At 35.8% G+C, this 67,538-nt stretch overlaps 3 protein-coding genes across 15 annotated transcripts in view; 1 reads left to right on the top strand and 2 right to left on the bottom strand.

Annotated features, from left to right (window-relative positions):
• LOC121911301 (gamma-synuclein-like) overlaps nucleotides 1-114 on the bottom strand; it is a 22,394-nt gene extending 22,280 nt beyond the window's left edge. For 3 of the 7 annotated variants that reach the window (XM_042432639.1, XM_042432640.1, XM_042432641.1), the window contains exon 1: nucleotides 15-101. In XM_042432639.1, coding sequence (XP_042288573.1) covers nucleotides 15-41 — 27 coding nt within the window. In that variant the 5' untranslated portion in view covers nucleotides 42-101. Of the gene's footprint in view, nucleotides 1-14 lie in introns of all 7 variants that reach the window. The other 4 variants (XM_042432642.1, XM_042432646.1, XM_042432644.1 and 1 more) reach the window with 4 other exon arrangements.
• An 18,105-nt stretch (nucleotides 115-18,219) lies between these two features.
• Nucleotides 18,220-33,414, top strand: si:ch211-233m11.1 (NACHT, LRR and PYD domains-containing protein 12; the record flags this gene model as incomplete). Its single annotated transcript, XM_042434180.1, has 7 exons — nucleotides 18,220-18,457; nucleotides 18,590-20,459; nucleotides 23,923-24,096; nucleotides 25,406-25,579; nucleotides 29,851-30,024; nucleotides 31,564-31,737; nucleotides 33,189-33,414. Coding segments are annotated over 7 exons (3,030 nt in total), but the record flags the coding sequence as incomplete, so codon positions are not given.
• A 13,425-nt stretch (nucleotides 33,415-46,839) lies between these two features.
• shld2 (shieldin complex subunit 2) lies at nucleotides 46,840-67,329 on the bottom strand. Of its 7 annotated transcripts, none has more exons than XM_042433458.1 (11): nucleotides 67,242-67,329; nucleotides 65,270-65,458; nucleotides 64,368-65,125; nucleotides 63,746-63,896; nucleotides 63,383-63,490; nucleotides 63,118-63,312; nucleotides 60,159-60,305; nucleotides 57,965-58,174; nucleotides 57,589-57,832; nucleotides 57,314-57,429; nucleotides 46,840-47,427 (listed from the first exon to the last, which is right to left on the bottom strand). In XM_042433458.1, exons 1-11 carry the CDS (start codon nucleotides 67,300-67,302, stop codon nucleotides 47,246-47,248), a joined length of 2,361 nt encoding a protein of 786 aa, XP_042289392.1. In that variant the 5' UTR covers nucleotides 67,303-67,329; the 3' UTR covers nucleotides 46,840-47,245. The 7 variants fall into 7 exon arrangements, with proteins under 7 accessions (XP_042289392.1, XP_042289394.1, XP_042289391.1 ...); XM_042433460.1 differs by having other exon boundaries at nucleotides 65,270-65,438; nucleotides 67,242-67,303; XM_042433457.1 differs by lacking the exon at nucleotides 67,242-67,329 and adding an exon at nucleotides 66,372-67,232.
• Nucleotides 67,330-67,538: the final 209 nt, after the last annotated feature.

Here is a 67,538-nt window from a genome sequence, read left to right as displayed (position 1 = left end):
AAAACAAGACTCACTGTCAGAAATAAAACCCACACAAGCATCTGCTGTCTTCAGAGGGTTGAGCTTGTTGGACTGATGAGTGGAGGTGCAGCTGATGGACGGGAGTCAGAGATCTGCTTCCCCAGCTTCACCTGCTGCTTCCTGTCAGACAGGAAGTCTGTGATCCACCTGAAGTCCAGCTGGATCCTGGTGTAGGTTCCTGCAGAGTCCAGGTGCTGGAGGATGAGGTGGGGGATCATGTTTACAGCAGAATCCACAGACCTGTTGGCTCTGCAGTAGGAGGGCCCAGTATTTGCATTTGTATTCGAATGAAAGTGGACAGAGGCTTGAAAATCCTGTTTTGTTTTTATTATGCTTATAATTTTAGAAAATTAAAGAAGAAAATTTAAAAATGTTTAAAATCACGTTTTGTTTTTTTCTTCCCAAAAACAAATAATTTTAAAAATACTTGTATGAAACAAATATTGATAAAAAACCCTCTATCTGTGTTTTGCTGAATAACGTATTTGTTACTACTCTGTAGGCGGACTGCAGGGGTCTGTGATGGATTTAAGGTGCTCCAGAGACTTCAGATATCTGGTCTTTATATGAACTGTAACTCCCAGTTTGTTTGTTTTTTACTCTTCTTCTGCAAACCGTAAAATTAATCTACTGAGGCCACATTTTACGACATCGAGCAACTTGAAATGCTGTTGTGTGTGCAGGAGACACAGCTGGAACACAGCAGACAGTCAGCAGCTTTAAAGATAAAGTGAAGATACTGGTATCATATGAAACTGGGCACACTGGGTAAACTTGGATTGAGACGTTCTGTGGTTCATAGTCGACCTTTGTGTTCAGAGACTGATGTTACATTAAGGTTGATCTTATTGTTCATCCTTCACTGTCAGTTTACAGTCGGTGCACTTTTATCTCATGTGTATATTTTTAGGCCTGTGATTTTAAAGAATGTACCGTGATGTAACACCATGAAGCCAATCAGCCGTTAATAAGACTATAAACTATAGTGAACACATGGTTCTCCGTAGATAATTAAAACAAGGAGAAAAAGGCAACACCTGGAAACTTTCTGAGGTAAAAACCTGCCATTGATCCGAAGGTTCGTGCTGACGTGTTTCTACATGAAAGTTTCCTTTATATGAAAACGAATAAGTGAGTGTTGTGATGAGTCATGAAGCCTTTTTAAATTCTTCTGGAGGGAGGAGACCGAATGACACGCACCAACACATTCCTGCAATTATGTTTCCTGGCTCACATCACCTGCCTTCCTTCAGGTATCTGCAGCGCCTGCAGTCGACGCTCAGGGCTTCACCGCCCGCTATAATCAGTGTGTTTACTTGCTGCAGGTTTCTCAGACCTGTGCAACAGGTCGACCCTGCAGACACACCCAAGTCCTCAGAGAGGCGTCACCTGGACGACTATAAGACCAACCCTCCTCCACCTTCGCCTCACTCTGAGCACGCTCACCTGCAGACATGGCCAACTTCCTCTCCAACGCGCTGGGAAACGACGGCATTGCAAAGATCGCCGGGGAGAAAGTGGGTGAGTCTTCAGATCAGATCAGTTGAACTTTTAAAGAAATCAGTCAGAGAGCACAAAATGCAGCTGCAGGACTTTGTGTTTTAAGATTTTAACATTTTATTGATGTTTTTAAAGGCTCTTTATGATATTTAAGAGTTTCTCTCTCTCTATAAATCTAAAAATAATAATTATAATAATAAATAAATAAATATGAGATGATTTAAGACCAGACGGCTGCCGACTCTTCTTTAAATCACTTCTTAAAACTTTTTCATCTCCAGCCTGCAGGTTACTACAAATCTGTTCATTGTTGTCATCAAGCTGTAAAATTTGGTTTCAGAAGTATAAATAAAAATAAACAGATTGGGAAAATAACAAATTATAATAAAGGTCATATAAAATTAACTATAAACTTACTGTAATAAGAAGATATTAAACCGCTGGTGACACCTGAACAGTGTCAGCAGTAACTGTAACATCAGAACCAGAACCAGAATCTTATTAAATGTTCTCATTAATGATTTTCTGACCTTTGTTTTAGACTTCAGGCTGTTTGCAGAGCGAATCGTCTGCTTCTGTTTTTAGTTCAGGTAACATCAGGTGAAGCTTGTTAACACCGCCCATCTGGTGCTCCAGGTAGCTTAAATCAAACTTTCACCCGAAGACAGAAAGCAGAAAGTTTATTAAAGTCGCTGTTTGTATGAGAGATAATAAATAATAAGTTTTATTTAGAGCGCTTTTCAGAGCATTCAAAGACGTTTCACTACAATATAAACTATAAATCTGCAGATTCAGTTTTTAAAAGAGGATAAAATCACTGAATTAAACGTCACATATGGTTCATATTCTGACATATAAAGATTTCATTCATAAATGCATCAGTTAACAGTGAAGTGTTCTTTCTATTTTACACTGTTATGGAGCAAAAACACTATATTATTATGATCCCATGTTAACAGGAGAACATAACTGTCATGATGAATGTGAAGAATATAACAACATTATAAAAAGTCAAACTGGACCCTGAACTCTTTACAAGAAAAAGTCCTTTAGGATGTTTTTACTGCTCTGAAATGTAAAAATGGGTCAGATTTGACCCGACTGGTATGTAAATGTTAATCTTAAAGCTTCTGAGTGTCTCATCACACAGACAGACATCCTCACAGCGAGGTCCATACATCTGTTCAGAAATCATATTAAAGACGCTCCTTAAACATCAGATTCAGACTTTGTGTCAGAAAAAGAGTAATTCAGGTGATTGTTGTCTGTTTCTGGCAGCTTCAGCAGCCAGAACGGAAACAAATTAACCTTTATGAACTCCAACTGAAATCTGTACTTCACTTCCTGTTCTCTCCTCTGAGGAAAAATCTGAAACCAAAAGAAGAAACTTATATTTTTCATTCTTTGGTTTGACATGAAGTCGATTAAATATAGTTCCATCATCTGCTTACATAGCTGGAGTCCTATACAGCCAATCAAATGTTGTATAAAGTGATAACGTGTTGTTTTATCATCAGCAGAGCAGACGGTCACACTGAGCCTGATTACAACCTGCTACTCAGACTGAACAACAAACAACATTAGTTTTCCTGCTAAAGTTTCCTTCTTATCTAACGTACAGACATGAACACAGTCTGATCCTGAACTTTTGCTTGTTACATAACATTCATGTTGATTATTCCAACTGTGCTTTACCTGTTTGACAAGTCAAAATGTCTGCTGTGAGAAGGGTCAGCAGAGTTCATCCTCACTAACTTCTCACCAGATTAGTTTTTCAGTGCAGAATGAAGCTGCAGGCGGGAAACTGAGGACATGATGTTATTTTAATATGAGCCTCCTCCCACTGCATACACATGTTTTAAAGAAAATGGCCTGATGCAACTCTGACTTGGATTATCCACATACATCCTGTTTTATTTGAACAGTTACGCAATTATTTAGACTCAGATGCTGAAACTGAATCTAAATTAAGTGCTTCACAGAGCGAAAGCTAAAATCACAGAAACAGCAGCCATAAAAACTGTGTAGATAATGTGTAAAATAACACATCAAGAGTAAACACATAAATAACAGACATGTGACCAGGTTTCTGCAGAGGGTTTTTTGTGATTATTGAGGCCAAAAATGTTGATTTTGCAGCCGCTTTGTTGGAATCAAATAAGGACGGTTGCTACGGACAGCTGAGTGTTCAGACCAGCTGTCGGCTTCCCGCCGCTCGGTGAGAAACTAACCAGCTGTTTGTTGTGCAGGTGATCTGGTGGAGAACACGGTGAAGAACGCTCTGGGTGGAGGAAAGGAAAAGGATGAGGGAGGAAACAAGGACGACAACAAGGGAGGCTTCAATGTGGGAGATGCTCTGTCTCTGGTGGGAGGAGGAAAGAAGGACGACAACAAGGGAGGCTTCGATGTGGGAGATGCTCTGTCTCTGGTCGGAGGAGGGAAGAAGGAAGGAGAAGGAGAAGGTGAGTCTGTCAGACCGAGTTATCTTCACCTGCTGCACATCCAAGCATCAACTACAGTTTCTTTTAACGTCACCGAAACTACACAGGATCTGCACCTTTACCATGCCGGCGTGCTGTGGTGCACGCCATTGGACAGTTATTGTAGCTGGCAGATACGCCAGATCAGCTGCTAAATTTCAGTAGCGAGAACAGCGTTTAAGTCACCACGACCACATGGCCCATACAAACACAAACACGTCAACGGAGACTGATCAGACAGAGAAGTGATGAATGTCTTTCAGGCTCACAGAAAATCATATTGTGAACGTTTCTGTCCATGCTGGCAGTTAGCAGTTAGCAGTTAGCAGTTAGCAGTTAGCAGTTAGCAGAGGTGATGTGCAGCACAGTCGTTTCCTCAGGAAACATTAATAAAGATGACAGTAAATAAAAATAACTCAATAAGATAAAATTCACATGCACATCCATACAAATGGAAATAAGAATGAATACAGTGCATTTTTAACTGAGCTGTTCAGGTGTAGAAACCAAACGTCTCCAGCTGCGTTGCTGCAGTTAGAAAATAATGACTCAGCTCTCAGAAACATGGAGGACGTCTGTCTCCATTTCTGACATTTAATAAACTACACGATGTAGCAAAAAACTGATTGAAACATACAGAGCCCCAAAAGTCCCAGAAGACCAAAACATAAGACTTTTTCAGCTTTTGTGAACAAGAAAATTGAATTTTAGATAGAAAATAAATAAATATCATCTTGAAGGACTTCAGCTCCGTAAAAACATGAAGCAACAGTTAAATGTTTTGTCTTTGGCCCCAAAGATCATTTATATTTCATATTTAATATTTATCTGCACAGGATACAAATATATATTAAATAAAACATCAATCATGGTAAAATGATTATTATAAAACATCAGATCTGTGTGGAGCGATGATGAGGAGACTGTAACCTTCCTCACATGAATACATGAAACTAACAGAAACGTCATATTTCCATCATGTTTTCCATCGTTTGAGCTTTGACTGTCGCTCTTTTAATGGCGTCATCTCGTCATTTCTTCTTCTTCTGCGACGGTTTAATGGCACCGACTGGAGAATTAGCGCCACCTGCTGTTTATCTGCTGCTATTCACACAACAGCAGTGGACGGAAACAAACATTCACTACATTTTACTTTAAATCTGGTTAATTTCGTGACGACCTTCTCCGGACAGACTCTTTGAACTCTACCTGCAGGAGCCTGGTGGGCGGAGTCAGGTCGTCAGGAGGATTCAGCTCACCTGGACTGACCAGCTTCTATATAAGCTGGAGGCAGTCAGTCATTTGCCCTCTCCCCTCTGGCTTCCACCATGTTGTTTTTGGTTATGTTTAGTTTAATTTATCTTCTAGTTATAACTCATGTGTGGTCTCCCCTCCTTTGTCCAGCCTTGAGCCGGTTGTGACAAACTGGGGGCTCGTCCAGATGAAACTTAGCGAATATCTTGAATTGAATCATGTTAGCATGCTGATGTTAGCATTTAGCTCAAAATATCTCAGTGTCTTTGTGCTTCTGTGTTTTCTCAGGTTTGGATGTGAAGAACGTTATCGGAGGATTCTTTAAGTAGAAGAACTCGTCCTGATTCTCCTGAAACCCTCTTCAGCTTCAGTCCATCGCGCCTCAGAGGAGCAGCTCCACATATAATTATTGTGTTTCATTTTTACAAATCATTGTTTTGTTGAGTTTCAAATTGTTGTATTCACAGAAAATGTGAGCAGTGACCTTCAGTGACCTTCAGTGACCTAACCCTGGAAACTGATTTTAATATGACATCACTGAAATAAATACTCACATCATTAAACCTCCAGTGTGGAACTTTTGTCTCCCCCTTCTGGCAGTGACAGGAATTACAAAAACACTGATATTTATGACGCTGTTGGTACTGGAGGGAGTGTGCTTGATTATTTGTAATTATCATAGATAATTATGAATTATGATATTATTAATATTAATCAATAATTCAGGCACCAACTGTTAAAGAACCTCACATGGAGGAGACACAACTGTCAGAACTGTGAGGAGCACGGTTGGTTATTAGCAATAATGAATAATTATCAGAGAATTAATTAATTATAAAAATTAATAGAATTATTAATATGAATCAACAATTACGAGGCACCACTCGGAAACCAGGACCAATAACCAAACAAGATGGTCTCCTAAAGAGTTTACCCAGAGTATTAATATCTGAAGGATATTAATATTCACAGAAGGGTTTGAGGTTTGAAATCTGACTCCTTCAATCAGCCACTTTACACAATATGTTAAACACAATAATGACAAAAGAGGGACAGAACTTCCCCCCCAGCTCAGTTCAGCTTGGAAGGCGTGTTCTGTGTGATGTCACGGCTGTGTCATCATGACGCTCTTCTGTGCAGGAGCGTCTCTGTCAATAAGAGACTGTTTGTTGAGACCATTTCCTGTTTAGCACTTAGGTGAGCAGCATTTTGGCGCCGTTCCTTTGTTTCAGGGGAACAAAGGAAGGAGGCAGCGTCGTGGCCTCAGGGTTTCTTTGTGTGACTCCATGTTTGAGGCCCAATAACGCCATACTAAATTAAAAAAAGTGACTAATTAACTCCTGCAAACGTTTTGGCCAAATAATTAATGGTTATTAGTGGAAAGTGGTGCAGATTCATGTTGACTGAGTTAAACTTCTATAATGTTTAGATTAGTGATCATTTGGACAAACAGCAATGATTAACAATGATCACATGTGTATGTTTTCAATAAAGGAAAGCAGAAACAATTTTAAAAATTGTTGAAATAATAAAAATTAAAGCTGAGAGCAGCGATGAACGGATCCTTGCACAACTCTGGACTGTCAGGATCATCAGACACTGTGTGAATGAATAAAATATTATTTCCTGTGTGCAGTTTGTGGTGCTGGAGGTGACATATTGGAAATTGTGTACATTTGATGAACTATGTGTCATTTATACTTCATTCCCTGTTGGCCGTAGACAATACTGCAGTGAAACATTAATGCAGCAACACATTTACCAGAGGGTAACTGACATGAATATACATTTTCATGAATGTCAGCTTGTCTGGTGCCACTTTGCAGTTTTTGAGTATCAACACACATCACTTCCATACAAACTTAAATGTCTCTTAAAACCCAAAGAAACTTCATGGGATTAGCATAAACCTGGCATGTCTGTGAAGGAGAGACTTTTGGGTAACCATAGAACCATTTTCATTCAGATATCTTGAGGTCAGAGGTCAGGAGACCCCTTTGAAAATGGCAATGCAAGTTTTTCCCTCGCCAAAATTTAGCCTAACTTTGGAGCTTTATTTAGCTTCCTGACAAGCTAGCATGACATGGTTGATACCAACGGATGCCTTCGGTCTTCATATGAGAACAATATCTTCACTGTAGCTTTAAAAGTCCGATATGGCCTCTGAAAGATGTCGGCAGACGGCCCTGCAGGTCTCTGAGGGTTCATTAGAATGATCTTGCACTAAATATATAAGAAATGTAAATCTATGTGCATGAATCTCAACTAAATCAACTGTGGTTACTAGATTAAACTATAACACTAATTACCTTTCAACATGTGTGAGAAGGAAGACAGAAGTTTGCAGACAAAGGAAGAAAGCTTGATGTCAGAGTCACATGACTGGATAACTTGTCAATCAACAGCCATCTAGTGGTCAGTTATGGGGACTGCCAAAGAAAATACACTAACATTTGTTTCAGTGTGAGACTCTTTGTGGGGCTTGTCACGACTGTATTCAGAGGGGATGTGAATAGAGCAAGGAGCTTTAATAGTGTGGTTAAAACAGTTTGCTTGAAAAAGTGATTTAAGTACATTTAATTTAAGATTAAATTAAACATTTTTCATGAAAAGAAATGGTCTTTATATTCGAGGACAAAACATCTTCACAGTTTAGATTTCATATTATATGACATCAGATTAATCTTCTGTGTTTGCAAAAGTGCTTGAACTCCATTTGGTTCTCAGATGGTTAAAGAGCAGAAAGCAGATAAAGAGTAAAAACCACGTTGTAGTTTGTGTTTTAGTTTCTTTCTTTGTAGAAATGACAGAAAGCAGATATCTCCTGTTAATCAATGAGCTTTAGAGGAGCTGCTAGGTGGATTTAGTTATCTCTGGATAGAAGCAGGTTCGCTGTTTCCAGTCTCTCAGACACCAGAGAGTCTGTTTCAGTGTCTGTAGTGTCAGTGATTCTCTGTGTGAGGCTCATTGTTCAGTAATAATTACAGACTGTTTCTCAGTCAACTGGCTGCTCCTCCTGCCGTTTAAATCCCGTCCGGAGCCGCGTCCTCGTATTTTAAAGTGGATCTCTGAGTTTTTCTCCTTCAGCTCAGAGTGAAATTAGTTTTTGCTGATCTGACAGATGGAAACATGCTAACAGCAACATATCGGCCTGTTTGAACCAACATGACGACAGAAACAGATAAAAGCATCAGGAGAGCAAAAGCCCATCATTTATCTGAGCATCAGTCAGGCTTTAAAAACAACACAGAACCACAACTGCTGCAATTAAAGTACTGAACCACATTATTGAGACACTGAGATACTGTGCAGCTCTTTTTATTAACTCTCAACCGTCCACATACAAGTATTTAGGTTTTATTATAGTAAGTAGGAAGTATTATGAGCTTGATGTAGTTAAAGTATTGCAGTAAAAGTACATAAGTATTATGAGCTTGATGTAGTTAAAGTATTGCAGTAAAAGTACATAAGTATTATGAGCTTGATGTAGTTAAAGTATTGCAGTAAAAGTACATAAGTATTATGAGCTTGATGTAGTTAAAGTATTGCAGTAAAAGTACATAAGTATTATGAGCTTGATGTAGTTAAAGTACTGCAGTAAAAGTACATAAGTATTATGAGCTTGATGTAGTTAAAGTATTGCAGTAAAAGTACATAAGTATTATGAGCTTGATGTAGTTAAAGTACTGCAGTAAAAGTACATAAGTATTATGAGCTTGATGTAGTTGTAGTATTGCAGTAAAAGTACATAAGTATTATGAGCTTGATGTAGTTAAAGTACTGCAGTAAAAGTACATAAGTATTATGAGCTTGATGTAGTTAAAGTATTGCAGTAAAAGTACATAAGTATTATGAGCTTGATGTAGTTAAAGTATTGCAGTAAAAGTACATAAGTATTATGAGCTTGATGTAGTTAAAGTATTGCAGTAAAAGTACATAAGTATTATGAGGTTGATGTAGTTAAAGTATTGCAGTAAAAGTACATAAGTATTATGAGCTTGATGTAGTTAAAGTACTGCAGTAAAAGTACATAAGTATTATAAGCTTGATGTAGTTACAGTATTGCAGTAAAAGTACATAAGTATTATGAGCTTGATGTAGTTAAAGTATTGCAGTAAAAGTACATAAGTATTATGAGCTTGATGTACTTAAAGTACTGCAGTAAAAGTACATAAGTATTATGAGCTTGATGTAGTTAAAGTATTGCAGTAAAAGTACATAAGTATTATGAGCTTGATGTAGTTAAAGTATTGCAGTAAAAGTACATAAGTATTATGAGCTTGATGTAGTTAAAGTATTGCAGTAAAAGTACATAAGTATTATGAGCTTGATGTAGTTAAAGTACTGCAGTAAAAGTACATAAGTATTATAAGCTTGATGTAGTTACAGTATTGCAGTAAAAGTACATAAGTATTATGAGCTTGATGTAGTTAAAGTACTGCAGTAAAAGTACATAAGTATTATGAGCTTGATGTAGTTAAAGTATTGCAGTAAAAGTAGTGGTTTGGTCCCTCTGACTGATATATTATTATATATGACATCATTAGATTATTAATAGTGAAGCATCAGTGTTAGAGCAGCATGTTACTGTTGTAGCTGCTGGAGGTGGAGCTAGTTTACACTACTTTATATACAGTTAGCTAGTTTAGTCCAGTGGTTCCCAACCTAGGGGTCGGGGCCCCTCCAAAGGGTCAGCAGATAAATCTGAGGGGTGGTGAGATGATTAATGGGAGAGGAAAGAAGAAAAAACAAAGTTCTGATACACAAATCTGTTTTCAGTTTTTGGACTTTTTCTCTAATCTTTGATTTTTGCTGAAATATTGGATCATTTGAACATTTATTGAAATGAAAGCATGTGAGAAGTTTAGAGGGAAAAATCACTATTTGGTGGAGCTGTTAACAACTCATAGACATGTGAAATGTGACCCCGACTACACACTGCTTTTTGTAAGACGTCAAAGGACAAAAAGGTTGGAAACCACTGGTTTCATCTTTAACAATGTGTTGTATTTTAAAAGCTTGAATAATTGTGAACTCGTCCTTTAAGTCTGACCGTTGTTGCTGGAGGAGGAACATTGGTGACACAACATGAGTGTTATTATTATTATTATTTTTATTATTTTTATTATCATTATGGTTATGATGATGATGATGATGATGATTATTTCAGTGTCAGGTGGTTTAGTCTCTTTGTGGAGTTTTTTAATTCATCTGTGGATACAAACAGATTTATTAAAAAGTTCATTTGTTTTGGTAAAATGAGGAAATGTGTGTGTTGGTGACTGTGGTTAACAGTCAACTAACAGTCACACATCTGATCAGAAACATCTTCAGTTAAATTCTCTGCTCACACTTTGAGCTGTGAGTTAATTTGAAACACACGTGACTTCCAAAAAAGAGGAAGGAAGAGCAAGGAACCTAAAAGTGAAAGTATTCAATCAGACTCCGTTTTAAAGTCAACAGAGCAGAAGGATGAAACAGTCTGAGGCAGGGTGAGTGTTAATATTAGAGCTGCAAATAATGATTACTGTCATTATTGATCAATATGATGATTATTTTACTGATTAATTGTTTAGTTGATTAAACTGTGAAATCACAGTGTTGCCGTCTTCAAACGTTGTTTCCTTTGTTCTCTTCCTGGTTTCTGCGTCCTCACAGTGATGTAACGTGACTCACTGCTGCAGTTAAAATAGAGAGAAGTCACAGTTAAGAACCACACAGATGTTTATCTGAAGTCTGTTTGTTGGATTTCTGTTTGACACACTGAGGAGTTACTATCTGATCTTCCTCAGCTCTCAACCGTCCACATACAAGTATTTAGGTTTTATTATAGTAAGTAGGAAGTATTATAAGCTTGATGTAGTTAAAGTACTGCAGTAAAAGTACATAAGTATTATGAGCTTGATGTAGTTAAAGTATTGCAGTAAAAGTACATAAGTATTATGAGCTTGATGTAGTTAAAGTACTGCAGTAAAAGTACATAAGTATTATGAGCTTGATGTAGTTAAAGTATTGCAGTAAAAGTACATAAGTATTATGAGCTTGATGTAGTTAAAGTATTGCAGTAAAAGTACATAAGTATTATGAGCTTGATGTAGTTAAAGTATTGCAGTAAAAGTACATAAGTATTATGAGCTTGATGTAGTTAAAGTACTGCAGTAAAAGTACATAAGTATTATGAGCTTGATGTAGTTAAAGTATTGCAGTAAAAGTACATAAGTATTATGAGCTTGATGTAGTTAAAGTACTGCAGTAAAAGTACATAAGTATTATGAGCTTGATGTAGTTAAAGTATTGCAGTAAAAGTACATAAGTATTATGAGCTTGATGTAGTTAAAGTATTGCAGTAAAAGTACATAAGTATTATGAGCTTGATGTAGTTAAAGTATTGCAGTAAAAGTACATAAGTATTATGAGCTTGATGTAGTTAAAGTATTGCAGTAAAAGTACATAAGTATTATGAGCTTGATGTAGTTAAAGTACTGCAGTAAAAGTACATAAGTATTATGAGCTTGATGTAGTTAAAGTACTGCAGTAAAAGTACATAAGTATTATGAGCTTGATGTAGTTAAAGTATTGCAGTAAAAGTACATAAGTATTATGAGCTTGATGTAGTTAAAGTATTGCAGTAAAAGTACATAAGTATTATGAGCTTGATGTAGTTAAAGTATTGCAGTAAAAGTACATAAGTATTATGAGCTTGATGTAGTTAAAGTATTGCAGTAAAAGTAGTGGTTTGGTCCCTCTGACTGATATAGTGATATAGTTTATGCGTTTTTTTTGTAAGATTCCATGTTGGTTTTCCTCCTGTCCTCCCCAATTTTTTGAGTCACCAGTCGTCACTGGTGTGGGGGTTGAATGCAGCTCATTTTTGTAGGATACAGCAGAAAGGCCTATATACATACAGTACATTATATACAAACTTTGTATGAAGTTTGGTGTTATTATCATTTTACAATGATTGTAGGTCTTATATTTATAATTCAGTAGTGGGGATGACCTATGAGGGGAAGGGAAAAAATGGAGCGAGGGTGACAGTTTAGTGATAAAGTGCTGCAAAACTAAAATTTGTAGCTCTGTACTGCAGTTTTTCCTTTATTAGGGCCCGAGCACCTAGCGGTTCACTCACACTCTACATTCAAATATATGAGTATCAGTTACTTATTGTCTCTACACACCTGACAGTACACATGTCAATCAAACTTTCACCAGGTCATGTGGGTTAAAAGTTTTTACTTTTCTAAAAATAGACTTGATGAAAATTAGGAAATTAATTTGTTTTACAAGTGACCGGGCCCAAAACTTGCATGATTTTGATGCCACAGGTGTGAGCAAGACAGCCTCATACGACAAACATCATCTGATTCACATGAAATTTTCAAGGTGTGGTCTACAGCTGATATACAGCGACATGATGTTTACTTAATAGGTGTTCTCTAGAACCATTTAGTGGACACAGGAAATGATATTTAACTCCTTCATGCAATGTTCGATAAGAGTCCGGTCCAGAACACATCTGCATGCCTACAAAAAAGGCCCTTCGACTGCGCCGTGCCCCGATATGCGCAAGGGTGCGAGGGCCTGTTCATTGCTGCTTGCAGCTTTAATTATTATTATCATTATTATTGTTATTATTATTATTATTATTATTATTATTTTTCTTTTCTTTTTTTTTTTTTTTATTTATTTATTATTTCAGTGTCAGGTGGTTTAGTCTCTTTGTGGAGTTTTTTAATTCATCTGTGGATACAAACAGATTTATGAAAAAGTTCATTTGTTTTGGTAAAATGAGGAAATGTGTGTGTTGGTGACTGTGGTTAACAGTCAACTAACAGTCAGACATCTGATCAGAAACATCTTCAGTTAAATTCTCTGTTCACACTTTGAGCTGTGAGTTAATTTGTTAAGTTCAGAACAATTTTAGATCTTTGTTAATGACTGATGACCTGCAATACATTACCTCTCTTACACACACACACACACACACACACACACACACACACACACACACATGACTTCCAGTAAAGAAGAAGGAGGAGGATCAAACAGGTAGGCAGTAAAGGTGAAAGTCTGTACAGAATCCATTTTAAAGTCAACAGAGCAGAAGGATGAAACAGTCTGAGGCAGGGTGAGTGTTAATATTAGAGCTGCAAATAATGATTACTGTCATTATTGATCAATATGATGATTATTTTACTGATTAATCGTTTAGTTGATTAAACTGTGAAATCACAGCGTTGACGTCTTCAAACGTTGTTTCCTTTGTTCTTTTCCTGGTTTCTGCGTCCTCACAGTGATGTAACTTGACTCACTGCTGCAGTTAAAATAGAGAGAAGTCACAGTTAAGAACCACACAGATGTTTATCTGAAGTCTGTTTGTTGGATTTAAACCAGAGTCAAAGTTTATCTTTGTGACATGTTCTTAATGCTACACTACACCTTTACGGTTAAAAAACTGTGTGCCTCTGCCAGGAACCAACACACCTGCTCTGTGATTACTGCCCCACCTATTTGCACCTTCTCAGTACTCCACATACCACCTACTGGGCAAAGAAGGGAATTACTACAGGTGAACACATTCACAATACAACAATGGCTCTGGGGCCTCGAGCCACTGGCTAGAAAACACACTGGTTGTAGTTAAAGTCATGTAAACTAATAAGAAGCTACTAAGTTGAGAGGAAGGACTGGGTTTATTCTACTGTGTATGTGTGTGTGTCTCCAGTGTTACTGGTTTACATCTCAGACTGCAGAAGATGAATGATGTGGAGGAAGAGGAGGACGGAGCAGAGTCCCTGATATCCAGCTGTCCGTCTATGAGGAGTGACCGGTCTAAAGATCCTCCTCCACACTTCAGTAATGAACCTGGACCCTCAGACACAAAGTAAGAGACTGTTTCTACTGTAAACTGACCTGAAGATGATTCAGTGTTGAAACGTCATTTAAAAACAAACCCACACTCTACTACAACCATCTCCATCAGTTACACTACGCAACATCATTTTTGTTCCTGGGTAGTAAGTGTTATTTCCTAATTGCTTTTGCCTAAAAAGTATAGAAAATTACTGCTATTCCCTTCAGACTTTACTCTTGTGACCTGGACAGTGATATTTTGAAATGTATTATTTAATAATTTATTATTATTTATAAATTATGTATTAATTAATTTATTGCGTATTATTATCATTAACATTCAGTCAGAAAAAACAACATATGAATCAAAATTAACATGTAATTATACTAAAGTTATACAAAAGATTTAGAAGTGAGTAGTTTTTCAAGATTTATGATTATACCATAAATCACTTTCACCATCATCGTATCCAGTGATTCATATGCTGTTTGTTCTGAATGAAAATGTGTAAATTTACCTGTTTTTCCATTGGAAATGAGTACATTTCAAAATATCAATGTCCAGGTCACAAATGGAAAGTTTGAAGGGAATAATGGCTGTTTTTTAAATACTTTTTAGGCATAAGCAATCAGGAAATAATACTTACTACACAGGAACTAAAATCAAGTAAAATTGGTAACACAGTGTTATTAGTGAGTAATGCCATTCTTAGTAGTCACACTGTATTTTGGATGTTTAAAATGACATTATGGATATCTGGAATGTTTTTTTTATTTTGGATATCTGGAATTAGAATTATGACTAGTAAGAATTGGATTGCAGATATGCAGAATGTTGATTGTATATATCAAAAATGTAATTGTGGATATCTGAAATGTTCATTTTAACTAGGAATAATTGAATTATAGATATCTGAAATAAATATCCAGTCTAGCTATTAAATGTTAAAAACTTATACTTCTTAAAGATTTTTAGATATCTTTCATGTATTTTTGACTAGTACAATCAAAGTTGTAGATATCTTGAAATACAATTTCTACTAGTAAGAATGTTATTGTGGATATCTTTAATTACCATTCTGACTGGGAGATTATTATTATTATTTATCCAAAATGTGATTACAGATAGGAGTGTGTTCCATTAATCGCTGTAAACACTGGTCTCCTGCAGCAAACTCTTATCAAGTCTTCTTATATTGACATCGTCTGAACTGCGTCACTTCCTCGAGTTATAATTACTGTGGCCAATAGATAGTGTAACCGTAACTATAGGCCTGAATTTTAGACGTATACTGTGTTTTTCTTGTGAGGACGGTTGCAATCAGCTGTGGTGATGAACTAAATAGTGATAATATGACATGTTACATGTGTTTATATCTGCTCTTTACCAGAAGTAATGATGTCTGTAAAATACAGTTGCAACAGACCACAAAACTTATGGTTCAGATCGTATCACGGATTTGAGTCATGGATCAGATCATTTTATGGATCAGCAAAAAAAAACAAACAAAAAACAAAAAAACAAACAAAAAAAACATAGGAGGGGACATAAAATTTGCTTTCCATATATTCTGTAAAACACTTACGGCAAGGAACTTTTGCACGTGGCCTTAAATGAAAACAACATTCAAGATATCCAATGTTTAAATAAAATCTTAAAATATATAAAATGTTCAGAGCTCAATGGTTAAATGAAATTGAAATATGAGGCCTGATACTTTCCCCCTTTAAATATAGTAGTGAATGAAACAACAGCCTCAAAACTTGATAACTTACAAACATAAACACACGTTTTGTCCTGCAGCTTGTTGAACGTGCCACCAAACAAACATTCACTGGGGAAAAGTGCTCTGCTTAAGTCAGTTTGCAGCTACATAGCTAAATGGCTGCTCAGCTGCACACATTAAACATCATGTAAATGTTGCAGCCAAGGACACAGGCAGATGCAGGACTGTCGTGCCGCTAGCAATGTCTTTATTTTTGCCTTTAACAACGAAAACAAAGCAGTGTATGCTCACTCTCACAGTCTAGCAGCACACTTTCTCTGCTGCTAAAAATGATTGTCTTCTTCTCTTGGCTACAATTCTTCTTCTTCTTCTTTTTGTTTAATGGCGGGTGGCTGGTTACTATTGCTATTATTATTATTTATCATATCTCTATTATTATTATCACTGTTATTGTTATTATTGTTGTTATTATGCTTCTCTGTGTCTCTCTCCCCACTCCCCCCTCTCTCAAACGGTTGGGTTGAGAGAAAAAGCTCAACCCAACCGGTCGTTGCTCTGATTCTGACAATGAGCCATCATCAGCATCTTTCTCTTGAAAAAACAACTTTATGGCTTGGCTTACGTTAAGCGTTCGCTTCATTTTTCCGACTCAAAAACTCCAAATCTTCCGAAAATTATCTCAATATCTCCTCACGTGTCTCTGTTGTTCTCTCTCTCTCTCTCCCGCTTCTCTCTCTCGCCTGCATTTCTCCTCTGTAGGTGCTCTTTGCAGTTGCAGTTTTTTCCATTTCGTCATATGACAAAAAATGACGAAGATATAAAATAAATACGACGTCTGCCCCGTCCCATCTCGCACACTTTTACGCATGAGTTAACATGATTTTTATATCAACGTATCTCCGTTTTTACCTGGTTTATCAACACCAAACAAAAACTGGCATAGAGTTTCAAGCCAGCACTTTCAACAGAAGTTGAAAGCAACACTTAATGTGACTTTGTTTTTATGGTATAATGTCCTGAAACAGACTACAGCCTAGTTCTGTTCTGTTCTGTTCAAAGACACAAAATATGGGAGGAAGTAATGGAAATGTATACAAGCAGCCTGCTGCAGTTGATTTATCACTGAAGACTGACCACTGCAGCAGAGGAAACTGAGTCTGACATTTAACGTTTGGGAAAAGTCAAATCTGTAAAACTGTTGTATCACACTGACACAGAGGGAGAGAGATTATAGCAGAAACAGTGAGTGAGAGAAACACAAATGAAAAGATGCGTTATGAAGATATTTAGCAGAGCTCTCTGTTCAGCACCACAACACAAGACTAAAGAGCAGCAGTCTGTTATTTTTCACAAGTGGACTTTCCTGTTTTGCTCAGTTGCCTCCTGCTTATTTTTCCTGACTTTTAATGTCTCATGGTAGCTTAAAGGAGCCCTGTGGAGTTTTCTTATTAACACACAAAAGTCATGTTTACAATGACTTTGTTGATATTGTGTGAATCCTTGTGGTCTAACAAATGTGTTGAATCCAATTCCCTCCTCATGAAACATTTGCAAAGACAATTTTTGAAGCTAGTATTTTAATCCTGCATTGTTTACATCCATTTTTGCTAGTTTACACTCTTCTTCTTCTTCTCTGACTTTGCTGGTGCTTTGTTGTGTCTGTCTAATTACTTTTGAACCCTTGTAATTATAGTATTTATTATTTTATTTCAAACTGAATGTGCTGAGGCCCAGAAACTGAAGAACAAAAAACTGTGTAACTGTCCAAATACAGTCTGGACTGTTTATGTAGGGAAAGAGCTGCATCAACTTGTCAAGTCAAGTCAAATTTATTTATATAGCACATTTCATACGTAAAGCGTAAACTCAATGTGCTTAAAACAAGTAAAGGTCACATATAACGGATATATAACATTAACATTACATATATAAAACAAATAAGATAAAACATAAAATAAGAAGATGTTAATATATAAAAACATATATGACAGCTTAAAAAATTAGAAGGTAAGAAGGTATTATTATTATCATTGCTAAAAGAAATAACAATAATAATACTGTTTCTAATTATAATTTTTTACCCATTAACCTAACTAAAAGCTTGTGAGAAAAGATATGTTTTTAGTCTGCTTTTAAAGGAATACACTGTTGTAACAGACCTGAGTTCATGTGGTAGAGAATTCCAAAGAGTAGGACCATAATGACTGAAGGCACCGTGAGCTGATTTAGTATTTTATTTTTTCCTTTATTTGATGATCTCAAGGATCTGTCTGGCATGTATTAAGAGTTGTGTTATGAGCTGTCAGTTGGCTGTCACTAATGTCATGTGTCATGAAGAATGTGTTCATGTCCACAGAGAGAGGAAGAGGAAGAGGAAGAGGAAGAGGAAGAGGAAGAGGAGGGGTGTTTCTGTGGATGGGCAGCTGTCCTGCTGTTCTTTGTGTCAGGACGTCCTGAAGGATCCAGTGTCTACCAGCTGTGGACACTGGTTCTGCAGACAGTGCATCACTTCATACTGGGACCAGTCTGCTTCATCAGGAGACTCCTCTTGTCCCCAGTGTGCAGAAAGATCCAGAACAAGACCTGGACTGCAGACAGACAGTCAGACCAGCACTGTACAAAGTAAGACTGAAGATCTGTCTGCTAATGTCATCATCTCTGAAAACAGGACAAGAATCTACCTCCTCTATCCTACTGAAAATTAACAGTCAGACATATTTCTTTTTAATTATACATTTTATTCTTCTCTTTCAGCAGAAAGTGGTCTGCAGGAGGTTTTAGATGAACATAAGATCAGTCTGAGGAGGAAATGTCAACATGTGACTGAAGGAACTGATGAAGCAGGAAGTGAAACCCTCCTCAACAGGATCTACACTGAGCTCTACATCACAGAGGGACAGAGTGAAGACGTTAATACCCAACATGAGGTGAGGCAGCTTGAAGCAGCTCCCAAGATGGAGACCCTCCATGACACTCCAATCAGGTGTCACGACATCTTTAAAGTCTTACCTGACCAACAGAAACTCATCAGAGTCGTTCTGACGAACGGCGTCGCTGGCGTTGGAAAAACCTTCTCAGTGCAGAAGTTCACTCTGGACTGGGCAGAGGGCTTGGAAAACCAAGATGTCAGTCTGGTGATTCCACTTTCATTCAGGGAGCTGAACTTGATCAAAGATGAGCAGTACAGTCTCCTCATGCTGATCCATGATTTCCATCCAACATTAAAGAAGGTCACAGCAGAGAAGCTCAATGACTGGAAAGTTTTGTTCATCTTTGACGGCCTGGATGAAAGCAGACTTTCACTGGATTTCAACAACAGGAAGGTCGTGTCTGATGTCACACAAAAGTCATCAGTCAACGTATTGTTGACAAACCTCATCAAGGGTAATTTGCTTCCCTTGGCTCTCATCTGGATAACCTCCCGACCTGCAGCAGCCAATCAGATCCCTCCTACATGTGTTGACAGGGTAACAGAAGTACGAGGCTTCACTGACGCCCAGAAGGAGGAGTACTTCAGGAGGAGATTCAGTGATGAAGAGCTGTCCAGCAGAACCATCTCACACATCAAGACATCCAGGAGCCTCCACATCATGTGTCTCATCCCAGTCTTCTGCTGGATCACTGCTACAGTTCTGGAGCACATGTTGACTACAGACCAGAGAGGAGAGCTGCCCAAGACCCTGACTGACCTGTACTCACACTTCCTGCTAGTTCAGACAAAGAGGAAGAAGCACAAGTATGATGAGGTACATGAGACGAGTCCACAGGAGCTGACGAAGGCTGACAGGGAAGTTCTTCTGAAGCTGGGGAGGCTTGCGTTTGAACAACTGGAGAAAGGAAACATCATGTTCTACCAAGAAGATCTGGAGCAGTGTGGTCTTGATGTCACAGAGGCCTCGGTGTTATCAGGATTTTGTACACAGATCTTCAAAAGAGAGAGTGTGATCTTCCAGAAAACAGTCTACAGCTTTGTTCATCTGAGTGTTCAGGAGTTTCTGGCTGCAGTCTACATGTACCACTGTTACACCAACAGGAACACAAAGGTACTGGAGGACTTCCTGAAACACAGGGAATCAATACTAAAGTCTTTACTCAAGAAATTTTCAGCTTTATTCGGAAACAATGATAGGCGTTACCCATCTGAAAATAATCACGATTACTCATCTCTGGATGTCTTCCTGATGGGAGCCATGGAGAAATCTCTCAAAAGTGAAAATGGCCACCTGGACCTGTTTGTTCGCTTCCTTCATGGCCTCTCTCTGGAGTCCAACCAGAGTCTCTTAGGAGGCCTGCTGGGTCGGACAGAGAACAGTCCAGAAATCATCCAGAGAGCCATCAACAACCTGAAGGAGATGAACATTAATGTCTCTCCTGACAGAAGCATCAACATCTTCCACTGTCTGATGGAGATGAACGACCACTCAGTGCATCAGGAGATCCAAGAGTTCCTGAAGTCAGAGAACAGATCAGAGAAGGAACTCTCTGAGTTCCACTGCTCAGCTCTGGCCTACATGCTGCAGATGTCAGAGGAGGTTCTGGATGAGTTGGACCTGGAGAAGTACAACACATCACTGGAGGGACGACTGAGACTGATCCCAGCTGTGAGGAACTGCAGAAAGGCTCAGTAAGTCCAGATGTGATTAAAATTATATATCAGTGTAGATTAGTAGTTTAGTTCTTCAAATATAAATAATATAAAATTCTTATTATTGTTAAAATAGTTCTCTACTTGTTTATAACTGAAATAATATGTTATATTTGTTATATTTAGTCTCAGATGTTCTTGAGCTTTTTCAAATGTTGTGAGTGCAAATATTGTTTCAGTTGGTTGTGTTTATAGTTGTTAAGTTAATGAACACAATTATTCTATTTATTTCTGGTAATTATTGGATTTTACAGTTTTTTCTTCTATTTATCTTCCTTTGGGTGACGAAGGTGTCATTCAAACCTGGTAAAACAAAGGAAGGACTTTAGAGGTTGTGGTTGAGGTTTTATTACAGCAGCATTTTATCACAACATACATCAGTATTTTAGAGTTATCAGTGAACACAGTAAAGTTATTATTAAATGAGAAGGTTCTTCAAATAATATATAATCAGACGTACAGGTAATACCTGATTTTACACACGCTTTAGAGTTTAAAATAATCTAAATCATTTTTATCTGTTTCTAAATTGCACTGTATTTATTCTATTTTTATAATAATACAAATTATAATAATAATTCTTATCAATTATTAAACATAAATTTAAATTAGTATGTTGCTGAGATATAGTGGTTTGGTAGCACAAGTAGAGAATAGTCATCAAATCAGCAAACTGATTCAATAATGTCAGTTATACAACAATATGTAAAGTTTGCTAACATTAACCAACATTAGCCTCCGTAAAATACTGGTCATACAAGACAAAACCCCTGAGTGTTGAACCAAGCAGTGGTGCCTTTTATTTCTCATTAATTCAACTTTCTATTTTAAAGATGGAAGTCGTGTTGCATAGTCTTGTTTTTAAGTCTTTCTTATATTCTGTTGGTCACAGAAAGAAACTCTCAGGTGTTTTCTCTCTTGTTGGTGTAGAGAAGAGTAGTAGCAGGAAATGCACAGAGGTCTGATGAATATAAAAGAACAAAATAATTCAACCTTAATGGTTTGTTAATTGTGTTTTTGTGCTGAATCCATTTTTCAGATTTGCAGAAAAGAATGTTGACAACTAAACATCATGCACAACTACATATTTAATTACATTAATATTTAATTATGTACTGGTCTACTATTGTCAAGCCATTTGTTTCATTTGTGTTTGTCAACAGTCACTAAATTTTCCTTCTTATGAATGTGAACCTGACAGCAGCAGATAGCAAAGAGAGATGATTTTTCTCAACTGCAAGATTAAAGCAAAACAAAGATTAAAAGTCTGCAGATATGAGAGAGAGATAAGAATTATTGTTTCATTCAAGCACAGTGAGATATGATTAGCTGAACTAGGAGTGCTCTGGTAGTTCTGGTTAAGATGCACGCCATATAACCTCAATGTCAGTGGTTTGATTCTGGCAGCAGACCTTTGCTGCATGTCATTTCCTGTCTCTCTCTCTCCTCTTGTTTCTTGTTAGGGCCTGAGCCCAAAGGGCAAAGGCCCTATTGTATTTTGTGTGGTTGTTTGTTTGTTTCTTTCTTTCTTTCCTTCTTTCTTTATTATTCCACCACTTAAACCCTAAATTTGACCCCCTAAACATGCTCAAAAACTCACCAAATTTTTCATGCACATCAGGTCTGGTGGAAAATTTGATAAAATGTATGAATTAATCCCTAAAGTGCCAAAATGTGCTTGAGAGCACCACCTATGTAACTAATATGGCTGCCACGGCCCGTGGGAATGTCGTAGAGAGATCGAACCAAAACTCAATTATTCATCTCATCAAGACCTACAAATCATAGTCTGACACCCCTGACCTAAATCCATCAGGAAGTCTGCAATCTCAATTTCAAAATAAGACTTTGCCCCAATTTCCAGCCCTGAACAAACACTATCTCCTCTGAGGGCATTAATGGTATCGACTTCAAACTTTGATACATGACTTATCACACTGTGCTGAAAAACAAGTTGTTAAAAACTTTGTAATAACTCGAACGATTTGGATTTTATAAGCCCTGAAAGTTACAGTGCCACATCATCCTTACAATGTAAACCGATGGGGAGGCAATCTATGAGCATGGACTTTGTGTCAAACTGAGGCTTCTGACATCTAAACAATAAGCCTGACCACTTTCAAACCTGTATCAATGGATTTGCGACGAAATTTCCTACAAAAAATGTGATTTTTAATGTAAGATTTGGCCAAAGTCATGGGATTTATGAGGAGATTTCACAAGAAGAGTACTCTAAAATTCTGATCTCCAACTGAGAGGGAGAGAGAGAGAATAAGAGCGAAGAAAGGGGGGGATGGGTGTGTGGCAGTGGGGGAAGGTCCATAGAAGAAGAGGAGCTTGATCTTCCTCTATTTTTTGAGAGGCAAGAGGGATATAAATAATAAATATAAAAAAGAATATTTGGTTGAAATAAACCATTACCAAATTTCAGTATTATTCATATTCTCTCTTCTTTGGAAGAGACATGAAAAATGACGCTCCAAGGGAGCTTTGTGATTGGATCCACCTCAAATTTACTCAGAATAGCCTCAAGACTTTGGAGACTGTACATTCTGAAGTTGTTGATTTTTTGTCCAAAGGTGTTGCCATGACGACACAGCGAATTTCGATGTCTCGCCATGAAATTTCAAAACCTTATAACTTGACTCCACATGGTCTGATCTTTTCTAAATTTCATATGCTTGTTAAGAGTCCCCGTCTGAAGACATGTACAGGCCATCTTGGAAAAATTGGTAAATTTTTGTGTTTTTTGGCAGTTTCCAGGCCTTTTATTTTAATGAACTCCTCCTACAGAATTCATCATAACGACTTCAAAATCAGTGTGTGTCATCTAGACTAGCTTATGATCAAAAGTTATCAAAAGATGTAGCTATCATTGAAGCGCATTGCCGTTGTGTGGTGTTGAGTTTTGAGGTTTCGCCATGACAGAGGAAATTGCTATAACTTTAGTGTAAATGCTCCCCCAAACTTTACATGTTTGATAAGACTCCCAGCCTGAACACGTCTACATGACAATATTCCATCAGTGATGCAAACTAGCTGAATAGCGCCCCCTATGAAATTTCAGCAAAGCAGCCCCAGCAGCAGGCAAAATAGTGGACAAAGGAAGGGATGTTTATCTCCTTCTTGCACTGTCTGAAAACAGCCCAGGTCTGAAGACATCTACATGCCTGTGACAGAAGCCTTTAGACTGCACCACACCCCGATGTGCGCAAGGGTGTGAGGGCCCGTTCAATGCTGCTTGCAGCTTTAATTATGTCTCAACTGTTGCTTTACATTAAAGAAATAAAATGCCCCAGAAGTAAAAAAAAAAAAAAAAAAAATGATGTGAAGAGCAAATGTTAATCAAAATAAGGAAAGTCAGTTTCATCATCAAACGCATGAAGTGAATATAAAAGGTCCTCTTTCATGATAACATATGTTGTCATATATGTCATTACAGACTTTCTAACTGTGGACTCTCAGAGATTCACTGTGAAGTTGTGGCCTCAGCTCTGAAGTCCAACCCCTCCCATCTGAGAGAGCTGGATCTGAGTAGAAATGACCTGTCAGACTCAGCGGTGAAGCTTCTGTGTGCTGGACTGGAGAGTCCAAACTGTAAACTAAAGACTCTGAGGTCAGTTCACTGACTGTAGCTTTGGTAGTCTTTTCTATATATTCAATTCAAATCCTTCACTGAAGTTTCAAATGTTTGGTTAATAAATTTTCATTAATTTTCTATATAAAAATGACTTCCAAAGTTTAAACTAATATGAGGCTTCAGCAGTCTGAGTTATACATATCAACTAAGTATCTTTGTGTTTCTTCAGTGTTTCCTTGCCGAGCTGCAGTGGAGGGATTGTAACTCAAAGAGGGAATTTTGTACTAAATATTCTGTAACTGTCAAAGCCTCATATCAGCTGAACTAATGAACTCATTTCCCACAGTGTAGCTGTGTTAGGAAGAGACCACCTCACACTAAGTATGCACAGGAGGAATGATTACTGCCACTAATAACATGTTTTAATCACACATACCTACTAAACTACAAAATACAGGAAGGAGGTCATGTAATAAATAATGAACAGGTTTTTAGTCCAACATGTATGATTTCATATTGATCCTCTAATTACAGACTTGACTGAGTTCAGCAGCATTTTATGAATCAGTGTTGACATGAATATGTGTCTGAATGTTGTGGTGACATTTGGATGATGTCTGTTGAAAGCTGACATGATGATGATCCACAATAACACAATGACAAAGTCACTCTGCTCATTTTAGGGAAAAGCTCATTGATTATGACATAATGTTGAACTACACATTTTAATCTACATCATTTATTCTTTATTCAGATTGATTAACTGCAATTTTATGTACATATTTTAATTTTCACTGGACAAAGTTTAATCTGTAGTTATAAAAGATGACTGATTCTTAAAGAAACTGTAGAAAACGTCCATTGTTAGTTAAAGTAAATTAATGTTTATATTTTTTGGTAAAGAGTCACATCTGTATACAGAAGATCCTCTCAACTAAACTTTTTAATGAATGATGTTTTAATGAATGATGTCTGATCACTGATATTGATCCTTCAGAACACACACACACACACACACACACACACACACACACACACTCACTCATACACACACATACACACTCAAAGGGACTCAGAGGTCAATGCAGGTGTTTAAAGTATGAATATAGTATTTTTATGAATCAGCGTTGACATGAATAGGTGTCTGAATGTTGAGAACTCTTCTTCTTTTGTTTGTATTTGACAGTTTTTAACCTGCATCCTGTTGGGTTCAGCTGTTTGGAGTTTCCATTTTCTAAACTTCTACATTCTAAACCTTCTTCAGCTCTGAACAGATTATGAAACATTGAATGATTTCAAGCAGGAACTTTTTCTTCTAAAGTGACGTCATTTATTCTTTATTCAGATTGAGGAACTGCAGGTTGTCAGGGATCAGCTGTGTTTCTCTGGCCTCAGCTCTGAAGTCCAACCCCTCCCATCTGAGAGAGCTGGATCTGCAAGGAAACAACCTGTCTGACTCAGCAGTGAAGCTTCTGTCTGCTGGACTGGAGAGTCCAAACTATAAACTGGAGACTCTGAGGTCAGTTCACTGGCTGTAGCTTTGGTAGTTTTTTCTATATATTCAATTCAAATCCTTCACTGAAGTTTCAAATGTTTGGTTCATTCAGGATTTGTCTGAGCACACATTTGTAGAATTTAAATGTTTTCAGGAAATCAAAATTTTGTTGTTCTGTATAAAAATGACTTCCAAAGTTTAAACTAATATGAGGCTTCAGCAGTCTGAGTTACACATATCAAGTCAGTATCTTTGTGTTTCTTCAGTGTTTCCTTGCTGAGCTACAATGGAGGGATCATAACTCAAAGAGGGAATTTTGTACTAAAAAGTCTGTAACTTTTAATTAGACAAATCAAGTTGGTGTCTACCAGACTCTCAAAGCCTCATATTAGCTTCAGCTGAACTCATTTCCTACATTTTAGCTGTGTTAGGAAGAGACCACTTCACAGCTCACATCTTCACAGCAGATGGTTCCACAAGAGAGGAGCCTGAAAACTGAAGGCTCTGTCTCCCATTCTACTTTTAAAGACTGTAGGAACCACCAGTAAGCTGCATTCTGGGAGCGCAGTGTTCTAGTGGGATAATATGGTACTATGAGCTCTTCAAGCTATGATGTTGCCTGACCATTAAGGGCTTTGTAAGGTAGGAGAAGGATTTTAAATTCTATTCTAGATTTTACAGGAAGCCAATGTAGCAAAACTAAAATGGGAGAAATGTGATCTCTTTTTCTAGTTTTAGTCAGTACACGTGCAGCTGCATTCTGGACCAGCTGGAGAGTCTTTAGAGACTTTTTAGGGCAGCCTGATAATAAGGAATTGCAATAATCCAGCCTAGAAGTAACAAATGCGTGGACTAGTTTTTCTGCATCTTTTTGGGACAGGATGTGCCTCATTTTTGCGATATTACGTAAGTGAAAAAAGGCAGTCCTTGAGATTTGATTTATGTGGGAGTTAAAGGACATATCCTGATCAAAGATAACTCCCAGATTCCTTACGGTGGTGCTGGAGGCCAGGGTAATGCCATCCAGAGTAGCTATATCATTAGATAATGTGTTTCTAAGGTGTTTAGGGCCAAGCACAATAACTTCAGTTTTATCTGAGTTTAGTTGTAGAAAATTGCAGGTCATCCAAGTCTTTATGTCCTTAAGGCATGCTTGGAGTTTGTTTAACTGATTGGTTTAATCAGACTTCATTGATAAATATAATTGGGTATCATCTGCATAACAATGAAAATTGTTTTGTTTCCTAATAATATTACCTAAAGGAAGCATATACAAGGTAAATAGTATTGGTCCAAGTACAGAACCTTGTGGAACTCCGTGTCTAACTTTTGCCTTCATGGAGGATTCATCATTAACATGTACAAACTGAAATCGATCTGATAAATAGGACTGAAACCAGCTTAATGCAGTTCCTTTAATGCCAATTAAATGTTCCAGTCTCTGCAAAAGGATTTGATGGTCAATTGTGTCGAACGCGGCACTAAGATCTAACAGGACAAGTATGGAGACAAATCCTTTGTCCGATGCAGTTAGGAGGTCATTAGTGACTTTCACCAGTGCTGTCTCTGTGCTATGATGCCTCTAAATCCTGACTGAAAATCCTCAAAAAAACTATTGTTATGTAGAAAGTCACATAACTGATTAGAGACTGTTTCTCAAGGATCTTAGAGAGAAATGGAGGGTTAGATATAGGTCTATAATTGGCCAAAATGCCTGAATCAAGAGTAGGCTTCTTAGGAAGAGGTTTATTTACAGCTACTTGTGGTACATAGCCTGTTACTAAAGACAGATTGATCATATCTAGTAAAGAAGCAGTAACTAAGGGTCAGGCTTCCTTAAGCAGCCTAGTTGGGATGGGGTCTAAGAGACAGGTTGATGGTTTAGTTGAACAAATCATTGAAGTTAGTTCAGAAAAGTCGATTGGAGAAAAATAGTCCAAATATATGTCAGGATTTACAGCTGTTTCTAAGGTTCCTGTGTTTGGGGATAAATCGGTGCCTGTTGAGGGCAGGAGGTGATGAATTTTGCCTCTAATAGTTAGAATTTTATCATTAAAGAAGCTAATAAAGTCATTACTACTGAGAGCTATAGGAATACATGGATCAATAGAGTTATGACTCTTTGTCAGCCAAAGTGCTGAAAAGGAACCTAGGGCTGTTTTTATTCTCTTCTATTAATGCTGAGTAATAGGCGGCTCTGGCATTACAGAGGGCCTTCCTATATATTTTAAGACTATCTTGCCAGACTAGGCGAGATTCTTCCACTTTGGTGGAACACCAAATCCTTTCCAATTTTCGCAATGTTTGCTTTACTTTGCGGGTTTGGGAGTTAAACCATGGAGCTAACCTCTTATGTTTTATTATCTTCCTTTTTAAAGGGGCGATTGAGTCGAGTGTTATTCGTAATGAGCCTGCAACACTATCAACAAGATTATCAATTTGGGAGGGACTAAAGTTAACATAAGAGTCCTCTGTAGTATTGAGACATGGCACTGAATTCAGTACTGATGGAATTGCTTCCTGAAATTTATCTACAACACTATCAGATAGACATCTAGTGGGGACATTTTTGTCTAATGGTGTGTAATCCAGTAATAGGAATTCAGAAGTTACTAAAAAAATGATCTGATAAAATAGGATTTTGTGGAAAAATGATTAAATGTTCAATTTCAATCCCATAAATCAGAACAAGGTCGAGGGTCTGGTTAAGACAGTGAGTGGGATTATTTACACTCTGAGAGAAGCAAATTGAGTCTAATAATGAGATAAATGCAGTACTGAGACTATCATTATCAACGTCCACATGAATATTAAAATCACCTACTATAATTACTTAATCTGTACTAAAGACTAAGTTTGATAAAAACTCTGAGAATTCAGATAGGAATTCAGAGTATGGTCCAGGAGGACAGTACACTATAACACACAGAACTTGCTGTAAAGTTTTCAAGGTTGGGTGAGAGACTAAGAACAAGGCTTTCGAATGAGTTATAGTTAAATTTAGGTCTAGGGTTGATGATTAGGCTTGAGTTGAAAATGGCTGCAACTCCACCTCCTCGGCCAGTGTCTCGAGGACTGTGAGTATTAATATGACTGGGGGGAGTGGATTCATTTAGGCTGACATATTCTTCATGACACAGCCAGGTTCCAGTAAGACAAAATAAATCATATGATGATCTGAGATTACGTTTACTAATACGGCTTTAGAGGACAGAGATCTAATGTTCCACATTTAATTCTCTTATTTTGTTGTACTGTTGCAGTAGTGGTTTTAAGTTTTATTAGACTCTTCTTTTGTTTACTTTGGATTTAAGTGATTTAAGTGGTCGGGGGACAGACACGGTCTCTATGTGGTTTTGGGGACAGACACAGTCTCTATGTAGTTTTGGGGACAGACACAGTCTCTATGTGGTTTTGGGTGGGTAACTGCTCTAATGGAAGCGCAGAGAAGCGTGTAGGACTGCAGCTCTGCTTCCTGGTCTCAACTCTGGGTTGTTATGGTTTTCTGTATACAGAAGATCCTCTCAACTAATATCTGTTTTAAACTGATCAAGTTTACTTGCTGAAGGAGAAATATTTCTTTATTATATTCTTTAATGTGTTTTAGTGAATAATGTCTGATCACACACACAGACACACTCACACACACACACACACACACACTCTCTCTAACACACACACAGTCACACACACATACACGCACACACACACACACACACACACACACTATCTCTAACACACACACACACATCCACACACACACACACTCACACGCACACATAGAAACACACTCACACACTCACACACACACACACTCACACATTCACTCACAAACATACACACGCACATACACAGTCACAGACAAACACACACACATACACACACAGACAGACACACACACACACACACAAAATACCCACACAAACACACATGCACACACACACACACACACACACACACACACACACATACCCACACACACACACACACACTCACACACACATACACACACTCAAAGGGACTCAGAGATCAATGCAGGTGTTTAAAGTATGAATATAGTATTTTTATGAATCAGCATTGACATGAATAGGTGTCTGAATGTTGAGAACTCTTCTTCTTTTGTTTGTATTTGACAGTTTTTAACCTGCATCCTGTTGGGTTCAGCTGTTTGGAGTTTCCATTTTCTAAACTTCTACATTCTAAACCCTCTTCAGCTCTGAACAGATTATGAAACATTGAATGATTTCAAGCAGGAACTTTTTCTTCTAAAGTGACATAATTTATTCTTTATTCAGATTGAGATTCTGCAGTTTGTCAGAGATCAGCTGTATTTCTCTGGCCTCAGCTCTGAAGTCCAACCCCTCCCATCTGAGAGAGCTGGATCTGGGCTACAATGACCTTTCTGACTCAGCAGTGAAGCTTCTGTGTGCTGGACTGGAGAGTCCAAACTGTAAACTGGAGACTCTGAGGTCAGTTCACTGGCTGTAGCTTTGGTAGTTTTTTCTATACATTCAATTCAAATCCTTCACTGAAGTTTCAAATGTTTGGTTCATAATTTTTCAGGATTTGTTCGAGCACCAATCTGTAGAATTGAAATGTTTTCAGGAAATCAAAATCCAGTTTTGTTCTGTATAAAAATGACTTCCAAAATTTAAATTAATATGAGGCTTCAGCAGTCTGAGTTACACATATCAAGTCAGTATCTTTGTGTGTCTTCAGTGTTTCCTTGCTGAGCTGCAGTGGAGGGATCATAACTCAAAGAGGGAATTTTGTACTAAATAGTCTGTAACTTTGAGTCAGACAAATCAATTGGACGTCTACCAGACTGTCAAAGCCTCATCATAGCTTCAGCTGAACTCATGAACTCATTTCCCACAGTGTAGCTGTGTTAGGAAGAGACCACTTCACAATCAGTATGGACAGGAGGAATGATTACTGCCACAAATAACATGTTTTAATTACACAAACCTACTAAACTACAAAATACAGGAAGGAGGTCATGTAATAAATAATGGACAGGTTTTTAGTCCAACATGTATGATTTCATATTGATCCTCTAATTACAGACTTGACTGAGTTCAGCATCAGAATTTTATGAATCAGTGTTGACATGAATATGTGTCTGAATGTTGTGGTGACATTTGGATGATGTCTGTTGAAAGCTGACATGATGATGATCCACAATAACACAATGACAAAGTCACTCTGCTCATTTTAGGAAAAAGCTCATTGATTATGACATAATGTTGAACTACACATTTAAAACCTGAGCACATGTGATTGGATTATAAATGGATTTGAATCTACATCATTTATTCTTTTTTCAGATTGATTAACTGCAGTTTTATGTACATATTTTAATTTTCACTGGACAAAGTTTAATCTGTAGTTATAAAAGATGACTGTTCTTAAAGAAACTGTAGAAAATGTGCACTGTTAGTTGTTAAAGTCAATTAATGTTTATACTTTTTGGTAAAGAGTCACATCTGTATACAGAAGATCCTCTCAGCTAATATCTGTTTTAAACTGATCAAGTTTACATGCTGAAAGAGAAATATTTCTTTATTATATTCTTTAATGTGTTTTATTGAATGTCTGATCACTGATATTGATCCTTCAGAACACACACACACACAAACACACACACAAACACACACACACACACACACACACACACACACACACACACACACACACACACTCACTCATACACACACATACACACTCAAAGGGACTCAGAGGTCAATGCAGGTGTTTAAAGTATGAATATAGTATTTTTATGAATCAGCGTTGACATGAATAGGTGTCTGAATGTTGAGAACTCTTCTTCTTTTGTTTGTGTTTGACAGTTTTTAACCTGCATCCTGTTGGGTTCAGCTGTTTGGAGTTTCCATTTTCTAAACTTCTACATTCTAAACCTTCTTCAGCTCTGAACAGATTATGAAACATTGAATGATTTCAAGCAGGAACTTTTTCTTCTGAAGTGATGTTATTCATTCTTTATTCAGATTGTGGAGCTGCAGGTTGTCAGAAATCAGCTGTGATTCTCTAGTCCCAGCTCTTAAGTCCAACCCCTCCCATCTGAGAGAGCTGGACATGAGTGAAAACAACCTGTCTGACTCAGCAGTGAAGCTTCTGTGTGCTGGACTGGAGAGTCCAAACTGTAAACTGGAGACTCTGAGGTCAGTTCACTGGCTGTAGCTTTGGTAGTTTTTTCTATACATTCAATTCAAATCCTTCACTGAAGTTTCAAATGTTTGGTTCATAAATTTTCAGGATTTGTAAATCTGTATAATTTAAATGTTTTCAGGAAATCAAAATCCACAGTTTTGTTCTATATAACTATGACTTCCAAAGCTTAAATTAATATGAGGCTTCAGAGGTCTGAGTTACACATATCAAATCAGTATCTTTGTGTTTCTTCAGTGTTTCCTTGCTGAGCTGCAGTGGAGGGATCGTAGCTCAAAGAAGGAATTTTTTACTAAATAGTCTGTAACTCTGAGTCAGACAAATCAAGTGGGCGTCTACCAGACTCTCAAAGCCACATATTAGCTTCAGCTGAACTCATGAACTCATTTCCCACAGTGTAGCTGTGTTAGGAAGAGACCACTTCACAATCAGTATGGACAGGAGGAATGATTACTGCCACCAATAACATGTTTTAATTACACAAACCTACTAAACTACAAAATACAGGAAGGAGGTCATGTAATAAGTAATGAACAGGTTTTTAGTCCAACATGTCTGATTTCATATTGATCCTCTAATTACAGACTTGACTGAGTTCATCAGCATTTTATGAATCAGTGTTGACATGAATATGTGTCTGAATGTTGTGGTGACATTTGGATGATGTCTTTCTGTTGAAAGCTGACATGATGATGATCCAAAATAACACAATGACAAAGTTACTCTGCTCATTTTAGGAAAAAGCTCATTGACTATGACATAATGTTGAACTACACATTTAAAACCTGAACACGTGATTGGATTATAAATGGATTTTAATCTACATTATTTATTTTTTATTCAAATTGAGGGGCTGCAGTTTTATGTATATATTTTAATTTTTACTGTACAAAGTTTAATCTGTAGGTATAAAAGACGACTGATAAGAAACCATAGAAAATGTCCACTGTTAGTTGTTAAAGTCAATTAGTGTTCATAATTTTTGGTAAAGAGTCACATCTGTATACAGAAGATGCTCTCAACTAATATCTGTTTTAAACTGATCAAGTTTAATCGCTGAAGGAGAAATATTTCTTCATTATATTCTTTAATGTGTTTTGATGAATAATGTCTGATCACTGATATTGATCCTTCAGAACACACACACACACACACACACACACTCAAAGGGACTCATAGATCAATGGTGTTTAAAGTATGAATATAGTATTTTTATGAATCAGCATTGACATGAATAGGTGTCTGAATGTTGAGAACTCCTCTTCTTTTGTTTGTATTTGACAGTTTTTAACCTGTATTCCATTGGGTTCAGCTGTTTGGAGTTTTCCATTTTCTAAACTTCTACATTCTAAACCTTCTTCAGCTCTGAACAAATTATGAAACATTGAATGATTTCAAGCAGGAACTTTTTCTTCTAAAGTGACGTCATTTATTCTTTATTCAGATTGAGGAACTGCAAGTTGTCAGAGATCAGCTGTGTTTCTCTGGCCTCAGCTCTGAAGTCCAACCCCTCCCATCTGAGAGAGCTGGATCTGAGCTACAACGACCTGAAGAGGTCAGATGTGAGGCTGCTGTCTGATCTTAAGAAGAGTCCAGACGGTAGACTGGAGACTCTGAGGTCAGTAGAGAGTTGGAGTCAGTCCGTGCTGGTTTCAGCAGTCTTGTATTAAACGTATTAAACACAGTTATTATCAAAGCAAAGATCCAGTATTTCCTGGTGAACCCTCAACCTTCTCAGTGGCTGCTTTCCTCAGTGAAGCTGTGAGAGGAGAATGGTGACAGGCTTCAGGATTGAACAGAAAGACAGAGAGAGAAAGAACAGTCAGCCAATCAGATCAGCCAGAAGCTTGTTGTGATAATGAGTAGGGATGCACCGATCCGATTTTTTCAGTCCTGATACCAATACCTGGGCTTTGGGTATGGGCCAATACTGAGTACTGATCCGATACCAGTTTTTAATTAATAAGCTGTTTGCCTGACTGTGTGGAAGAGACTGGGATAATTTTTTTATGTGTAAGGCAACATCAGACTCGACTTAAACATTGCTTTCCTAACTCTGTAAAACAAAATGTAACAAATAAATACATAAATAATATCTATGTATTTATTTGTTTATTTGTTTAGATTTTAAAATATAATCATGAATTCATGAGTGAGTGATTCAAGTCATTTGTTCACAGGAGGAATGGGGTGTTTTCAAGACAGCAAATAAACAGCTGATTAGGGTTGCTAGCATTTAGCTACAATGATTTAACAACATTGGTCTTGAACATACATCATACATTGATATTATATTCATAAGAGAACATTTAACATTTTGTGTGCACACACGCTCACACACACATAATGTTACTGTTTTTATTTATTATTTATTTATTTTTATTTATTGAGACTTGGCCAAGGAGAAATTTAAACTTTATCAGTACAGTTGTCTGTGCTCGATGCCATCTCAACTCTGACGATTTGGTCCCAGGTGGTCACTCTTTAAACCCCTACAGATCATACCATAAATACTATACGCCCAGAAATGGTCAAACTCAATGCATCTACTGTATGCAAAGCCTAACCTATTGGCTCATTAGTTTCTAAACAGGGACATTTGTTTACTTATGTTAGTTCAGTCACGTTACATGGAGCTTCAGGTCACCATCAGCACATTCTGGTCTGGAGACGCTGTTGTCTGAATATACCAATGGAATCTGAGCAATCACCTATCTGTGGTGTCTGGGGAGTCTCGGGGCCATCTCCCCTGAGCTGGGTTACCGTGACAACGTCGGTTCACTCTTTATCAGAATGGCTCCTGCTTTCCCCAAACATCTGCAGACAACTGCTGTGCGCCTCAAGGAGAGGAGACAGTGTCTGTTCTGGCTTTCTACGATGCTTTCAAATAAAGCCAGTCAGACTCCCAACATGCACATTTATCTTCTTACCGTCAGATGATTTTGCTTGTAGGCCTCTCGTACAGATGAGATGAATGGAAGTTTGAACATGTTATGTCAATGTGTATCTGTGGCAGCCTTGTTAAGTTCAAATCAAAGTGCTTAATGTAAGTTAAAGAAATTATTCATATGAATTCAAAGTATCAAGACAACAAAACAGGAATAAAGATAATCAACAAACATGCGTGCGGTTGAAAAACTGTTTGCGGCGTCTCTTTCCTTTGTCGCACTTGGTTCCATTAACCTCATGCTGCACCGCACATACACTATGTCTTGGCTGGTATCAGTCTCAGCCAATCAGCTACGGCCAAACTATTCTTAAAAAAACAAACAAAAAAAACGTCTCCAACAGTGTCTCTCTCTGTAAGATTTACTGTTGTCTAAACTGTGACCATGAGGCCCACGTCTGACCCAGTATCACCCAATTAGTAACCCCTAAAGTTAGAATTTTCCATAACACTGATAAGTGAATGTCTCTGTTTCTGCAGTAATGATGTGTTCATGACTCTCAGCACTTTATTTCCTCTGTGTACTTCAGTGAAATCTGCAGAGGAAACAGACTTGATACCAAAAGTCTGTGCAGGTCTGTGAGCTTGGAGCTCAGTGTGTTCACTCCAACACGTTAACATGAGAGCTGAAAGGAAGCAGACTACACTGCACAGCTGTTCCACTTCTGGTCTGAACAGGACTGAAGTCCCTGCTGCTCTTTATACTGGATGTGCTGCATCACTGACTGACAGCTGATGAAGTGAGTCTCACTAAACACTGATTTATGACCTCTGTTGTTTCTTCTTCTCTCATCAGATGGAAGGGGTCTCTGTTTGACTCAGTCTGAGTGAACATCCAGCAGTGTGTGTTAAGAGAGGATCAGCTGGATCCTGATGATCCATCTAGACCGGAGTCTGGATCTGGATTTTGTCATCTTCACTTAAGTCTCTTAACTGACTACAAACTGAACAGTTATCTCTGGATTTTGTCAGCACTTTCAAATATGTTATACATGAGCTGTTTGATGCAGAAAAGATTAAAAACAGGTGTTATAAGTCAGACTCTGACCCTGGGCCCATATTTATCAAGTGTTTCAGAATCACACTGAGAGTTAACGAGGACTAAAACTAACTAATTAATCAGAAGAGAATTTACTGTGACTCAGCAGGAGAAGGATTACTCCTGGGAGAGAGTGAGACATCGCTGTTTTACCACAGTCAGAGCAGAGGACATGGTTTCACAGCCTGTAATAGTGCTGCATCTTGCACATATTGCACAGACACATGTTGCAAACCCTCTCCATGAAGAACATCTTCTCTTCCACTGTCCAATTCCTCTTTCAACTACTCCCCAAGTTAACTTGTGTTCTCTACATGAAGGTAAATACAGCGTAACAATAGAAACATATATTGTTCAGGTGCATCCTCCTCTCTCAAATATCAGGCTGTAGCTCTGCTGTTATTTGAAGGAGCCTCAATAAAAAATAAGCCTATAAAATATTTGAGCTGTTGTAATGAAGTTGAGATATCCTTCATTATGCAGCTGACATGATTGTGTGTAAATCAAAGTTTTAGTGGGCTGTAACTGAGGACCCTCGTCATGCTCATTATCTTTACGACGTGCATTAAGCCAGATCAAAGTTTGATTCATGACTTCCATCATTGTCGCTTCTGACAGAATCGTCACTGTTGCACAGCTGCATTTTCCCCGTTACCATAAAGTGTAACATTGTGAGGACGTTCTGTATTTATTTAAATGATGTTCTGTAGAAACATCATGTGTTCTCTCCTCTGCATCACACACAAAGTCAGTCTCACTAATGATTCTGTTTTAGTCCAAACAATCTTTTAATAAGCTCAGTGTCATCAAGCGTTCCCAAAACATCTCTCCTCTCAGGGAATATCTCTGCCTGAACTCCATCTCCTGCAGCTCCGAAATATTGGCAGAGATACGAATCATTTACCAAGTTTGGAAAGTTGATAAAAGGCTTTTTCTCCTAAAAGTAGAAGCAGAGATGCGTCACTCTGATCATTTTTGGCCAGTTAGGAGTGATTTCCTGCTCTGAGACGCTTGATAAATACGGGCCCAGATGTGACAGATGTGACAGATTGGATGTCCACAAATTTCATTCAGTTAAATTGTGAAAGAATTTATCATTGATCCAGAAAACCTGCATGCAGGTCAAATCATATCTTGGTTCTGTGGTGAAAAACTTTGTATTTTTTGATTCCAGTCTAAGTTTTGATGATCATATCAGCAGCTGGTCCAGTCCTGTTTTCACCATTAAAACATATTCAAATAATATCTATAAAACCAGCACAGAACACTGCTGCTGTCAGACTTTGAACTAAAAGCAGGAAAAGAGATCATATTACTCCATTTCTATCATCACTTCACTGGTTACCTGTTAGTTTTAGGATTGATTGTAAAGATTTGATTGATTACTTTTAAAGGCTCTTCATGGCTCCAGATGACATTTCAGAGTTGCTCTGTGTGTAAATATTAAAGGTATCTAGCTTTTATATGCAAACATATGATGTCACAATGAATAGTTTATATCTCATAACGATATTTAACAAGTCATTTGCATCAGGCTGTAAGTAAACACTGGTCAACCAATCAGGTGGCTTTAACAATAACTATATAATTTAAACTTGTAGGTGAGATCATGTGATCCAGCTGTGTGATCCAGCTCTATCTAATCACATCCTTTACATCTTGTTTCCTACATTAGAGCAGCATCTTGCATGTATTGTACAACACTGCACACAGTGATAATGATGCAAACGGACTGTGGACACAACTTCATTAAAAACATGAAATGTATCTTCTCTACTGTCCAACTCATCTCCAGCTAAACCTCCTGTTGACTTATGTGTCCTCACAGCTCTTTGAAATATATCTCTGCCATCAGCAGTTTAATACTAATGAATCATTCAATCAATAAAGCCAGGATTTGCATGAATGTAGCTTGTTTTTCTATAAGTTGACACTGAGTGGTGGGAAATGAATTAGTGCTGATTATCAGCACAGATAAATATGGGTCCTGGTCTTTGCTGTCAGGGCTCTGGATCAACCTGTTTGAGGAGCTCAGTCTGATAAGTCATTATCTTCCTTTAAATCACTTTTTCAAACTCATTTTATCCACTGATCTACTGATTATTTTTGTTTTATATGCTGTACATCTTAAATGTGAATCTAATGTGTGTTTTACTGGTTTATTTTCTTCCTGTATGTGTGTGTTAGTTTTGTGTAAAACATTGTGTAACGTTGGTTTTGAGAAGTTTTATAGGCTTGTGAAGGGAGGGTGGTGGGATGATGGTGGTGGGAAACAAAGACCAAATTCTAATAAACATCTGTGGAAATAAATGAACTTGCAGTGTTTTTATCCTGTGTCAAGCTTCAGCTTCATGTATAACATCTATTTTTATTGTAGTTATTTTTTCTGTCTTTGTGTATAAATGAACCATATTTGATTGAATCTGTGTTCTTTGTTTTGTTTCTGTGGATCTGTTAGATGTTTTTGTCGAACCATTGGACCACCAGGACGCCATCTGAGTTTTTGGTTACGTTTTATTTTAAAGCTCCATTATTCTTATAATTTCTGATTAATTTCTTCAAAGTTTCCAGGAAAGAATTGTCTGTGTAATTTGGTCTATTTATAGATTTCCATTTCCACCTGAGTTCATATTTATTCATCAGTCATTTATTATTGGAAACTTTATTTTCATATATGTTGAATTGTATGTTTTTCTGTAGATGAAACATGTTTGCATGTTTGTCTGACCTGCTGTGAACTGACTAAAAGACTTAAGCTTATGCTAGCTTAGCAACTGGAATTCATTCATTGGAAGTGAACCAACTGAACACTGTCTTTATTTGACCTATAAATTAATGCTGAAGTATTTGGTTCTTTCCAGGAAATTTACTAACTTTAGATTGTCTGTGTTTTCTTTATTCCTTCACTTTATTACTGAAATCAGGTGAAATATACAAACAAGGAAACAGCACCACCAAGTGACTATACAAGAAAACAGCAACCCATACAGACTGAACACACACAACAAGGAGAAATAAATACATGAAAACAGACATTTTAAAACATGTGAGGAGAGGAGAGTAAATCTAGTTAGAGATGTCTCTATTCATCATTTTGTCTATCAAATGTCAAAAAATAGAGAAAAATTAAGATTAAGAGGGAAATTGGTTTGCAGTGTTTGTCCAAAACTTAACAAACACAATAAAAGAAACACACACACTAAGAAGAAAACAGCAATCCATACAGACTTAAACCTGCAGTGGAACTTCTGTCTCCCCCTTCTGGCAGTGAGAGTAAATGGTTACCTGGATGTAACTCCGGCTCTAACCCTCTATAGAGGTCCGGCTGTGGTCTGTAGCACCTCACGCTGCGCCTCCTTCAGCTCGGGGCTTTTCTCCTCTTATTTAACCTTTAAGGTTCAGCCAGCGGTGGATAGGTGTAGAGGGCTTTCATGACCAGAAGTAACCTCTTGCTGTGTTCTCATCTGGAACACAGTTGTGATGGTTCTTTATCCCTTTCATGCGTGAATTATTAAATCACAGAGTAATAATTTTTTTATTGTTTGTTTTTACTCTTAAACAAGTGAAAAATTATGGCAATAACTTTTTTTTTTAAATATATTGGAGTTAGACATTTATCTGCTGTAGTTGACACATGTCATGCATCAACAGTATAAAAAGTGATTCATGGAAATCAATATAGGTCCAAAAAACATGTTTTTTTAAGATAAACATTTCTACACTCAACCATTAAAACTACATAAACACAATAAAACAGTGATGTAATCAAAAGATCTTCACATGCTGCATGTTGTTGTGTTTTTATCTTAGTGTTGTATTTAGTGTCAGAACGAGCAGAAATGTAGATTTGCTTGGTTGTTAAAGAAAGTGTCACATATCATGAGATGACACACAGATCTCTGACATGTGAGCTGCGACTCCTTGAAAGAAACTGCAGCAGGTGGAACAGGTCGGTCCCGTCTGCTGACTCACCTGAGAGGCGTCGACTGAAACAGCCTCACCTTCACCTGCTAGACGACGCTCTGCTAACACACACACAAACACACAGAAACACACACAGAAACACAGAGCACAGCAGCAGCGATGGATAAATTTGCACAAATGGTCGGAGAGAAAGTGGGTGAGTAGAGAAAAGAAATTTGTATTTTTTTATTTGCATGTTGGATCAGTGGTGTTGAAACCTTGTATCTCTAACATATCTGAAAAGTTTTCAGGAAAACTGACAAAAATATCCAAAAGAAAGACAGAAAGATTTTGAGGTTTTATGAGCTGAAGATGATGAAAATTTTGTCTTAATACATTCACGAGTGTGTGATTTTTTTTTAACTTCATCAGAACTGGAGATACAAGGTTTCCACCCAATGTTCTTAGTTTTATAGGATCATTCTGCTGATTTTCTATGTTTTTCTTCATGTTTGGATCCAAACCAACAATGTACTGATCTACTAACAAGTATTGTGTGTGTATCAAAGCCTGATATATCTTATTCCTCTGTGCTGTAGACCTCCGTTGTCCAAAAACTATTAAAAACACGTCTGTAAACAGAACCGTGTTCCTGCATTTGTTTTTTGTAATGAAACATCTACTGATGCTAAGCTACGGCACGTTGTCAGTGATGTTTCCTGAGGTCATCGGGTGTTTTGGGTCTTTTGAACATTAGACACCCAGCTGAGGTTTTGATCAAACCTCAGCTTGTGCTCTAGCTGTACTCTCTCACAGATCCGCTCTCTTCACCCAGAGCCACCTGGAGGCTTTCTCAGTAGCCTCCAAGTTGTTGTAGATGGCACTCCTCCTCTTCCTCCTCCTCCTCCTCCTCCTCTGTAATAACGAGTGCAGTGTAAATCCTACAGAGGGTCACTGACTCGGCCCTCATATTTATGCCTCTTGCACTTGAATGCCTCCTCCACCAGGACTAGATGGGAGAGACAGAAAACAGACAGAAACTTCACCAGTGAGACTAAACTGAGGTTGAACTGTAGAGCAGTTTATGGCCTTCCATTGGTTGATTCTGCTGCCAATCAAACGTGTCTGTGCTCCTATTAGCTAGTTTTACTGCCTCTGTTCTTTTCTCCTGTGTGCTCATTTTTCTCTCTTGGGCAGTTTACCCAAGTGGGGAGCTGCCTTTGTCCTGCTCAGCCAGTCAGAGCCGAGAAGCCCCACCCCGCTGTGATGGGATGGTGTTTATATCAAACAGCCCCCTGCATTCTAACATGGAGCTGAGCAGCTCGCCGTTCGCTTGTTTATTGTTTAAAGTTTATTCATATTAAACATGTCATGTGTCCAAACAACTTCACGCTCGACACTGCACATCCTTTGGCTCTCAGCAGTACAACCACTGAGTGTGGAGTCGATCGGACGAACAGTTGTTGAGATACTTGAAGGACAAACACACACACAGATTCCTTCCTTTATAGTTAGATAAATAAGGATATTTATACCTATGAAAACAATTAAATTTGCTATAAAAATGTACTGACACTGCTATAATACAAATAATTAGGCTTAAAATTACAGAAGTGTACTGTTATAAATTTAATTACATAATTTATGTAAATTTGATGTAATAAAATGATATATCACCAAAAAAACATTTGATTTACCTTTTAAAAAATGTCAAAAGACTATTGTAAAACAGGTTTATAATATCATCAATGTACTTCATTTAAGATCAGATTAAGTGTAATAAAAGTTACACATTTTTCATGTTATTTTACATTTGACATGTAAATTCACTGCATATTATTGTAGTTTTATTGACATTTACATGTATTTTTGAAATACAGAAAAAATCTGTAAAATAAAGTTTTTTTTTTACAGTGCAGAACAAACTTCATAATAAATTTTTTAATAAATTTTTAATAAATGAAAAAGTGTCGGACTGATGACTAGAATCACTTTTATATTGTCGTCCAGTATTTGCTCACAATCATCACATAAAAACATCTTTTCATCTCTGCCGGGAGACGTCAGCTGACTGGACAGTTAAAAAAATTAAAACTAAATTTACATTTTTTAAATAATTCTTATCTTTGCCGTGAGATAAATCCACCCGTCTGCTGCTCTGGGTCGGATAAGTCAAACAGACCATGTGGCTGACAGTGTGCTGTTTGTTCTGCAGGAGACATGGTGGAGGACGTGGTGACGAACGCTCTGGGCGGAGGAGACAAGGATGAAAAGGAGAAGGATGGAGGAGGAGGAGGAGGATTCCTCTCGTTCTTCGGAGGCAACAAGAAGGAGAAGGAGGACAACGGAGGACTCTTCTCATTTGGAGATGACAAGAAGAAAGAAGAGGAGAAGGGAGGGTTCTTCTCAAAGTTCCTTGACAAAGACGATGACAGCAAGGGGACGCCAAAGAAGGCGGGGTTTGCAGGTCTGTTCAGTGAGCAGGAAGGAGATAGCGCTGCCGGGGGGGTCGACACAGGAAGTGAAGAAAGTGGAGGAAATAAAGGTCAAACTGTAGCACTCAGTGACAGAGGTACGTATGTTCAAACACTAACCAGTCCTCCGCATGAACCTCCAGATACATCATTTGATCATGTGACTCCAGAACGACACAGAGTAATACCACTTTCTACCTCAAGAGGCGATAGTGAGTCACTGTTTACTGTTTACAGTGAATCTGTGCTGCAATGTTGTCAAGATATCAAAATGCTTCGGAGACATGAGAGCCAGCAGTGAATCAGCAAAGAGCTGCAGGTCAGTTCATGGATCATGTTCTCATGACCACATGTTGACCGGCCGTCATCATCTCAGGAGTCGGGCTGCTAGCAGCTGAGATGGGCAGCTGGTCTCACCTGGCCAGCGGCTCCCAAACATCTCCCAACACATCCCAGCAGGTTCACAGACTGGAGTTACTGGGATAAACTGGCCACATGTTGGAATCAACATGTTACTTTCTCTCTTGAAATTATATTAAAACTTGATAAAGTGACTTAATAATGGTCCTAGATCAAAAATTAAAACAGTTTTCAGCCTGGCTCAAAATCTCCACCATTGCTGCTGCTGCTGGCTGGAGGCAGCGCTGCTTCTTCTTCTTCTCATGTTGGACGCTACTGTGACTCACTATCGCCTCTATAACAATAATAACCACAGGGTTACGGTTAGGGGTCGATCGTACTATACAATGCAATACAAACCACTTTATTAATCCCACTAGGGGCAGTTTGTTTGGAGCACAAACAAACAAATACATAATTAATACAACATACAAAAGGAATAAAACTCAAACACCAGAGAGCTGTACGTAGAATAAAAGAACTTTCAATAAGAGCAATAAATGAGCTTGATCCACACAGTAAAAAAGATCCGATCAAACATCTACCAACATGCAGAACATTTAGTAGTCGCATCACAGAGAAAATTAATGATTTAGTTTAACAAGCAGCTAAAACATCATGACGCCTTTATGGCAGCACTAGAATACGCTCAGACACTGACGTTCAGGCTGTTTCATTTCATTCATTCATTTGTTCCGTTCATGTCGATGCAAAGCTCCAGAAAAAGATGAGAACAAAACCTCACATCACCTGCTGCTGACTGAGATAAACAATAGAAACAGATGATCTGTCAACTCCAGTTACTCAACAATCATTACTTACAATTAACATGAGAAAAAAGATACAGACACAATAATTTACTATCAACTAAGACAAGCTGTTGTCTGTCAGCTTCATGTCATCTAATTATTCTTTCTCTTTCCTTTTTATTGAACTGAAAAATATGTGAACAACCTTTAAATCATCTCCAAAGAATTCCACAGTTTGATGCCACAAACTGAGATACACACCTGCTTTAAAGTAGTCCGAGCAACAGATGCTTAAAATTAAATTTCCTTCTATGGTCGTCGTCCTCAGAGCTAAAAACACACTCACATAACTTACAATGTCTGTAACTCAACCAGATCTTTAAGTTTCATTAGTCCTGACTTGCTAATAGTCTGTTGATGTGTTCTCTTTGTAGCATTCATTCATTCATTCATTCATTCATTCATTCATTCATTCATTTCCCTTTTCCGAATTTGTGTAGCTGAATGTGGAAATCTCTCTGAGTTGATTGGAAGGTGATTCAGATCACCTGTTCTGCCGGGTGTGGAGACTGGATCCTGAATATTAACTGGGAAAAGCTGGGTTCATTCTCCTCTTGGCCAATCAGGGTGTGACGATGACCCTTTTCTGGGGTTTAAGAGAGGAGACTCGGTTCACTCTGATCTTTCCTCGACTTACTGCAGACCCCATTTAATCATAGATTGTTAGCCACAAACTCTGGTCTGTTCAGGTCCTTTTCAGTCTTCATTGCTGTCCTTTGCATTTCTGATTGAAGGTAACTTTGGAGCCCAACTTGAGAGAATATTAACAAAATAAACCTTTCAACCAAGTTACCTGCATTAGGGCAGATCTTAGTGCTATTCATGCAAGAGTTCTGCTTGCATAACGATAGCCTAACGCCTGCAGGCTTTATTTTCTTTATTTGGTCATTTTCATAAAAAATCATCCTTTTTGAACACTTATTGAAGAGGCATTTGTTTATTATTAGAGACATTTTTAATTGTGAAGGCACTTGTGAGGACGTTTATTTTTTTTTTTTTGTATTTATTAACTGAATACACCTTATGTGTAATTCTTACTGCTGTTTTCTGTAATATAAATAGTGGCTTTATGTTGCTGTAGTTACACTTTTTAAAAAAACGCCCGACTTGTGGTTGGAAACAGGAAATGAACAGTGGTCTCTTGTGGCAAAGTTCACTGTTGGTTACTGCTTCCATCCACCCCGAGAATAAGTTAAATTAAATCACTATGAATCCTTAAAACATCGTTTCCTCCCTCATTAAAATCCAGAATCTGTAAATGTTGATGTCTAAAGTTTTCCTGCTGGACACCAGATGTTTCCTCCTTCACTGTAAAGTCCATTCTCAGTGTTTGTGCTCTGGAGGCCTCAAGTTTTCACATCACATTGTGTGAGTTGAATACTGGACCATGATTGGCTCCAAAGCTGTGATGTCAAAGATCCTGTACATCCAGGTGTTAAACTGAGATTTAAGGTATAATATGTAACTTTCCTGCATTAAAATGTCTAAAAACAACTAGATCTCTATTATATATTCCGTTGAGTTGTGTACTTGCATTATCCCAAATGTTTCCAACCATTTTCAAACCCAGAGACATCTGCAATTTAAATCAAGATCATAACATAACAGCCTCTACCAAAGAGTATACATGTACAAGATGATGATGACCAGAAACTGTCAAATATGGACTTTTATCCAGTTCTAAACCACATTTTTACGAAACACTTTTCTGATCTCTGATACAACATATATCATTTAAATGATATATCAGTTGATTTAGAGTCGTCTTACAAACCATTAACTGGTTCATTTAGTTGCTTTGTCGTCATGTTTTCTCTGTTATGAAGGAAATTCTGGCTGCAGATATAAGCTTGTTCAGTTTGAACTGATTCCTGCAGTAATTTGTCTCTTTTCTTCTGTCTCAGATCTGCTGGACGATCTGTTCGATGTGGCTGAAGGAACATCAAAAGGGAAGTAAGACAACCAGCCATCATCAGCCTCACCTCTGGTCCTCCTTTGTGACTTGTCTGTAACCTCGTCTGTGCCTACAGCCTGCTGATGAAAGCCCTTGCATTTGCAGTATTGTGATTATTATGAACCGGGTGTCAATGGCGGCTTTCCCGCCATGCATTCAGATCAGCGGAGCTGATGCAACAGACTCACTCTTCATTCACTTGTGTGTGAAACGGTTTCTATTTTAAAAGCTTACTGACTTTTTACTGGTGAAGCTTTTATTGCAGGTACAGTAAGTGTCTCTCCTGTGCTGCGCTGTGTGCAGCGAGGACTCCTCGCGCGCACGCACACATGTGTGTGTGCGTGCGCGCTGCACACAGCGGAGCAGAGGAGAGACAGTGAACCAATTGAAGTACTCGAGTTGATGACAATTACACTTGTTACGTTACTGTAAGTGTAATAAAAGCTTCGCCAGTAAAAGTAATTTATTAATGTTATCTGCACAAAAGAACAACACACCTGCAATTAATGTTTATCGCCACATGGTGCCACCAAAAAGAACAAACAAGATCTTCAAGGTTATTGTTTTAATATGCCTCCTTCACAAAGTGACAGGATGCATTCAGATGGAAAGGGAAACTGTAGTTATGTCAAGTATGGGGTACCTCAAGGATCAGTTTTGGGAGCGTTTTTTTATTATTATTATTATTTTTATTCTCTTTCCATATGCTCCCATTGGATCATATTATTGGTATACATGGTGTTTCTTTTCACTGTTATGCTGATGACACAGAGCTATATGTCCTCGTTAAGCCCACTGACCTCGGCATGCTGAGTATATGTGAGAAACTGGATGTCAAAGAATTTTCCTTAGTTGAACTCAACCAAAACAGAAATTCATGTAATTGGCTCCAGCATTACAAACATTCAAATACTGCCATCTACTGGGTGCCTGCCTGAATATATTCAGCCTTTTGCAACAAATCCTGACGTCTTGATTGACTAGAATTAAAATATTTAGCATATTATTATTATTATTATTATTATTATTATTATTGTTACACACTGATTGCATCGGTCTGTTAGCTTAGCGTAGCAGATCCATTCACTCTGTATGTTACATCGTGCTCCCTGCTGTGCTCGCTTTTTCAGGGTTAACACACTTATTATATAACAAAAATAATATTGTTATCATTGTTGTTGTTATTATTATTATTATTATTATTATTGCTGTTGTTGTGCCTGAGTGTTGAAATAAATTACATTTGATTGTGAAAAGCTAAAGATTTTGTGAAATATTTACTCATGTTCAGGTTGATATCGACCTCAGAACATGGTTAGCTTAGCTTAGCATAAAGACTGAAAGCTGGGGTAAACAGCTAGCCTGGCTCTGTACAAAGTTTAAAAAAATACACCCAACAACACCTTTTCAACTTCAGTGACAAACATGTTGTAACATTTTTCTTTAATCTAAACAGAAACGTAAAACTTTAAACTGTTTCTTGAAGCTATGTATTTTGTTTGCAGATAATCATCTTCTTTTTTTTATAATATTCTGACGTACCTGGTAGCCAATCAGTAGCAGTCAGTGCTTATTTATTTATTTATTTATTTATTTACAGTATAAAAGAAAGAACATGGTATTTTATGTTATAACATCACATCATCGAATCTGTAGATACACAATAATCTTTAATAAATCGACTGTAAATATCCTGAGAGCAACAAATTCATCTACAAATATCACCTTTACGATCCAAAACAACACACAATCAGAGCTGAATCAGGCTTTATAACAACCCTCTGGACTGGGTCTGATCTGGATCCTGTCGGGACCAGCGGGGTCTGGATGTTAGTGGTCTGATCCGGATCCTGTCAGGACCAGTAGGGTCTGGATGTTAGTGGTCTGATCTGGATCCTGTCAGGACCAGTAGGGTCTGAATGTTAGTGGTCTGATCTGGATCCTGTCAAGACCAGCAGGGTCTGGATGTTAGTGGTCTACAGTGTGTCGGGGGGGAACTGAAGGTCCAGCAGCGTGAAGTCCTGAGTGACAGGGACGCTGTTCTCATCGCACAGGAAGTGGCTCCGCACCGTGATGATGAAGGTTTTTCTCGGGAGGCAGAGGAGGGTCTGGATCCTCTCTGCTGCCACCTGGATGAGCTTCACCTGCGAGCCCGGAGCTGAGAGAGACAAGTATTAATACTACTAGTACTAGTACCACTACTACTAGTACCACTAGTACTAGTACCACTACTACTACTACTACTACTTCTACTGCTACTTCTACTGCTACTACTACTACTGCTGCTACTTCTACTTCTTCTACTACTAATACTACCTCTAGTTTACTTCTAGTTTAACTACTTTTAGTTTCTAGTTTAATAACTAATAATGTAGTTTGATAACTAATAATGTAGTTTGATAACTGTAATAATGTAGTTTAATGATGTAGTTTGATAACTGTAATAATGTAGTTTAATAACCAAAAATCTAGTTTGATAACTAATAATGTAGTTTGATAACTGTAATAATGTAGTTTAATGATGTAGTTTGATAACTGTAATAATGTAGTTTAATAATGTAGTTTGATAACTGTAATAATGTAGTTTGATAACTAATAATGTAGTTTGATAACTGTAATAATGTAGTTTAATAACTAATAATGTAGTTTGATAACTGTAATAATGTAGTTTAATGATGTAGTTTGATAACTGTAATAATGTAGTTTAATAATGTAGTTTGATAACTATAATAATGTAGTTTAATAATGCAGTTTGATGACTGTAATAATGTAGTTTAATAACTAATAATGTAGTTTCATAACTGTAATAATGTAGTTTAATAACTAATAATGTAGTTAAATAACTGTAATAATGTAGTTTAATGATGTAGTTTGATAACTGTAATAATGTAGTTTAATAATGTAGTTTGATAACTGTAATAATGTAGTTTAATGATGTAGTTTGATAACTGTAATAATGTAGTTTAATAATGTAGTTTGATAACTGTAATAATGTAGTTTAATAACTAATAATGTAGTTTGATAACTGTAATAATGTAGTTTAATAACTAATAATGTAGTTTGATAACTGTAATAATGTAGTTTGATAACTAATAATGTAGTTTGATAACTGTAATAATGTAGTTTAATAATGTAGTTTGATAACTGTAATAATGTAGTTTAATAACTAATAATGTAGTTTGATAACTGTAATAATGTAGTTTGATAACTAATAATGTAGTTTGATAACTGTAATAATGTAGTTTAATGATGTAGTTTGATAACTGTAATAATGTAGTTTAATAATGTAGTTTGATAACTGTAATAATGTAGTTTAATAACTAATAATGTAGTTTGATAACTGTAATAATGTAGTTTAATGATGTAGTTTGATAACTGTAATAATGTAGTTTAATAATGTAGTTTGATAACTGTAATAATGTAGTTTAATGATGTAGTTTAATAACTGTAATAATGTAGTTTAATAATGCAGTTTGATAACTGTAATAATGTAGTTTAATAATGTAGTTTGATAACTGTAATAATGTAGTTTAATAACTAATAATGTAGTTTGATAACTGTAATAATGTAGTTTAATGATGTAGTTTGATAACTGTAATAATGTAGTTTAATAATGTAGTTTAATAACGTAGTTTAATAATGCAGTTTGATAACTGTAATAATGTAGTTTAATAACTAATAATGTAGTTTGATAACTGTAATAATGTAGTTTAATGATGTAGTTTGATAACTGTAATAATGTAGTTTAATAATGTACTTTGATAACTGTAATAATGTAGTTTAATGATGTAGTTTGATAACTGTAATAATGTAGTTTAATAATGTAGTTTGATAACTGTAATAATATAGTTTAATAATGTAGTTTGATAACTGTAATAATGTAGTTTGATAACTGTAATAATGTAGTTTAATAATGTAGTTTGATAACTGTAATAATGTAGTTTAATGATGTAGTTTGATAACTGTAATAATGTAGTTTAATGATGTAGTTTGATAACTAATAATGTAGTTTGATAACTGTAATAATGTAGTTTAATAATGTAGTTTAATGATGTAGTTTGATAACTAATAATGTAGTTTGATAACTGTAATAATGTAGTTTATTAATGTAGTTTAATGATGTAGTTTGATAACTAATAATGTAGTTTAATAATGTAGTTTAATGATGTAGTTTGATAACTGTAATAATGTAGTTTAATAATGTAGTTTAATGATGTAGTTTGATAACTGTAATAATGTAGTTTAATAATGTAGTTTGATAACTGTAATAATGTAGTTTGATAACTGTAATAATGTAGTTTAATAATGTAGTTTGATAACTGTAATAATGTAGTTTAATGATGTAGTTTGATAACTGTAATAATGTAGTTTAATGATGTAGTTTGATAACTGTAATAATGTAGTTTAATAATGTAGTTTAATGATGTAGTTTGATAACTAATAATGTAGTTTGATAACTGTAATAATGTAGTTCAATGATGTAGTTTGATAACTGTAATAATGTAGTTTAACAATGTAGTTTGATAACTAATAATGTAGTTTGATAACTGTAATAATGTAGTTTAGTAATGTAGTTTAATGATGTAGTTTGATAACTAATAATGTAGTTTGATAACTGTAATAATGTAGTTTAATAATGTAGTTTAATGATGTAGTTTGATAACTAATAATGTAGTTTGATAACTGTAATAATGTAGTTTAATAATGTAGTTTAATGATGTAGTTTGATAACTAATAATGTAGTTTAATAATGTAGTTTAATGATGTAGTTTGATAACTGTAATAATGTAGTTTAATAATGTAGTTTGATAACTGTAATAATGTAGTTTAATGATGTAGTTTGATAACTGTAATAATGTAGTTTAATAATGTAGTTTGATAACTGTAATAATGTAGTTTAATGATGCAGTTTGATAACTGTAAAAATGTAGTTTAATGATGTAGTTTGACAACTGTAATAATGTAGTTTAATAATGTAGTTTGATAACTGTAATAATGTAGTTTGATAACTGTAATAATGTAGTTTAATAATGTAGTTTGATAACTGTAATAATGTAGTTTAATAATGTAGTTTGATAACTGTAATAATGTAGTTTGATAACTGTAAAAATGTAGTTTAATGATGTAGTTTGATAACTGTAATAATGTAGTTTAATAATGTAGTTTGATAACTGTAATAATGTAGTTTGATAACTGTAAAAATGTAGTTTAATGATGTAGTTTGATAACTGTAATAATGTAGTTTAATAATGTAGTTTGATAACTGTAATAATGTAGTTTAATAATGTAGTTTGATAACTGTAATAATGTAGTTTGATAACTGTAAAAATGTAGTTTAATGATGTAGTTTGATAACTGTAATAATGTAGTTTAATAATGTAGTTTGATAACTGTAATAATGTAGTTTAATAATGTAATTTGATAACTGTAATAATGTAGTTTGATAACTGTAAAAAAGTAGTTTAATGATGTAGTTTGATAACTGTAATAATGTAGTTTAATAATGTAGTTTGATAACTGTAATAATGTAGTTTAATGATGTAGTTTGATAACTGTAATAATGTAGTTTAATAATGTAGTTTGATAACTGTAATAATGTAGTTTGATAACTGTAAAAATGTAGTTTAATGATGTAGTTTGATAACTGTAATAATGTAGTTTAATAATGTAGTTTGATAACTGTAATAATGTAGTTTGATAACTGTAATAATGTAGTTTAATAATGTAGTTTGATAACTGTAATAATGTAGTTTAATGATGCAGTTTGATAACTGTAAAAATGTAGTTTAATGATGTAGTTTGATAACTGTAATAATGTAGTTTAATGATGTAGTTTGATAACTGTAATAATGTAGTTTAATGATGTAGTTTGATAACTGTAATAATGTAGTTTAATAATGTAGTTTGATAACTGTAATAATGTAGTTTAATAATGTAGTTTAATGATGTAGTTTGATAACTAATAATGTAGTTTGATAACTAATAATGTAGTTTAATAATGTAGTTTAATGATGTAGTTTGATAACTAATAATGTAGTTTGATAACTGTAATAATGTAGTTTAATGATGTAGTTTGATAACTGTAATAATGTAGTTTAATGATGTAGTTTGATAACTGTAATAATGTAGTTTGATAACTGTAATAATGTAGTTTAATGATGTAGTTTGATAACTGTAATAATGTAGTTTAATAATGTAGTTTGATAACTGTAATAATGTAGTTTAATGATGTAGTTTGATAACTGTAATAATGTAGTTTAATGATGTAGTTTGATAACTGTAATAATGTAGTTTAATAATGTAGTTTGATAACTGTAATAATGTAGTTTAATGATGTAGTTTGATAACTGTAATAATGTAGTTTGATAACTGTAATAATGTAGTTTAATGATGTAGTTTGATAACTGTAATAATGTAGTTTAATAATGTAGTTTGATAACTGTAATAATGTAGTTTAATGATGTAGTTTGATAACTGTAATAATGTAGTTTAATGATGTAGTTTGATAACTGTAATAATGTAGTTTAATAATGTAGTTTGATAACTGTAATAATGTAGTTTAATGATGTAGTTTGATAACTGTAATAATGTAGTTTGATAACTGTAATAATGTAGTTTAATGATGTAGTTTGATAACTGTAATAATGTAGTTTAATGATGTAGTTTGATAACTGTAATAATGTAGTTTAATAACTAATAATGTAGTTAAATAACTGTAATAATGTAGTTTAATGATGTAGTTTGATAACTGTAATAATGTAGTTTAATAATGTAGTTTGATAACTGTAATAATGTAGTTTAATGATGTAGTTTGATAACTGTAATAATGTAGTTTAATGATGTAGTTTGATAACTGTAATAATGTAGTTTAATAATGTAGTTTGATAACTGTAATGATGTAGTTTAATAACTGTAATAATGTAGTTTAATGATGTAGTTTAATGATGTAGTTTGATAACTGTAATAATGTAGTGTAATAATGTAGTTTAATGATGTAGTTTAATGATGTAGTTTAATGATGTAGTTTGATAACTGTAATAATGTAGTTTAATGATGTAGTTTAATGATGTAGTTTGATAACTGTAATAATGTAGTTTAATGATGTAGTTTAATGATGTAGTTTGATAACTGTAATAATGTAGTTTAATGATGTAGTTTGATAACTGTAATGATGTAGTTTAATAACTGTAATAATGTAGTTTAATGATGTAGTTTAATAACTGTAATAATGTAGTTTAATGATGTAGTTTGATAACTGTAATGATGTAGTTTAATAACTGTAATAATGTAGTTTAATGATGTAGTTTAATGATGTAGTTTGATAACTGTAATAATGTAGTGTAATAATGTAGTTTAATGATGCAGTTTGATAACTGTAAAAATGTAGTTTAATGATGTAGTTTGATAACTGTAATAATGTAGTTTAATGATGTAGTTTGATAACTGTAATAATGTAGTTTAATGATGTAGTTTGATAACTGTAATAATGTAGTTTAATAATGTAGTTTGATAACTGTAATAATGTAGTTTAATAATGTAGTTTAATGATGTAGTTTGATAACTAATAATGTAGTTTGATAACTAATAATGTAGTTTAATAATGTAGTTTAATGATGTAGTTTGATAACTAATAATGTAGTTTGATAACTGTAATAATGTAGTTTAATGATGTAGTTTGATAACTGTAATAATGTAGTTTAATAATGTAGTTTGATAACTGTAATAATGTAGTTTAATGATGTAGTTTGATAACTGTAATAATGTAGTTTGATAACTGTAATAATGTAGTTTAATGATGTAGTTTGATAACTGTAATAATGTAGTTTAATGATGTAGTTTGATAACTGTAATAATGTAGTTTAATAACTAATAATGTAGTTAAATAACTGTAATAATGTAGTTTAATGATGTAGTTTGATAACTGTAATAATGTAGTTTAATAATGTAGTTTGATAACTGTAATAATGTAGTTTAATGATGTAGTTTGATAACTGTAATAATGTAGTTTAATGATGTAGTTTGATAACTGTAATAATGTAGTTTAATAATGTAGTTTGATAACTGTAATGATGTAGTTTAATAACTGTAATAATGTAGTTTAATGATGTAGTTTAATGATGTAGTTTGATAACTGTAATAATGTAGTGTAATAATGTAGTTTAATGATGTAGTTTAATGATGTAGTTTAATGATGTAGTTTGATAACTGTAATAATGTAGTTTAATGATGTAGTTTAATGATGTAGTTTGATAACTGTAATAATGTAGTTTAATGATGTAGTTTAATGATGTAGTTTGATAACTGTAATAATGTAGTTTAATGATGTAGTTTGATAACTGTAATGATGTAGTTTAATAACTGTAATAATGTAGTTTAATGATGTAGTTTGATAACTGTAATGATGTAGTTTAATGATGTAGTTTGATAACTGTAATGATGTAGTTTAATAACTGTAATAATGTAGTTTAATGATGTAGTTTAATGATGTAGTTTGATAACTGTAATAATGTAGTGTAATAATGTAGTTTAATGATGTAGTTTAATGATGTAGTTTGATAACTGTAATAATGTAGTTTAATGATGTAGTTTGATAACTGTAATAATGTAGTTTAATGATGTAGTTTGATAACTGTAATGATGTAGTTTAATAACTGTAATAATGTAGTTTAATGATGTAGTTTAATAACTGTAATAATGTAGTTTAATGATGTAGTTTGATAACTGTAATAATGTAGTTTAATAATGTAGTTTAATAATGTAGTTTGATAACTGTAATAATGTAGTTTAATGATGTAGTTTGATAACTGTAATAATGTAGTTTAATGATGTAGTTTGATAACTGTAATAATGTAGTTTGATAACTGTAATAATGTAGTTTAATGATGTAGTTTGATAACTGTAATAATGTAGTTTAATTATGTAGTTTAATGATGTAGTTTGATAACTAATAATGTAGTTTGATAACTGTAATAATGTAGTTTAATGATGTAGTTTAATGATGTAGTTTGATAACTGTAATAATGTAGTTTAATAATGTAGTTTAATGATGTAGTTTGATAACTAATAATGTAGTTTAATGATGTAGTTTGATAACTAATAATGTAGTTTAATAATGTAGTTTAATGATGTAGTTTGATAACTGTAATAATGTAGTTTAATAATGTAGTTTAATGATGTAGTTTGATAACTAATAATGTAGTTTGATAACTGTAATAATGTAGTTTAATGATGTAGTTTGATAACTGTAATAATGTAGTTTAATGATGTAGTTTGATAACTGTAATAATGTAGTTTAATGATGTAGTTTGATAACTGTAATAATGTAGTTTAATAATGTAGTTTGATAACTGTAATAATGTAGTTTAATGATGTAGTTTGATAACTGTAATAATGTAGTTTAGTAATGTAGTTTGATAACTGTAATAATGTAGTTTAATGATGTAGTTTGATAACTGTAATAATGTAGTTTAATAATGTAGTTTGATAACTGTAATAATGTAGTTTAATGACGTAGTTTGATAACTGTAATAATGTAGTTTAATAATGTAGTTTGATAACTGTAATAATGTAGTTTAATAACTAATAATGTAGTTTAATGATGTAGTTTGATAACTGTAATAATGTAGTTTAATAATGTAGTTTAATGATGTAGTTTGATAACTAATAATGTAGTTTGATAACTGTAATAATGTAGTTTAATGATGTAGTTTGATAACTGTAATAATGTAGTTTAATAATGTAGTTTGATAACTGTAATAATGTAGTTTAATAATGTAGTTTGATAACTGTAATAATGTAGTTTAATGATGTAGTTTGATAACTGTAATAATGTAGTTTAATAATGTAGTTTAATGATGTAGTTTGATAACTAATAATGTAGTTTGATAACTGTAATAATGTAGTTTAATAATGTAGTTTAATGATGTAGTTTAATGATGTAGTTTGATAACTGTAATAATGTAGTTTAATGATGTAGTTTGATAACTGTAATAATGTAGTGTAATAATGTAGTTTGATAACTGTAATGATGTAGTTTAATAACTGTAATAATGTAGTTTAATGATGTAGTTTAATGATGTAGTTTGATAACTGTAATAATGTAGTGTAATAATGTAGTTTAATGATGTAGTTTAATGATGTAGTTTAATGATGTAGTTTGATAACTGTAATAATGTAGTTTAATGATGTAGTTTAATGATGTAGTTTGATAACTGTAATAATGTAGTTTAATGATGTAGTTTAATGATGTAGTTTGATAACTGTAATAATGTAGTTTAATGATGTAGTTTGATAACTGTAATGATGTAGTTTAATAACTGTAATAATGTAGTTTAATGATGTAGTTTAATAACTGTAATAATGTAGTTTAATGATGTAGTTTGATAACTGTAATGATGTAGTTTAATAACTGTAATAATGTAGTTTAATGATGTAGTTTAATGATGTAGTTTGATAACTGTAATAATGTAGTGTAATAATGTAGTTTAATGATGTAGTTTAATGATGTAGTTTGATAACTGTAATAATGTAGTTTAATGATGTAGTTTGATAACTGTAATAATGTAGTTTAATGATGTAGTTTGATAACTGTAATGATGTAGTTTAATAACTGTAATAATGTAGTTTAATGATGTAGTTTAATAACTGTAATAATGTAGTTTAATGATGTAGTTTGATAACTGTAATAATGTAGTTTAATAATGTAGTTTAATAATGTAGTTTGATAACTGTAATAATGTAGTTTAATGATGTAGTTTGATAACTGTAATAATGTAGTTTAATGATGTAGTTTGATAACTGTAATAATGTAGTTTGATAACTAATAATGTAGTTTAATGATGTAGTTTGATAACTGTAATAATGTAGTTTAATTATGTAGTTTAATGATGTAGTTTGATAACTAATAATGTAGTTTGATAACTGTAATAATGTAGTTTAATGATGTAGTTTAATGATGTAGTTTGATAACTGTAATAATGTAGTTTAATGATGTAGTTTGATAACTGTAATAATGTAGTTTAATGATGTAGTTTGATAACTGTAATAATGTAGTTTAATAACTGTAATAATGTAGTTTAATGATGTAGTTTGATAACTGTAATAATGTAGTTTAATGATGTAGTTTGATAACTGTAATAATGTAGTTTAATGATGTAGTTTAATAACTGTAATAATGTAGTTTAATGATGTAGTTTGATAACTGTAATAATGTAGTTTAATGATGTAGTTTAATGATGTAGTTTGATAACTGTAATAATGTAGTTTAATGATGTAGTTTAATGATGTAGTTTGATAACTGTAATAATGTAGTTTAATGATGTAGTTTAATGATGTAGTTTGATAACTGTAATAATGTAGTTTAATGATGTAGTTTGATAACTGTAATAATGTAGTTTAATGATGTAGTTTGATAATTGTAATAATGTAGTTTGATAACTGTAATAATGTAGTTTAATGATGTAGTTTGATAACTGTAATAATGTAGTTTAATTATGTAGTTTAATGATGTAGTTTGATAACTAATAATGTAGTTTGATAACTGTAATAATGTAGTTTAATGATGTAGTTTAATGATGTAGTTTGATAACTGTAATAATGTAGTTTAATGATGTAGTTTGATAACTGTAATAATGTAGTTTAATGATGTAGTTTGATAACTGTAATAATGTAGTTTAATAACTGTAATAATGTAGTTTAATGATGTAGTTTAATAACTGTAATAATGTAGTTTAATGATGTAGTTTAATAATTGTAATAATGTAGTTTAATGATGTAGTTTGATAACTGTAATAATGTAGTTTAATAACTGTAATAATGTAGTTAATGATGTAGTTTAATAACTGTAATAATGTAGTTTAATGATGTAGTTTGATAACTGTAATAATGTAGTTTAATGATGTAGTTTAATAACTGTAATAATGTAGTTTAATGATGTAGTTTGATAATTGTAATAATGTATGTTTTGCTCTGTGGGTCATTGTTTACTAATTATTGATTACATGTTCTGCTTTGTGTGATGTTATTTATCAGCTTCAGTGTCTCACCTGAGCTCCGGTGGAGTTTATCGGGTGGAGCATTGAGGATGTTCTGCAGTGGAACAGGAGGAACCTGAACACACACCTGACTGCTGCCCCGCCCACTCACTGTCAGCACACCTGGCCTGAAACACACACACACACACATACGTATTTTTAGGGTTAATCCATCTGTTCAAACTCTTTAAATTAATCGTAAGCCAAAGTGTAGCCCCGCCCACTAGCAAAGATCCAGCCACATGATTGGATAGATGGGATTGATCATAACGATGATGTCACAGCACCTGTAGTAGCGGCGTACGGCGGTGTGAGGCAGACACGGGTAACAGGGACCGTAGATGCCATTGGCGTCGGTATCAAGCTCAGCAGAGCAGTGGCCGCACCCGGTGTACGTGATGTCACCACTTAGCGCCACTACGATACCAGCCAGAGGCGTGCAGTTGTCCAGGACCTGCTGTGGTGCATTCTGGGAAGGCTGGGAGTCCTGGAACTGGAAGGCGATGACCTGGACTCTGAGCTCCACCTCACCTGGGACGGAGAGAGCAGGTCAGCTGATCAAAGTTTTTATCACATGTACACAGCTGTAATATACTTTACTGTACTCCACTGTACTTTAATATACTTTAACAGTGTAATGTACCATAAGAGTCTCTGCCTCACCGCTGTATTTCTGGGACAGCAGTGTGTCGAGGTCCAGCTCCAGACTGCTGCAGTTTCTGGTCCGGACGAGTGGCGGCAGCAGGAAGTCCTGCGCCCGGCGGTCTGCGGCGTCCAGAGGCCGGACGGTGCTCCAGGGGGTGGAGTGCAGCTCTGGTAGGTCAGAGGTCAAACCCTCCCTCACCAGGAGGAAACGGAGGTCCCAGACAGCCTCTGACGGAGACAATGACGTCACAAAGTTTAGTCATCATGTTGTTTATTTAAACGGGTTAGGGTTTACTCTTGTCTGTCTTAACACAGACAGTTACAGTTCCTTCTCATCACACTGACTCTGAAGATATTTTCTCTGAACGAGACGACACTGTAAGTGAAGCTGATATGAAGCTTCAGACAAACTGAGTTGGACAGTGTACTGACCCCGAAGATACTTAATTTGATCTCCATGTATGGAAAGCAGGAACTGCTACATGCACACATGAACGCATCGGGATTGTATTAAACGCACAATATGTAATTTCAGCCGCTAGGGGTCTCAATCAAAACAATAACAAAAGATGGAGTGTGATGACGGTGTGAAGTAGCAAGGGATCATGGGAGTTGTTGTCTTCACTGTTAAACAACCAGCGTCTCCCAGTCAGGATTACTCTATTGTTAATGAATGAACTAATGTATATATCAGTTTTCTTTTTGTCTTTATTGTGTGTGTAAAAACAAGATATAATTATCCAACACTCTCAACAATGCCCACCACACATTTGAAACCATTGTTAAACCATTAGCCAGAGTTGAATCACAAACCTTTGTAGGCAAAACAAGCTAGCAAGCACGACAACTGCATGTTAACCACTTAAACATTATTCAACCGAGCAGTCTATTCAAAATACTCTCCTCCATTAGCTACCATTAGAATACTAATATGATCCTGAACATAATTTCGCCCTTTTACACAGCCTGTTCAAGGCAGGAATGTTGCGCCGTTATTCCACCTCAATGTTCTGTATCAAAGGTTTGACCACGGAGTGGGGGGGCATTGTTGTTCAGCCGTTAAGCCAGCAGGGGAGGGAGACACACTGCCGGATCAACATCTGTGTAATAAGGACAGCCGGCATGGCGGGAATACACTCACTAGAATCCAACGCTGTTGTTGTTGTTGTTGTGCTAAACATCATGCCTCTGATTGCAGGCGTGCTATCTAAAATCACACACGGGGGTGGCGTTATGCATAATGAGTGGTCGTCTGTACAGCAACACTGTTGGATCTCTGTGTAAAAGGGGCTGATGTCATCTGTACAGGGAGCTCTGATAGATAAATAGATTCATTCTCAGCTAAAGGAAAATAGAAGAATGTTGAAATAATTTTCCAGGACATTTTACTTTTTCTCTCATTTTCCATGTGTTTTCCATGACTGGGAAACTGTTTCCAGGTTTTCCAGGATGCGTGGGAACCCTGAATATGCAGGTAAATTACTGCAGCCTAAAGTAGAAAACTATAAGCTGAATCACTTCTATACAGCAGAAAATGTGTAAATTAAGTAGAAAACTTGGATCAACAGCTATAAATGCAGTTTGTCCTGTGAGGAGGCCGTCTTACATCTTTTATGTTTTATTACCTGCTACAGGTGTCTGCAGGCTGTTGTATTGATGTCCTGGCAGATATGTAGAGTTTGTTAACAATAATAAAGGGCTATATATATATATATTATATATATATATCGAGCTTAATGATTCCTTCGGAATCTGAATGTTGGAACGGTTCTCGATGCCCATTCCTAGTGGGCGGGATCTCAGATTTGATTGGATAGTGGATGTGTGATGAAATGAAAGGTAATTAAGATAAATACTGAATGATGTACAAATATTTTGTTATTTTTGAATGTACAGTATATATGTTAACTTGTTGAAGGATGAGTTGAGGCTTTGTTATGATTATGAATAATGTTTATTTGTCGTTAACCTGCTCTGACCTGATAGGCCAGTTTGAACTGGGAAGGCGGGTTCTCGTGCTATATAACTGGGAGTGTAGTGGGAGGAAGGAGGAGAGCACCAAAGGTTTTCCTGTTATTCCAGCACACACCTGCCAGTTTACCTGCACCTCACCTGACAGCAGTCACAGTAATGGACTGAGACACACAGAGATGTGTGTGTGTGTGTGTGTGTGTGTGTGTGTGTGTGTGTGTGTGTGTGTGTGTGTGTGTACCTCTGTCTCTGTTAAAGCGAGGCAGCCAGTCAACAGCTGCTCCCCACAGCAGCAGTGCCCCCTGCTGGCCGTCCGGCTGCTCCACAGTCACAACAGCCTGAAGCTGGAGGGCCGACCTGCAGCGAGACTCCGCCTCCCCCCGCCACTCTGACACACACACACACGCACACGCACACGCACACACACACACACAGACACATTAATTACAGCTAATCTGCCAGTTTGTGTCATCACAGTCCTCCTCTACCTCTTCTTCATCATATCTTCATCTCTTCTGGCTGAAATCAAACTTCTTCTGTGGTTTTTTAGGTTCTTCTCTTGTTATTTAAGGTGAGAATGTTGTTAGTCTCACTAACAGACGGCAGGTCTGATATTTAAATACTGAACACATTCATCAAACTTTTAACTGCTTCATTTTATGGGCTTAATAGGTTTAATCTGATCTTCAGCGTAACGTTTTCCTTCTGCAGCAGATAAACCAAAGTTTACTGTACTAAGTATAATAAATACCGCAGTGTAAGTATAATAAATACCACAGTGTAAGTATAATAAATACAGCAGTTTAAGTATAATAAATACAGCAGTGTAAGTATAATAAATACTGAAGTGTAAGTATAATAAATACTGAAGTGTAAGTATAATAAATACAGCAGTTTAAGTATAATAAATACTGAAGTGTAAGTATAATAAATACCACAGTGTAAGTATAATAAATACTGAAGTGTAAGTATAATAAATACAGCAGTTTAAGTATAATAAATACTGAAGTGTAAGTATAATAAATACAGCAGTGTAAGTATAATAAATACCGCAGTGTAAGTATAATAAATACAGCAGTATAAGTATAATAAATACCGCAGTGTAAGTATAATAAATACAGCAGTGTAAGTATAATAAATACTGAAGTGTAAGTATAATAAATACAGCAGTATAAGTATAATAAATACCGCAGTGTAAGTATAATAAATACAGCAGTGTAAGTATAATAAATACCGCAGTTTAAGTATAATAAATACCGCAGTGTAAGTATAATAAATACAGCAGTTTAAGTATAATAAATACAGCAGTTTAAGTATAATAAATACAGCAGTGTAAGTATAATAAATACAGCAGTGTAAGTATAATAAATACCACAGTGTAAGTATAATAAATACAGCAGTTTAAGTATAATAAATACAGCAGTTTAAGTATAATAAATACAGCAGTGTAAGTATAATAAATACTGAAGTGTAAGTATAATAAATACAGCAGTGTAAGTATAATAAATACAGCAGTTTAAGTATAATAAATACTGAAGTGTAAGTATAATAAATACAGCAGTTTAAGTATAATAAATACTGCAGTGTAAGTATAATAAATACTGCAGTATAAGTATAATAAATACTGCAGTGTAAGTATAATAAATACAGCAGTGTAAGTATAATAAATACAGCAGTGTAAGTATAATAAATACTGAAGTGTAAGTATAATAAATACTGAAGTGTAAGTATAATAAATACCGCAGTGTAAGTATAATAAATACCCCCGTGTAAGTATAATAAATACCGCAGTGTAAGTATAATAAATACCGCAGTGTAAGTATAATAAATACAGCAGTCTAAGTATAATAAATACTGCAGTATAAGTATAATAAATACTGCAGTGTAAGTATAATAAATACAGCAGTGTAAGTATAATAAATACAGCAGTGTAAGTATAATAAATACTGAAGTGTAAGTATAATAAATACTGAAGTGTAAGTATAATAAATACCGCAGTGTAAGTATAATAAATACCGCAGTGTAAGTATAATAAATACAGCAGTTTAAGTATAATAAATACCGCAGTGTAAGTATAATAAATACCGCAGTGTAAGTATAATAAATACAGCAGTGTAAGTATAATAAATACCGCAGTGTAAGTATAATAAATACAGCAGTGTAAGTATAATAAATACTACAGTGTAAGTATAATAAATACAGCAGTGTAAGTATAATAAATACAGCAGTGTAAGTATAATAAATACCGCAGTGTAAGTATAATAAATACAGCAGTGTAAGTATAATAAATACTACAGTGTAAGTATAATAAATACAGCAGTGTAAGTATAATAAATACCGCAGTGTAAGTATAATAAATACCGCAGTGTAAGTATAATAAATACTACAGTGTAAGTATAATAAATACCGCAGTGTAAATATAATAAATACTACAGTGTAAGTATAATAAATACAGCAGTGTAAGTATAATAAATACTGAAGTGTAAGTATAATAAATACAGCAGTGTAAGTATAATAAATACTGAAGTGTAAGTATAATAAATACATCAGTGTAAGTATAATAAATACAGCAGTGTAAGTATAATAAATACAGCAGTGTAAGTATAATAAATACTACAGTGTAAGTATAATAAATACAGCAGTGTAAGTATAATAAATACTGAAGTGTAAGTATAATAAATACTGAAGTGTAAGTATAATAAATACATCAGTGTAAGTATAATAAATACAGCAGTGTAAGTATAATAAATACAGCAGTGTAAGTATAATAAATACTGCAGTGTAAGTATAATAAATACTGCAGTGTAAGTATAATAAATACAGCAGTGTAAGTATAATAAATACTGAAGTGTAAGTATAATAAATACATCAGTGTAAGTATAATAAATACAGCAGTGTAAGTATAATAAATACAGCAGTGTAAGTATAATAAATACTGCAGTGTAAGTATAATAAATACTGCAGTGTAAGTATAATAAATACTGGAGTCTACTTAATGCACAGGACTGAAAACTGAAGTATAAACATTTTGTTTATTTGTGTTGTTTACAACATTTACACTGTAGGATGTATTTCAGCACCACAGACAGCGATGTTAAGAACTCGTTTTGGGAAACACGTGTGTAAGTTTAAGTGTGTTTGTAGAAACAGTCTTAACGGGGAACTGGACAGATGTACTAGCTGATGAAGCTCCGCCGTACCTGTGCAGGTGTGTGTGTGTTTGACACGCAGCAGTGCATGAACCAGCGTGTTGACTTGCAGTGACCTCAGGGTGGCGTAGGGGAGGCGGTTCAGTTCCTGAGGGGGGTGGTGGGGTAAGGACACCAGCAGGGGGCGCCGCTCACGAAGAAAGCCACACAGACAGCTGAGAGCGCGGGTATCCACCTGCTGAGGAGCTGCAGAGAGGGGGGGGGGATTAACTAGAGGACGGGAGGAGGAGCAACTGATTGGTCAGGTGTGGTTTACCTGTCGGGGAGGCGGAGCCGGCGATCTGTCCCAGGTTCAGCAGTTTGCTGCTGAAGGTCGACTGCAGCAGCATCTCTCCTCTCCACCTGTCCTCGCTCACCTGCAGCTCTGATATCACAACACAAACACTTTAATACCATTTATTATCATATATTTACTTTACAGTACGCAGCTAATAACCTTTGAACATGAATCACACAGTAGTAAAACATACAGCACGGATCGGACAATATATCACTAAGGATCATTAACCTGATCTGTGGGTTGCAAATATTCCGTATATATACAGCGCGTATATATGTGTATACATTAGCAATCATATTATCATATTAAACTGAACTGGTCAGCTGATTCTGAACCAACCTGTGATGAGCAGAACGTCTCCAGGACTGACGGTCACCGCCCAGAATGCCGCCCGCCGCCACAGCACCACCTTCATCTCAACAGCTGATTGGTCCGTCACCACGATGGACGCCAGAGGGACGAAGGTCCCCGCCGACGGCCCCGACTTCACCTTTAATCCGACAGATCAGACGTGATGCAGAAAGTATTTACACGCTAGAAGAAGGAAAGTAAATATTGAAGTGGCTGCTGGGACGTTGAATCAGATGGATTCTCATGAAAGTTCAGACATTCATGTTCCTCAGAGGATCAATCATCTGACTTCCCTCCAGCGCCACCATCAGGTTGACTTTTTAGTTCTTTATTGAAATATCTCAACAACTATTGGATGGATATAAAATTAGTTTCATGATCCCGTTAGGATGAACTGTAATAACTTTAATCCTCTGACTTCCCTCTAGCGCCACCATGAGTTTGTGGGTTTGCTGACGTTGTATTGAGCTCCACAGAGCTGTTAGCACGTTAGCTGCAGACTCTTTGTCTTGTTAAATTTTCCAATGATCAAAAGTGAAAACTGTTATTTATCCACAGTTATATCATAATAAGTTTGAGATTTCTACACTGGAACTGAACTCCACCTCACCTTGACCTCCTTCAGCTGACAGGGGTGGACCACCGCCACCAGGACCGAGTACCGCGCCCCGACTTTGTCACAGTGGACCAGAAGCGTGGGGGCCCCTCGGGGCCAGGTGGTGGCTTCAGTTCTGTATTCAGAGAGTCGAGCTTTTTTAAAGTCGGGTGATTTGGAGGGTGAGTCGTGCCGCTCTGCCTCCTGGGAGCAGAGCACGCCATCTGAGGTAGCCTGCAGGACGACACCCCCTTCCTCTACCCTCGGGGTGGGGCGGGACTGGCGGGACAGCTCGGTGGGGGTTCCAGGTGACGGCGTCGCAGGGCTGAACAGCTCCGGCGTGCTGGAGGAGACAGAGGGCAGGGTTTTCTCAGGGCTGGATGCTGATTGGACATCTTGTCTGCCTCTCAGGATTAACGCCTGACTCAAAGTCCATGTGGTGAGATACTGAGTCTGGACGGACAGATCCTGGTGTTTAGGGCAACGTGGAGGTTCAGGTTCTGGTTGAGCTGCAGGGAAACAGCCGTCCAGATACTCATGAACTGAAGCCGAACACTGATTCTCCTTCTCAGAGTTAAATGTGCCGCCTGATGTTGCTCGTCCTTCTCGTCCTTCTCGTCTTCGTGACGTCTCTTTGGTCCAATCATCATCCAGATCAGTGTTCGTTTGATCATCCTGTCTTCGTGACCTCAGCATTGAGTGATGAGCTTCTACGTTCTCTCGGTCGGTTCTTTCCTCCACCGCTGACAACCTCACTTGATTTCCAGCTTCGTCTGTAAAATGAGAATAAAATGTTTTTGTCTCTTTCCTTAAATTAATAGCAACATTTATTTGTAGAGCAAAAAACAAGTCACATAGCACCATAAAAGGCAGCAAATTAAAAACACCGGTTCCTGTTGGGTCCCCGAACGCCTCACCTGCTGCAGGCCGCAGCCGTCCGTCCCGCCAGGTGAGCTCCAGGTGTCTCCAGCCGGCAGGGGGACGCTCCTCACCATCCAGCCCAGCTTCAGACACTCCGTCTGGGTCAGAGGAGGGAGGAGGAGCCCCGAGGAAGACGTGGATCCTCGGCCGGTCGCACATTGCTGCCTGGTGAACAGACGGAAGATCTGAAGATGTGACGTTTATCAGCAGGTTAACAGGTTTCCATACGACTCATCTTTTAAAAATGTAACTCAGACGTCACAACATCATGTGAAGAGAATTGATCATGTGACCAAACCAGGTGTTTTACCAGATGTTCATGCTGACTGGACAACATTTTTAGTGGCACTAGCAGTAAACAGAATATTTAATATATATATCTATTTATTTTTAATATTATTTAATATTTTATAACCATCAGCTGGATGATCATGAACTTCTTTTCAGACGTTCATGATCCTCAGAGGACGGATCCTGCTGACTCGTCCTGTAGCGCCACCAGCAGGTGTTTGGTGGCGATTTATCACCTCTGCATTTACAGACATATCATAGCATCGTTTGATGATGGAAGTGTTTAATTATTGCCATATTACATTACCTCATAAGAAATATTAAGAGCCTTTAATCTGTAACAACTATCGTCCAATATCCTTCGCAAATTAAAATGATAAAATCTTGCCACAACTCTCACAACAATATTACTTCATCTAATCAGAAACACACTGACCAATCTGGTTTCATGAAAAACCCACGATCATCTGACAACAAGGAAATTATTCAACATAACATAACATAACATAACATAACATAACATAACATAACATAACATAACATAACATAACAACATAACATAACATAACATAACATAACATAACATAACAACATAACATAACATAACATAACAACATAACATAACATAACATAACATAACATAACATAACAACATAACATAACATAACATAACATAACATAACATAACATAACAACATAACATAACATAACATAACATAACATAACAACATAACATAACATAACATAACATAACATAACATAACATAACATAACATAACATAACATAATCAGAAAACGCTCCCTCACCCTGCAGCGCTGTGTACTTCAGAAAGCTAGAATGATCTACTGGAAACTTGAGCGTCAATAAGAACCAACGACCTCGTTTCTTCATGACGTCGACGTCCAAAACGAGAACGTCGGCTTTATTCTAATCACTGAACCACTAGCTGAGAAAATAACAAGAGGAGAATATAAAATACTGTGATGACATCATCCTCTACCTATCAGACTGTCATATCAATCAGTTTATTACTGGTTGGTTGATTATTAATGGTTCATTCTGTCAGGAGAGAAAGTAAACTGGGAAAATGTTACTGCCTTTAAACAAACTGCAGTATCAAATGTAAAAAATACAAATATTAAATGCAAACTTATGGGGTGAAATATCCAGTCCAAATGTTCTGATGTTTAACTGAAGCTAAATCTGAATGAAAATAACTAATTATTATATTCTTAAAATGAATTCCCTGTAAAGAAAATGTTTCTGTGTGATTTTGATCAACAGGTTTCATGTGAGGAGAAAGAAACTCGCATTGATCCTGCAGATGTTTCTCCTGTCTCCTCCACAGCTGGGATCGATAACCTACACTTCAGCCAATCAGACGGCAGGATGCAGGGATCGATAACCTACACTTCAGCCAATCAGACGGCAGAATGCAGCGGCAGGTGGCGGCCTGTAAAGCACAAAACTATCCAGCTTCTTAATGTCTTTGACCTGATTCATAGATTATACATGATCAATAATCAATAATCAGAAACTGGCCAGATTAAACTGATACAGATAGTTTGCCGCTCTCTGCCCCTCAGACATCCCATAATAAACATGCAGTGTGCAGCTGTCGTGGCTGTAGAAGAACATCATGAATTCAAACCGTCATGTATCTGAACGCTGCCTACCTGCTTCCGTCACATCTCCGGCTGCTTCCGCAAACACACGTGACTCCGCTGCTTCCGCCATTTACCAAAATAAAATGATATGTGAGGAAGCGACAGACTTTCAGAATAAATCACAAACAATGATTTAAAACATTATGTTATTTAATAAATGAAACTTTATTTAAACGGCATTACTGACTGATTATATTTGGTGCCAATGTTGAGCTGAAAGGTTATTTAATAGAGGTTATAAATGCAACTCAAGTGTGTAAATGCTTGAAAAAAAGTCTTCACACATCAGTCTTTAGTAGCAGCTGA

The sequence above is a fragment of the Thunnus maccoyii genome, chromosome 14, assembly GCF_910596095.1.
Source record: "Thunnus maccoyii chromosome 14, fThuMac1.1, whole genome shotgun sequence".
In the NCBI taxonomy this organism is placed as follows: domain Eukaryota; kingdom Metazoa; phylum Chordata; class Actinopteri; order Scombriformes; family Scombridae; genus Thunnus; species Thunnus maccoyii.
The sequence above is the reverse complement of the archived record's forward strand: the minus strand, read 5'-3'. Positions and strand labels throughout refer to the sequence as shown.

Bases quoted from the DNA above. Each gene is read 5' to 3' on its own strand.
- shld2 (XM_042433457.1), bottom strand. From the start codon at position 66,456: ATGAAGAAACGAGGTCGTTGGTTCTTATTGACGCTCAAGTTTCCAGTA. The intron at 57,833-57,964 runs GTGAGGCAGAGA...TCTCCGTCCCAG, and splicing joins GCTGTCCCAGAAATACAGCG to GTGAGGTGGAGCTCAGAGTC. The intron at 57,430-57,588 runs GTGCTGTGACAT...TGTGTGTTTCAG, and splicing joins GCCGTACGCCGCTACTACAG to GCCAGGTGTGCTGACAGTGA.